Source organism: Lonchura striata, chromosome 7, assembly GCF_050655825.1.
Source record: "Lonchura striata isolate lonStrDom1 chromosome 7, ASM5065582v1, whole genome shotgun sequence".
NCBI classification, from domain to species: Eukaryota; Metazoa; Chordata; class Aves; order Passeriformes; family Estrildidae; genus Lonchura; species Lonchura striata.
This window is the reverse complement of record NC_140709.1, coordinates 24,186,087-24,247,034: the sequence shown is the minus strand read 5'-3', so window position 1 is coordinate 24,247,034 and position 60,948 is coordinate 24,186,087. Positions and strand designations below refer to the sequence as shown.

The 60,948-nt window shown below is 41.6% G+C and overlaps 1 protein-coding gene across 4 annotated transcripts; it reads right to left on the bottom strand.

Moving 5' to 3' along the window:
- Nucleotides 1-783: 783 nt before the first annotated feature.
- Nucleotides 784-40,638, bottom strand: ITPRID2 (ITPR interacting domain containing 2). 4 transcript variants are annotated; one of them, XM_021531307.3, is made up of 19 exons: nucleotides 40,495-40,638; nucleotides 40,008-40,288; nucleotides 39,859-39,910; nucleotides 34,869-34,918; nucleotides 33,985-34,041; nucleotides 31,396-31,432; nucleotides 30,100-30,198; nucleotides 29,451-29,659; nucleotides 27,988-28,658; nucleotides 24,353-24,425; nucleotides 18,187-18,278; nucleotides 13,929-15,155; nucleotides 11,206-11,280; nucleotides 10,722-10,849; nucleotides 9,589-9,739; nucleotides 8,437-8,502; nucleotides 7,389-7,769; nucleotides 2,421-2,545; nucleotides 784-2,012 (listed from the first exon to the last, which is right to left on the bottom strand). In XM_021531307.3, exons 2-18 carry the CDS (start codon nucleotides 40,228-40,230, stop codon nucleotides 2,435-2,437), a joined length of 3,702 nt encoding a protein of 1,233 aa, XP_021386982.2. In that variant the 5' UTR covers nucleotides 40,231-40,288; nucleotides 40,495-40,638; the 3' UTR covers nucleotides 784-2,012; nucleotides 2,421-2,434. The 4 variants fall into 4 exon arrangements, with proteins under 4 accessions (XP_021386982.2, XP_085441300.1, XP_021386983.2 ...); XM_085585174.1 differs by having other exon boundaries at nucleotides 18,187-18,275; XM_021531308.3 differs by lacking the exon at nucleotides 40,495-40,638 and having other exon boundaries at nucleotides 18,187-18,275; nucleotides 40,008-40,359.
- Between the last annotated feature and the right edge of the window lie 20,310 nt (nucleotides 40,639-60,948).

Here is a 60,948-nt window from a genome sequence, read left to right as displayed (position 1 = left end):
AAGACGAAATACCTCAGATACTCGGGGATGTTACCAGCAAGTGACTTCTCTTGGTGGAGTATCAGGAAGTCAGGCTGCTGTCTCCATGGAAGATGCTGCTGGCAGCTCCTGCCCAACTGCCACCAGCTCCTGAAGTGCCTTCCTCCATCACTCCCTGAGAGCTGCAGCTGTCACCTTTCTTGGAAAGCTGCTCTGAGCAGCTCAAAGGCACAGGAGCTACATAAGTGGTCAAGTGTCTTAATTGATCTGGCTGGGGGAGAGGGGAGCAGGTTGAGTGGGTTTTGGGTTTCTGCATTTGCAAAGGAAGGTTGCAGACACATGGGTCTGGCTGGCTGATCTCCTGTGGTGTTCTGGAATGGAGCTGCATGCTCATGCAAGCTGCAAAGCAAGGCAGAAATCTACTGCAGCTTACCACCTTGTATAGATTGCCACGTATCAGTGCTGCCAGAGTTTGTGTTTCAGCTTTTCAGTGTGCAGAATAAAGTTTTCAAGAAAACTCTGCCTCTACTTACAGGGATGAACTACCAACTCATCAACTTCTTGGACCAGCAACAGAAGCCAATAACTTTAAGACAGCGCTTTAAAGTGCCAACACTGCTCTCATATTTCAGGGCCCCTAAATATCTGAAAGCTTTTTCAAAAGCCAAGCCCCGAGCTTTCCTGCTGTTCCCAATTCTGTGTACTGCTCTGAGCTTTCCTGCTGTTCCCAATTCTGGGATTTGATCAAATCTATCTTATTTTGCTCAAGAGAAAACCATGCACAATACAAAACACTGACACAAATTATAGGCAAAATAAATATTTTATTGGTTTAATATACACTTTTTTAAAGAAATCAGCCCTTGTGTGTCTTCCTAACACAATTTAAAATTTTATAAACTTTTTCATATAATATTGTAATATTTGAAACTATTTTTGATTAAAGACCTTGACATAGTGTGAAGAGTTTTAGTAGATGGAAAAGGCAAAGGAGAGTTCAAGCGCAGCCAAAAGGGATATTACATATCCACTAAATGTCTATTTGGCCACATAAAAACTCCAATGACTTCCAATTTTCTCCATTGGAACAATCGTATATTCACCAGGCTGACTGAAAATACACTCTGTGAGGGATGAAGAAGGAAAAGAGTTTTTTTCCATTTTCCCCATAATATAAGCAAGGTCATTCATGCATTCCAAGTTGAAAATCCTAATTGCTTTCAGAAGATAGCATTTTTATTGCATTTTGGTTAATATGAAGCAGAACTTCTCTTGGTATGACTGCGAGTAGTCAACACCAAAAAAAATATCCCAGTGCTTAAATAAGGCACTTTCCTATACAGGGATGAGCAAACAGCAAGGAAGCAAATAAAATTAGTTAAAAGTTGTCTTCTACACAAAGATAAGGCTTTCAGTGTCAGAACTTTAAGTAGTTTTAAGAGTAACCTCATGTCATTCTACCACTCTGCTAATAGTAACCGCCTCAAGAATTAACAGCAATTTGTGTAACAGGATTGTTTCTTTTGAAGTGGCACTAAGTAACAGCAGTGGAAACCATTACTGGTTATTTCAAGCTCTTAAAGTGGATCAGTTATTGCACAATAAATACCTCATAGAGGTCAGTGTTTTGGGAGGGGTTGTTGTGGGTTTTTTTCTATTGTTTTTTTAAAAAAAAGCTAGGCTGAATGTGTATGTGTTATTTATAAATTGGTTACATCTGGAAATCTTCAAGTTTCATGATGCGTCATTAGACAAAGAAATTAGCTACATAAAAATTTACAACAGGGACATACAAATAAATACAAAACCTTTCAGAGTGACATAATTTTGCTGATGTTTTAAGGAAAGTAATGTTAAAGTGTCTAAGTCCTTACTGATGAACTCAAGGAAAGGTCCACATCAGAGAACCAAGCGCCAAACACAGTAGCCCATCTCAGCAGCTTTAACACTTCCTGAAGCAAAACCAACTTGGCACTTTCACCAGTGGGTGCTGCCCAAAGCAGAATCCCACAGCACTTCCGACTACATCCAGCCTTAAGAGGAAAAAAAAGGAAAATGAAGACCTAAATTAGATATTTGCAAGTCTGTTTGTTATGTTTAATTTAAGTATGTATTTTGATACTATTCATATCTAAGGTAGGCAAACTGCAGAAATCCTCTTGCATGATGCATTCACATAAAAAGTCATCACAGACCACACTGAAACTAAACATCAAGGACCACTCTATGAAAGCTGATAGTAGAATGGGCCAAACTACAAACCAGCTGACTTTCCAAGTCTATCCAGGATTATCAGTATTCTCTGTATTTAATGAACTTCAAATTTGGTCACTTATGTTTCAAGGAGAAAATGAAAACAAAGCAAGGTATAAGTTAGCAACAATATTTAACGCAATTAAAATAAAAATAAAATCTGGTTCTTGCAGACCCCCGAAGATTACCTGTAGTACCAGTTTCATGGCTGTGTATCTTGTTTTGCAGTTGCAGATCTGCTTTGGGGTGATACAGCTGCTAACAACCCACTTACTATTTCTCTTCTTATTTCACCAACAATAGATTCCTTGATCTGAAAGGGATTAGCCAAAGTTTAAAGGTCAGTAATTTATATAAACAATGGGTAAAATGAAATGATATTGCAGATATGTTTGACACTACCAATATGCACCACTAAAATTCAACTTTCAGAACTGTGACTGGAAAAACATTAGAATGAAAAAATAACTAAATAATTCTGAAGTTCTTGCAAATTTTATAAACGTAAACCAAACTAGTTCTGTATTTCCAGATGGTAAATATATTTATGTTTTACACTTAGGATATCTGGTTTTATGCTACAAAAAGAATACATTTCAACTATGCAAAGTTCTGAAGAAAAACATTTTAGGATTTGTACATCAAAAGCCTCCCAAATGCACTATTTTTTGACATGCTGTTATTCTCCTGAAAAGGAAGGCAGGATTGATCTCCTTCACTAATGGATTACACAGTAGAACAGATCCAAGTCCATGAACATAAGCTGTTGTTTTCAAGTAATTCAAAAGGAGACAAATCCTAATTGCATACTTTCAGCAGGAAAGACAAAGAATTTCATCAGTTGCTCACATCATCAGTGGGCCACTGGGCTTTAATCTATGCCAGTGAAGGCTATTTGTTACAGGATTGTGACAAAGCATTTATCCATTAAGTTTTATATAAAACACACCTAGGAGTTTCTAGTAGCAGGCATGTGAGTGTGGCTGAGGTTACAACAAAAAACAGAACGGAGCACTGATTGCTACAGTAAAGAAAACAAAGGAGAAAAGGAGGCAAAACACAGTTCTAAAAGAGCAGGGCATGACAAAGAAAAACAATATGGGCTTCTTGCAAGTACAAGAAATCTTTGGCACCAACTTATCTTTTTGAATGGTCTTCAGGAGGGACAAAAGTCAGATACAGACAAAGACAGAGGAGGACAGCTGTGAGAAGGTGCAAGGGGGTAAGAGCCAGGGCCTGGCTCAAGGTCACACAGAAGCACTCAGCATCCCAGTTAAGCAATACATTTTTCTTTTTCATGTTAGTCTTCCCTTTTCCTGGTGCGTCAAAAGGATTAAGCAACAACGTCAGAAGGGTGGCAGCAGCATTAGCAGCAGGTTATTTATCCCTTGTTCTCTTTGGCAGGCAATTCAATCCCTAAACCATTACTGTGGCAAAGTTTCTCATTTCATTACTACTTTGAATCAAGCAGAAATTCAGAGACTATAATATTATTGGGAAATAGGTTTCCAGTTGGGTTGTTTGCTGATTAACAGACAAAAGAAAAGCCATTGTGTAATAGAGGCTGTTTCACTGACAGCTGAAAGCCCAGAGGATGTCTATGCTGATGCACACACTGATGTACAAAGCTTTAGAACCACTGTCAGCATAGTAAGGGCTTTGGGATTAGAAATGTAGGCGCAGGGAAACCTGCACACAGCACTCCAACTGTCCAGCAGGCACAGGAGAGCCCCCAGTGCTCCCTCCACCTTTCTTCTTCAGTATCTCATGGGGTGGATCTGTGAATATGCTATAGAACAGTCATTTTGTACCCTTCTCTCAACAGACAGACAAAAATAAAGTTCACTTTCCAAAAAAAAAAACTCATAAAAGCTTTCCAAATTAGCAAGTAAATGATCTAGTATGACAGACAGTCTTGTAACAACATAGAAACTGGAAGCAAAGCAGCTCCTGTTCTATTCTCAGCTGTCCCAATAGCTTTTGGCTTGACCTTGATTATTTGAGACCTCTGCTTTTAACCTTCCTGTCTGGACGACAGCAAGGCCACCCTCCACTGCCTCTTTCCAGAGCCTCTGCTTCCTCCAGACTCAGCGAGGTCACTCCTGCGTGGGGAGCAGCACCGACTCCTGCAGGGACTCAGCACACGCGTGTGTCATGACCAATGGCCAATATTTCCCTTTTCATTATAAATAATTTAGAGTAAGGTGCACCTTCTATTTGCTCTGCAGAGGACACAGCCCGCTGCTAAGACAGAAAAGCAGTCAATGAATGCTCCATCAATTACTTTTAGCAAGTGAATGAAAAATTGATCACTTGAAAAATGAGAGAGCCACTTATTTATGCTACATTTACTACGTTGCTACAACACCAATATTCAATATTGCATTGAAAACACAGTATCACACTCATTTTTATAACAGTAAACCAATGACCTCTCTTCCTAGAAAAGAATTACTATTACTACAATATTATGTTGCTGCTAAATAAAGAACTGATTGAGAGTGAAGTGCACCACTTGTGGCAAATCTGGAGATTGGTGTTCTTTACTGACCAATGAAAAATGGGGATAAGGTTTTTCACAGTGCTTATATTTCTGATATTGAAGTAAATTTTCTATAATTAAAAGAATTCCTTCCTGCCCTGTTTTTTTTTCCCCATGCCACTTCTTCATGGCAGCAGCTGGTGAGATTTTATGCTCAAGATAATAAGATGAGGAACCCAACACCTGCACACATGAGCAACCTACAAACATTTTGAGGGATGTTGAGCTAACATGGATTTGAAGGAAAAATGGAAAAGGGATGATTCTCTGCCAGACTCATTGCAGCCTCTTAAAGCAGATGATGACAGGAAAATCATACATTTCCTTTAAATGTAACTTCATTAAGTGTCATTTATAATGAAGAACTATTAACAAAATCAAAACTTGCATTGCTCTTAAGCAGAAAGATCTTTAAACTAGCACACATCTTTTAAACTGGAGAAGAGCAGAGTGAGAGGGCCTGGTGGCCCTCCTAGTGACCCTGTGGCATACACAAGTCAAGCAGTAAGTACTTCATGTGATAATCCTGTGGAGGCAAGGCTGTATTTCATCAAGACAGCTACTGTTTGCTATTTTAACACTTCATGTTGCTGAATGTTTTTCCAAGGGAGTTAGTCCATTAATGCCAAAAGTTAACACCATGGGTTTTTTTCATGGAACAAATAGTTACAGGTCAAAGTTCACATGCATTACAGCCCACCCAGGCATATCACACCCACTGCCTGGCTTCTCTCTCCCAGCACAAGGTCACACAGCTACAGAGAATGAGAGGAATAAACAGGGATTTAATACTTGTGAGTGCATACATCAAGAATGCACCCTACTAGATTTCTTTCTTTTGACAATGATACTGGAATTCCTTTGCTAACAACAGGGCTATTTAAGCAAGGCATTATTTCAATTTATGCTCTGTTTTAACTCTTATGAAATAATAAAGATTTTCCTGATATGTGTTGAATAGTATGTTCTGGCTCTGCAAAATCTACCAAGTGCTTTGAGCCAACGCATCTCCACTCTGACCTGCAAAACTCCTCATGCTGAGAATCTTGAGTTGATCCAGAACCCACTGCCAATGAAGTTAAACAGAGGGACAAACTCTGTGTGCTCAAATATTCACAAAGTGACTCAAGCTCAGTTGTTTGCTGACTACTCATCTTTGAATAGTAGCCTCTCAGTTCAGCGTGGATACTTTCAGCATTACAATGTCCTCAGGGCCACACAACCCAAATAACAATCTCTGTGCAAAGAGTACACATCTTTATTTGCTATCAACTAATGAAGCTAAAGAGGAACTTTCACAGAGGCTAACCTCTGAAAAAATATTGACTGAAATAATTCTGTCTTTTGACTTCAGCTGACTTTTTTTTTGTCTCTGCTGCTTTTGCAGTACTTTTGAATTACAGTTCTCCTTCCTAAGTTTCTCCACCCTCCACCATGACACCACTGCCCTGACACATGGATTTTTACAGACAGCCTGGACACAAAGGCCACATCCTGGCTTCAGGAGAAGCCAGGATCATCCTGCAGAATCAGAAGCACAGTGCAAGGTGTGCTAAATATCCATGTGCCACTCTTCTGATGCGTGGCATGCATCTCATCCACGTCAGAGACAAAGCTAAAGTAAAGCTGGTTCCAATTATCCACAGCCTCAACACATGCAGACCTGGAAGGTACCATGGCATTACAGCCTGGCCTGTTGTACGTTTCTAATATGACATCTTACCTAGTCTTCAGTGGTCTGTGGCAGAGCCACACAAAAGCTTCAGGGGACAAGCTAAAGGCTAAGTGTCCAGTGACCCTTGGCTAAAGACTAAGTGGTCCTTCTCTTGTGAAGAAGAGGGAATAAAATCTCCAAGTTCTCAATGCCCATTTCTGTATTCAGAGCAAAGTTTGCTCCACTTTTTCACAGGCATTTCTTTTCAGAACAAGTAGTTTCTTTGGCTTCCTTTCCACATTTATATTACTTGCCAGAGAGCTTTTCTGTCATGCCACTAACAAAACACAGTTTTAGTCATGTTTCTTAACTTGGCCCACAGGAAAAATAACCAAGCACTCCTCACTTTCATTGACTGCCAATAAAACTAGTCCAATATGATTGGTCCAAAATCACTCAAACTCTGAAATAACTTCCCACTTGCCTTCAGCTTGTTTCACTTACATTCCTATAGTACTTAGGGGTTGGGGTAGAGGGACTGGAAAGTACACTTAACATTTATTACAGCATTGTTTCAGAAACATTATTTCACCACTCAATGAACTCCAGTTTGGCATTTTAACAAACAAACATGACAGAAATTTTCACTTGGGAATCTGAAATACTGCTGCTTAACCAGGTAGTAGAGACAGCAAGTTCTTTCCCAGCCATCCTTAGCTATTAATTTACATGCTAACTACTACCACTGAAAAAAACATCCACTGCTTTGCACATCAACAGAGCTGTGGTTCCAACACCTAGTGACACGATTTGAGCTTTCAGACACAGCACTGAACAGTATGGAGCCTTGGCTGGAGAGGGAAGAGAAAACCTCAGTGGACACGAGTTACAGCCAGCCTTGTCTTTAGGTTTCAGAAAACTCAGCTCAAACATCCCAGATCTCAGCCCCTCCTTACTCACCTCCCGTATGACTTGTTGCAGCTCCTCCTGCTCCACTGCTTTGTGGATTTCATCAACTGAAGGCATGAGAGGGATTTTTTCAAGTTTGTGCTCCACCTCTGGCTTGGAGTCTGCAAACTCCTCGGAGCTTTCCACTGGCTGTCCAGTGCCTGCTCTCAGAGGGGGAGTTGGGGTTAAGGCAACAGAGGCTTTGTACAACTTCTTGTTTTGACTCTTAGCTTTTCTACCTGTGTGACCAGAGCACACTGAAGAGGAATCTGAGTTTCCATGGGAGAATACAGACTCTGTACCCTCTGCTGGGAGAGTTTCCAGTCCAAGTTCTCCCAGTCCTAAGCCCAGTTCAGATTTCAGAAATGACTGCTCTCGAATAAGCTCAGAGACCTAAGGATTCAGAAAAGAAACAGTCCCAAATAAGCATACAAAAAAGTCACACACAGACATAACTATGTTTTCTCTCTATTTATTTAATCACTTACTCATTGCCTCCATGCAACAAATACAGCTATAAAATAAATATATCCTTTGCCTTTATGACTACAACAAAGAGGATCATGAAAAAGAATGTGCCTTTTTAAAGCCAACATAAATAAAAATTGTGGCTCTTCCCCAAGCCACCAACTTTTGCAATGTACACATCTTGCCAGAGCCATTGACAGACACACACGTAAGGGCTTGATTTCTGTTTATTTGTTCTTTCCTTTCTGCAGTTTTTGAACTACCTATTTCCAGTAGCAGAAAATGCATAGAAATACAAAAAATATTTTTCCTTAGAAAATACATGAGGTAGTACCACCATTTGTAGCAACTAAATGAAAAAAATATCTCACTTCTACATATTCCTCTTAAAAGCTAACAAGACTGCAGCTACTTACACCTATAGTTAAATCTAAATCTACTTAAGGAAAATTGCATCTGTTTTCAACAAAGCTATTTGAGAGAGTAAAGTATTTCTAAAATTATGTGTAAAATTAATCTCCTACAACCTATTTTAAAGAAAAACCTTCCTAGTTCTTTTCATCAGCAAAACACAGAGTAAACAATTACTTACTGGTTCAATGACGTTCAATGGAGAAGGACATGACAGATTATCAGCACTTCTGCTTCCATACATACCCTGAAAAATTAAGTTAATGCACTTAGGACTTTCTTAGCGCTCTCAGAAGCTAGTATATGAACATACTGGAAACAGGAAGCAGAGCTGGTTGGAGAAAGTTAATTTCAGTCATTTTTAAAGCTGGCACTCTTCTATAAAAGGATTTACAAATAAAAAATTATTTATACAGTTCAAAGAATGCAAGTTTGGCTTGAGATCACAGTAATACCGTATTTTCCTGTTCTTGGGTTTCAATTTTTTCCCCATGACAAAATACTGAAGAGGAAGATGTGGCCTGTGCTGCTTCTACAGAAGAGGATAGGCTAAGAAATAGAAATGAAACCCAGGAAGAACACATGACACTTTTTATCTGTGCTTCTTTTGTTTGGCTGATGACAGAATTGCAGCATAAAAAGAGAGGAACAGTCTTTCACTGAGTGAAAAATAAGAGTAAGTATATTGCCATGCCACCCCTCTTTTTTGTTTCTGTTTGGATTTTTCTTGTGTGTGGGGTTTTTTGTTGGTTTTTTTTGGGTGTTTGTTTTTTGTTGGGTATTTCTGTTTTTGTTCCCATGGATTGGCAGAGCTAGAGAGAAAGCACACTCTGTTTCTTGGGAGAGAAATACTGTGAATGTTACATGTCTCCACCCTTATCTCTCAAGAAAATCAGTGTAGGAGAACTCCAGAAAGCCCATCACCATACTCCAAGGATTTTAGACATTAACCCCAGCTACCAAAACTGCAAAAATTCAGGGTCATGAAGAGGAAAAAGAAGAAAGCACTGACAGAAGAGGTCTGCCTTTCTCAGCCCTAAAATACCATGAGGCATGTATTAATATGTATGAACACCAAGAAAGTCACACACCTTTTCCCCAAGGTGAAATACTGACTGAAAATGAGAAAATATGACCCCTGATAATACACATGGCATCATTAGATTCCATCCCACTCCAAGAGTTATAACAGTTATCATTTGTCCCAGCTCATTGCAGGAAGGTTGGACTAGATGATCTTTAAAAGGTCCCTTCCAACTCAAACTATTCTACAATTCTGTGATGAGCATTACATTGAGAAAAAACATAATGCTCTTGCAAAACTAATACTTACTATGTGTGCCTGAGGTCTATAAGGTGAAGACATGTGCAGACTTCTGAGCTGGTCTTCCAAGGCCAGCAGACGTTCTTCCAGCTGCATCTCCAGCTCCTGCAGCTCCATGCGGACCGACTTCCTCAGGCTCTGCAGCTGATCAGCTTCGAATCTACGGCAAGGCCATCACAAGAAGAACAAAAGCATTCACTACACAGCTCAAAGAGGTGACTGAGCAGGACAGTGCCACAAGTAAAGGACTTCATACAAGGGAATTCAAAGCAGAACACAGGAATGTTAGCTGAATGCCTACATGGCACAGAAGTCTTTTTCCATTTATAGAAAAGACGGATCAGTCCATAGAAAAAACAAAACAACATAGTGTACCGCAGAAACTCCTCCAAAAATTTTAGCTTTAAATGCAGAAGAAATCAGTATTTCTACATCAGTATATCTAATCAAATGCAATTTAAAACTGATAATAACAAGCACCACAGAGTAGCGCAGTAATCACGTTACTTCTCCTGCGTGGTTATAGATTCCCCAGCACTCACAGCTACATTTTGGCCAGGAAGCCACAGTCTAAGGCAGCCAACTGATTTCAAACATGTTTACTTTTAAAGTGATAGGCCAAGAGCTGATTCAACTGAACTAAATATATAATCAGTTTCAAAAATTGTTCCAGATCTGCTGCTACTGCAACTCCTGGCGAGCACAACCACATGGAGCAAGAATATGAATGCCATCTGTAGCCTGCTGAGTAGCCACTGAAAGTGTTTATTCTTTATTTACATCTAAGAAGATGGGAGAGATCTAAAATAAAATCTAAGATTTTTTCCCCTGCAATATCCTATGTTCAAGTATCCTATGATAACAATCCTAAATATCTGCAGCTGTAGAATCACTTTGGAGAAATGATGCAGAAAAAAAAATTAATTAGTGAGAAATAGGGATTGGAAGAAACCAAGAATAAAAAAATCTAGAATTAAGATGTATAAAGAAAAGAGTAAATAAGATTTTGGCAAAAAACTCATCTCCAACCCTGCTCAAACTGAAACGAATAGATTTCTTGCTGATTTCAAGGGCAGCAACACATTTTCTGATATGCCAGAGTATTTTCCCTTTTTTTTGTTTCTTAAAAAAGGCAATTTTACCTTTCCTCCTCTGTCATGTGCTGATAAACCGTGGTCTGTTGACGCAGCATAGTCAATTCCAAATCCATCATTTGGGTTCTGAATAAATTTAGATTTCTCCTCACCACTTGTAGCTCCTGGAAAGTATTCTGTGGAAATAAAAATATAATCATGAATTACATGGGAAAACAAATTAAATTAAGTTTGGATTCTGTAACCACATTTGCCCAGATGAGCCTTTTGAGTTAACAGCACCTCAGCAACTTCAGTATATGATGGAAGCTGCATGTTGCGCCATCACAATGACTTAAAAAAACAGCATTTTCAGCTGTATCATACAAGCAAACACATGAAAGAGTATTTAGATTAATTCCTTCATAACATTATTTGCAGGAAGCTCTCTCTTGAGAATAAAGACAAGGAACTGCCCAATCTGTGACACATTTAGGATGCTTTCTTATATTTTATTTTTACTGAGTGCCACTCCATAAACAGGGTCACTTACTTCATAGAGAGGTAGAATGGATGATCTCTGAGTAGTGTAACCAGCTGAAAGATCCTGACCCCTCATCACTGGGTACTAGGGGGAAGAAACAAACAATTTAAAATGGGAAATGGAATACACAGAAACTCCAAAAGCATCCACTGTTTAAACACAACCTTTCTGGCATTGAGATTTCTGCAATCTATGGAAATACTGTGCTGCATATAAGCAACCTTACAAAATGGCAGCACCACTTCTTAACTGGCAGATGTGCAACACAGCTCAGCAATGCAAGTGTGCTGCTGGTGAAAAGGCAAATGAATCCTGTCTGACACAGTGAGTAGAAATAAAAACTAACTTTAGCTGCATAAAGCATTTTATGCTTGAAAACTTAGTAGCCTCAGTTGACTCAGCTAATGATAAAAAGAACAATTCCAAAACCAAAACTGGACAAATTAAATTGTGTCCCATTTTGAAATCATGATTATAGTAAAATTTGTCATGGGATTTTCTTCAGTTCTTAGTTTGGGGAATTTTTGTTCATTTTGGTTTTCAATCTCACTCTGCTGCCTACATCCAAAGACCCCAGCTTGCTAATGATCTTTCATGAAAACAAGATTGCTGAAGAATTTCTATTTGCATGTTTCAACAACACATGGAGCAAACAGATAAAACCCAGGTTTGTTACACGTAGAAACACAGCACAACAAAGAACAGTGGAAACAGCAAAAATGTTTACCTTCTCAAACATGAAAGACAGCTTGTCCAATATAATTTTGAAAGAATTCAAAGGACTATTGATATGCCATGGAAAATCTGAAGCATGTTCATTCATATAGAGAAGTTTTGCTCCAACATGATCACATCAAGGGGATGGGTTTATCTTTCCTCTGCCAGCTTTCTCTGTTCCCTGTTCAATCAGCAACTTATCTACTCCTCCTTATTCTCTCTTAAAATCAGTATCATATATATTTAAACATCTCAACTTTTTCTTTAGCCATTGAGTATGCTATGTGCCAAACTCTATCTCTACTGTAGGAAACCGATCTCTGCTGTGAGAAGGACCAAGTCCCCAAAATGAAACTAATTTAGACAAAATATGCTTGAAGAAGAACAAGTGGGCTAAATGTTACTGTCCCCTCCAATGCCCTTTTTTTATTTTTTTTGGCTGAACCAGCTTGAGTACTGGATGTAATACAGAGATTTCTTTTTCAGCAGGTTTAGTTAGCATGGCATGTGTGGTAGAAGTACTGAGCACACTAAAACCTTACACAGATCAAAGCTGCAATTGGTACACTTGGGAGAATTCTCTAGAGAAGGTTAAGTACACTTTCTCCCAGGCAAACCATGAACACCATCTTGAGCAATGGGTGACTTAAAACACAGGTGACCACAGCTTCCTGCTGCAGAGCTGGCCACAGTACCAAATCTCGTTCTGAGAAGCAGGGCCAGCTAATAGAACCACAGGAAGACTGGATGCACCTCTAACTTCTGACAAGTGGCAAAGTCAATAAAATAACAGGGGGCCATAAAAGGCCACTACAGCCTCCCACCTGCAATATGGTGCAGGCAGGCACACGTTTGCTCTTGGGTTAAATGCATAGAAATTTTAGGTCTACAACTGACTAGTATTCACATTTTCACACATAAATGAAAAGAGTCTGTAACTGCTTTGCCCACATAGCCTCCTGCAGGAGCTTGCAGGATTCTAAGTTGGATCGCTACCTAAGAAAACAGCAGAACCAGGATGGCAGAGGAGGAACAGCTGGCAATTAGGAGAGGAGGAGCAGAAGGTGTGGCAGAAATTGGTAAAATTTATGAGCTTGCATTCTCAAGCTTTTCTTCTCTGAGTGATAAGATGGACAGAACTTCACAAGCTCTGACAAAATCAATTCTTAATAAAAGATTGATAGTATCAAGAACATGTTGGCTAGCTCCAGAGTTTCAAGTGAAAAAGACTAGCATGAAACAGCACAGAAATACAGAGATCAATCATTGACATCATTATCGAAGCTTTGTGACTTGTAAGGAAAAAAAATACACTTTTAATAGCTGGATGAGAAGTATGTCAAAGAGAAGAGAAATCAAAGGATTGACTAGACCATTCTGTGATTCTATAAATATGCATTTTTAAATCTAAAGCTAATGATTCCCATCTTAAAATAAAATAATAGCTGATAAAGAATGCACTGTTCCTCTCTTCCATCCAAAAATATTTGTAAAAGCTAAAAAATAAAAAATACTGGAAAAAAAAAATCAGTCTGGGTCAACTGCAACTAGAAAACATTAAATACAAAAAAAGTGGAGCACTGAAAAGATGATCCTAGAATCATAAATATATTGACTTGGAAAGGACCCACAAGGGTCAAAGTCCAACTCCTGGCCCTGCACAGGACAGCCCCAAAAGTAGCACCTTGTGCCTGAGAGCATTGCCCAAATCCTTCTTGAACTCCATGAGGCTTGGTGCTGTGACTTCCATGGGGAGCCTGTTCCAGTGCCCTACCACCCTCTGGGTGAAAAACTTTTTTTCTAATATCTAACCTAAAACTCCCACACTTGAACACTTTAAACTTGTGTGTTTAAACAGAAGCTCCTAAAACAGTAGCAAATCAGACTTGAGCAAAATATCTTTTTTTTTCCTGAGAAGTTGAACTATACAAAGGAATATTCAAGTTACCACCTGGTTTGGTAAGGATAAAATAAGGAGCCCCTTTGTCCAGAGGTAAAACGAGACTTCCTCTTACCTGCGAGAGGTTCTGCAGGGAGTTCCTGATGTCATGTAGGACCCTGCGCAGCTGCATCTCCACAGTGGAGGGTGGGTTCATGGCAGGAGAACGATGAGGAACTCCATGCCTTGGAAAGAAGGGACAGCTGAAGGGGGAAAGCATGGCACTGAAGGAAGAGCCAGAGATGCTTGGGACACTGTGGGTGCTGAGCGTCCTCATGTGCTCGCACAGCGGCCTGTCCTGCCACTCGGTGGGGAGGGAATGGAGGGAGCACGTGGACCGGGACATGGCTGCTGGCATGTGCAGGGGGCAGCTCTGTACCCTGGTGGGACTGAGCTCCTCAGGCAGCCTGCTGGCCTCAGCCTGGGGCACCTCTTTCTTGGAGGACGAAGGCGCAATAAACAGTGTGGATTTGCACACAGGATGGCTGGAGGCTGCCTCATCCTCACTTCTGTCATTCTCAGATGCTGCTTCCTTGTCCTCCTCCACTTGTGTGTACTTGTAGGTGAAAGAAGGAGGACTGCAGAGAGTCTCTTTTCCTGGAGTTAACTGAACATTCACAGAGGACACCACTTTCACTGGATTCAGCAGTGCAGTTGGGAGAGACTGAGAGCGCCTTAGAGGATAGCCCGATTCAGCAAACCAGAGTCGCTGCTTCCTCAGAAGATCTTTTGACTTAAGCAGAGTGCACCTGGCCTTGGAGTCAGGTGAGCTGATGATCCTCATCTCGGCTCTTTGCAAGGCAACCTGAACTCTGTCCACAGATGATGTGGAGAAGCCATCACCTTCCAGAGACTGCATCGACTTGAGGATATGGTGTGTGTGATACTGAGGAAACTCAAACACACTGCCTTCCTCCAGCAGGTCTGACTCTTTTTGCTCACTGGAAATGTCTTCCTCTTTAGAGCTGACCTCTCCTTGGACTGTCTCTGATATATGAGATGACTTGCTTTCTTGTCCTTGATTTTGTTCAGTTTTACAGTCACTAATTTTTCTGTCTTCACTCCTTCTCCTATCAGAAGATACCCCTACATTTCGTCTCTCTACTTGAGAGATAATATCCTCTTCATCATCATCATAATCTGCCTCCTCGTCATCATCTTCCTCCTCCTCCTCCTCAAACTTATCAAAACAGGGCAGTTCCTTGGCTATCGGTGTCTTCTGTTCCTCACTGTGCGATGTCACAGTTGTTTCACTGTCACAGCTGTCAGCACTGCTTCCCATGCCCTGCAAAGACTCCTGAACCTAGGAGAGATATGAGACAGCAAAGGAGTGAACGGACTGGAAACTCAACTGCTGCCTTCTCAGGGGTCAGGCCCAGAGCCCAAGAATACCTTCATTAGGCATTGGGGTGGGGAGCATAAAGAATAATGCACTTAATGTGCAAGAAAAGAAGTGAAGGAGAATGAAGAAACCATAGTATCAGATACATTAGGAGTACAATGAAGTATGGCACCAAAAGGAGGTTATGTTCCTAAAGAGAAAATTCTTCACACATTCATTTGATTTAACAATAAATTCAATATTGTAAGAAGAATAGAAGGGGCAAAAGAGTAAGAGCAAGAAGAATACAATGCTAGTATTTTAGGTAGTGATGACAAACAGATAGCTCGGTCACGGTACAAAGCATTTCCCATTTTTAAATGTTCACAACAGTGAAATGAAGGGTAACATTAGGAAATGTCTACAGAGAAGTAAGGGGAACTGCAGACTGTATGAAACTGTGTTACAGGACAACACCAAGAATAAACTAAGCCTGTTTAAATAAAGAATTGTTGAAGACTGAGAATATCACATTAGGATGTTAATCTCAGTTGAAGACCACATCCGGTACTATTAGCCCTTCCTTCCTTTCTCCTGATACTTCTTCCCCTTTTCATTCTAAATCACAGTTTAAACCAGAGCACATGAATGAGGGAGTTGCTAATTTAATAGATAAAAAATGGCAGGAAAAACATCTAAGATAAAGGAAAAAAGAAGAGATCCATTCATTGTAAAGCATATTCTTGAAGCTGGCCTGACTGACTGCTGTATTTACAAGTGCACAAGATATTTCCCTAAGAGTATGTGGAAATTTACCATAGTTGGTGCATGAACTAGAAATTTTCCCATCTCTACTTTCTGCAGTTCTTGCTACCATTAGAATATTAATTATTAGTTCCTCCTAAAGAGATTACTTATGATGTTTGTCAGGCCATAGTTCCTTCTCCATCCATCTAGAAGATTTCAGCCATGAATGTCACCTTCACAAGTACATACCTAACATGGCACTCACTGACACAGTCACAGATTATTGTGAAAGGATGTGGAGATACAGATGGTTTTCAAGTTGAAGGTACTAAATGAGCAAAAGATTATAATGTTTAGGCGAAACCACGTGGACTACATGTGTGTCTATCTGTGCCCTAATCCTCCATCACACTGTTCAATTATGATTAAGGTATAAGAACGTGGATGGAGAATTCTGGCTTCTTTGGTAACATGAACGCCCCCTCGCAAAATACCCTATCTCAATGTCAGAATCTCCCTCAGAAATCCTAATTTTGGAAGTCAGAGATGAAAGGCAATATGGTTCAAATTTTGAGTTCTCTCCTGAGCTTCAGAGGAAGCCTATGGGTGCTAGAGTCAATAATTTGACAGTAGATGGCACTAACTTACCATACTTTTAAGAAACAACATATGCTCCTCTGTAACCCCCTCGTCTTTTCACAGGTTCTCTTCTCCAGCTGCCAAGTTCTCATTTCTCCTAGCTGCATCACTCACCCATATTTTCTGAGTTCAGCTCAGCACTTGGTCTGAATTAAGGAGTGCAGGTGGCAGAGGAGAGCCTAGCAACACCATGGCATAAACCTCACGCAGCCTCAATATACCTTTTTAAAATAGCTAACAGAAAACAGAAAAATCTCTTCCCTTTACAGCCAACACAGACAAACTCCAGCAATATTCCAGTGAAAGGGTACTTAGCTGCAACATACTTTTGAGCATGCTCTTAAGTGGGCTCTTAATCAGGTTGCAACCAGCATAAAGCTTAGGAGTGACCAATTCTCCTCTAAGTTACCTTCTAATATGCCTGTCAACTTGGATGCATTCACAGCTCTGTAGAGAGCTGAACAAGTATGTCAGATGCTTATGCTCTTTGCAGGGACTCAGGATCATTTTTCCTTTTATTCATTATTACTCCCTTTCTTGCTCTTGGAAAGCATTAAGCTGATGTTTAAGGGAGACAAAGATTAACACTGCCTTGGCTTTTATTTTGATACTCAGTTGAAGAACTACTAAATCAGAAAACCCAGAATTCCAGTACCAAAATGAAAAAGCAACACTGACGGATGGAGAAGGTGAAAAAACTCTTCCTAGTAACTGCCCAACAGCTTTTAAAATGCTTGGTGTGCCACAAGGGAGAAGAAATATATGGTAGCATACAGTTCAGTAGATACAAGCTATAGAAATGAAATTGCTGGAGGTAGCCAAAATCCCATTTCTTCCTTTGGGCTGTGGTCTAGGTCCCAGGAATAGCTGGCCTTGAGAACAGGATCCAACTCAAGGCTTTTCTCTGACTGACTGACAGGTCAATCAAATCATGGCTATTACTGTGTGAATGTTTTAGGATAACCAGGAGAACAGCTCTTCAAAATATCAGATACAATGCTGTGCAAGCATGTGTATTAAGCAGACACCTAAACACCAGGCTGGAACAAAGACTTTCCCTAAGACATGAGGTCTCTGGTCAGCATCATAGCAATTTCTGGGACTGAGATCAAAGAAACTGGAACAAGAAAGAGCATGGACGGTCAAGATCAACTAAAATTAGTCTATCTTCACAGTAAAGCTAGTGTGAAATTGTTTTCATTTTCTGTCAGCTGTTAATTAAAATAAAAAAAGAAAAAATATGCAGGGGGCGGGGAGAGAAGAACAAGAAAAGTGGGAAGACAAAAATTATTAAAAAATGAAATGATCAGCAGAATAGCCATAATCTTTCAAGACGTTAATCTCTACCCACTACTGAGAGGAACTGACAGTGAGAAAAGATACACCAGTAACAGCAAACAGAACATACTGAATTTAGAGCTTATTCGCATCCCAAGTTTACCATTAACCTACCAGAAAGGCTTTCAAATTTGAACACGGGGACTCAGAAGGTCCAGCTCTGAAAATTATGATTTTATAGGATCTAGACTGACAGTCACAGTAGCAGTCAAACATCAACATCCCTCCTACCCTCCCCTCCTGTTTCACACTAATCAGGAGTATTTCAACCACAGGATATGAACTTTACCTGAAGCTGACTGAATGGAGAACAATCTGTAGAGTCCTCTGCGAAGCCACTGCTGTCAGAGTGCTGACTCGCTGTCCTTAACAGCTGATCTGCTTAAAAAAACCAAACCCCAACTGTAATTGCTTTACAAATGACAGCCTTTCAAGATCAATCACATCACATTCAACACAAGCTTCCCTTTTACAGCGAAGTAACATTAAGTGGGTAATACTATTGCTTTTCAGATTCCACTTTGAACAAAACAGAGAAACAACTTGTTTGTTTCAAGCAAAATCTCTCTCACCCAAAGCTCTACTTGTGAAACTTCAAGCAGCAGTGGAAAAGAAACCATTTTTTACATTTTTCCTTCCTGTGCTGTAGTAAAAAACTTCTGCAGATATTGCCACTGTTGGAGTTTTCCTTTCACAAAACCGCATCCCTGATTAATTCCCACACAGGCAGTGGAAGAGTTGCTTTTGTGTTAAAAAGTACAGATTTTACACCTCTCCTGATCATGGAGATACTGAAGATCTCTGGTCTCCTACCAGCCTCCACCATCCCACCCACACAAAGGGACAGCACCACATGGGCAGAGAGGGCCATGCAGAGGACTCTGCCAGCTGCTGGGCTAGCAGACAAATGCAGAACATCCCTTACACATCAGTGGGCAATCTGCCAAAGCCCATTCCCAGTGCTCATTTTATACACAAGAGATAAGATCCTCCTTCTTGTTCCTTTCTATTCTCATTAGGTAAGCATTAAAATAGTCTAAAGAGTCTCTAAACCCCTAAGTGCTTCCCAGGAGTGATTTCCTCTGGTGCAAGCACTGCACTGACTAAGCAGCTTTGCAGGGAGATCTCAGCAAGCTCTGCAGCACACTATTGCATGTGTATTGTTCCTGACTGGGCACAGGAAGCATCCAAGTGCACCGTTTACCTCGTGGCACCAGAAACATTTTACTCAGCCTGAGGTGGGCAACAAACAACCTTATCTCACCTTTAGATCTTAGCAGAAGTATAAAATCCTGGAGATGGGAGGTAACTACAGTGGCTTGCAGCCCCAGACCCCTGCCACCTTCTCCTCTCGAGGCTTAGGCAAGAGTTTGCTGCTATCCTCCCGAAGGCTCAATGCAGAATTTTGCCCCAGTTAAATGTCATCGTATATTTAATCCCAGTTCATAGCTCAATGCATTGGCATGCATTATTAAAACTGTTGGATATTCACAACTAATTTTTTTTAGTATTAATTTTGATACACATTTTACTAACACAGAAATAAAGTAAGACCCTGCAAGGCCTGTGAACAGCAGTAGAGGCAAACTGCCCACTAAGCTTCTATATCAGTGATGTCACACAGCTTTTAGGGAGTGCCTTTCAAATTGTGCTGCTGCTCTGTTATCATGGTAGCCACAATATCCTGCGATGACAAACAACTTTTCTACCTCAAGACAGACATCCCCACCCAACTCCCAGTAAAGACAATGGAAATTACTTCCCTGAGAACTGGATCCTATTAACTACCCAATTCAATTAGTACAGCTGAAAGACCATGCCATGAACAGCTTGTCACTACAACTGAAGCTAGGGGGAAAGCTTCAAGGTGAATAGTTACCTAAATTTGTTGCCAAACACTTTGGCCTCCTCTGTCTCTTTCCTTATCTGGTGAATTTTAATTTAATAGAAAAAAAAACCTTAGCCTCTCTTAGGGAAGAGGTCCCCATTAGTTCAGGTAAAGCAATTCACCAGTGCATGTGTATCTGTTTTCATGTGCATGAACTTCATTACTGCTCAACAGAATACTGACATGCCCTTCTGCTTCCTTCTCAGTCAGTATTTCCTTTTCAGCTATAGAAAGGAAAATTACATCTATATGTTTTCTCAAATCAGTTCTTGGGCTTCTCAGAGACACAATACTAAAGTTAAAATCAGTCTTTTATATAATTTCTATAGCATTGGTTATTTATGAAGAAGCTTTGACAGCCTTACAAGTCAGATACCACCAGGCAAGGGATCAGCCCAGAGCAGTCATTCACACTGGCCTCATTCATCCATGGCAAGTGATTGGCACAGTATGAATAGATTCAAATTGCCTTGGTTCAACCTAAGGAGACATCCCCCTTATATAGCTATCCCTTGCCTTCTGTGCTACAGAGCTGCTAGGATTTTTTTAACATTTTAAAGCAAATCAGAAAAGACGTTTTCTGAGTAGACATCTGCTATCATACCTTACCCTTGTCTTTCACAAGTTCTTAGAGCTTTCCACAACACCACTATGATGTAAATGCAGAAAAAATTATAAAAAGCTGGAATCTCTACTGAATTAGTAGTGAAATGACAAGGTTTGGTTCTGTAAAGACTGCAAATACCAACTAGTGCACTGGGATATTACAGATACATAATGATATCCACCCTCTTGACAATACTGATCCAGCTACATAGCCTGCTCTACAGCACCTGGATATCTCTCAGATTCAAGCAAACAAGAGGAAAACAGGAAAACACTTCAAAAAAAGCTACAGAGTTACATTTGGCTCTTGACTTAATGGCCTCCTGGCAAAGAATCTCAAGCCAAGGAGTTTGCAATGAGATGTGGCTCCCCTCTCTTCCCTCAAATGTTTTCTGCTGAATCTTCTTTCAGCACCAAAGGTTGGTTTATAGGGGCCAGCCTGGGATCATCCCATGCCCTGTGTAACCTTCTGCAAAAAGATAGCAATGCACAACACTGACTCTGCCACTCAAAGCTACATAGAGGAAATCCTCTGAACTACTGGGAGGAGGCCAGGGGCAGGATAATAGCGAAAGTGTGGAAGAAGGAACCAGCTACAACAAACAAAACCAGCAGGAACAATCAAACTCCCATCCCAGTTTAACAGAGCACAAATTAAAATGCTTCTTGAATTGTTGTTTTAAGCTATATTAAAAAAAAATCCAATGTCTATTTAGGTACTGAATATGTGTCAAAAAAGAAGTGTGCATTCATAAATAAACTAAATAAACTGAAAATGTTCTAAACAAAGAACACATAATGAAGAAACAAGTCTGTGATTTACAAAATGTGAGAACAGATTCATCAGAGCATCCCTGTCAGGGAAATTATTAGTTCATCTATTGTAATGTAATAATGAGCTACCAGTGTCAGTCTCACCTCTTCTTAGTTACTCAACTGCTCACAAAGAAGAGAAGAAATATGTGGAAACTGTCCATAAAGTTTTAATTTTTTTTTTTCTTGTACCTGTACTATTGGAAAAATTCTAATGCACTTTGTATTTTGTAAGATAATCATTAAATCAACATTCCCAACTTAACTATGAGGTATTTCATTATGGGATTTAATATCAGCTGTCCCTTCTTTGCATACTGATCACACCATGCACCACAGCACTGACAAAACCAGCCCAATAGGGAGCCCTGCTACAAAAACTCGAGTCCCTGGGGATCTCCTTGCATCTGGACAGATAAACAGAGACTCCCACAAATATTAAATCTGTTCCAGATGTTTTCTTCTCACTCCCCCATCTCCAGTCTCCTGTGGAGCTGCACCCACAGAAAGCTATAAATACAATAATATATTAAGGACAGGAAGTGCTGATGATGTACTTTTTTCCCTTTCAAGGATTAAATTTGCAAAGCCAATAACTGCTTTTGACGATCAGCGTAGGATGCCTTGAAAGAGACAGGTCTGTGCCTACCCAAAATTTCACAGAGCCACGTTGATGCCAACAACCAGACATTCACAAATTGCAGTGTCTTGAGAATACTCTTTCCTCTAGGCATTGTGCCTGTATTTGTCTTGCTTTTGGGGCATTTTTTGGAATTGAAGTTGCTGCTGTATGTATGTATGTATGCTCTATGTATTCTTATGTCAGTAAGAATTTTGGTTGTGCACTAACAAACCTTTCCACCAGATAACTTTGCAGTACACTTTTTTATAGTGGACATTTAGCAGTGCTGTATGTTTGTAAACTAGCTGCAGCTTTTCATTCTTATGTTCCTAAAACAACTGAGATAAGAAATATGCTTTAATTGTGAGTCTAAGCAACAGTAGACTGTGTTGTTAACCATAAGTCAACAGTCAACCAGACTATTTCAGTAGGAAAGGGATTTTTTTTTTAATTTGAATACTTCACTTCTTATTAAAGGCCCTCTTAACATGCCTTGCAAGCTGTTGTAAATTTCAGAGAAAGCATACACAGCCCTCAGTATAGACGTAAAATTACACTGCAAGGTTTATAATAATCTGTACCAAAGAACACCAACCCTACTAACTGACAAAGAATACCACCACAATTCATCTGGAACAAATCTTTAGTTTATGTGTGCTTATGTACTATAGAGACAAAGCCACTGAAAAAGGTGGGTTTGTATAAGGAGTGTCAACTGAAATCACATTGCAACAGAGAACCTGGGGTTGAATTTCATGCCAATCCTACCTCATGAAATTGCTAGTGAGAGTGGCATGTCACATTCAGACACAATGGCCAGCATTTTTAAAAGTGACCACTAACTTTGGATGCCTTCTAACTTGGTGAACATCCACTCTCTGAGAAAGCAGGCCTCTATGTTTTCTCGTGTTGGACCACTTGCAAAAACAAAAGTTGGCTACAGTTCTTTTTACATTTTGCAAAGTTCTCCATCAAATGTTCTCCCTTTTGGCAACTTGACTGAAATCCACACAGAACAAAGTCCTTGCATCTTCCAGGTGAAATAAAATGCTGGTCTCAGACTAACTTTTAGCAAATGTGCAGGCATTGATACCCTTGTCAGATAAGTCACAGAAAACTCTAGGCAATGCCTGCCTGATAATAAAGTATCACCACTAATCTGTGCAAAGTGTATTCAGAAATAGGTGGACACAGTGCATGGGAAACACGACCCAGCTTGGCCTGCTTCTGTCAGACTGAAGTCCCATTGCAACTGTTGGTACCTTTCAGCAAGTACACACAGAACCATCTCACTTTTCTTTGCTGTGTGGTGGAAGAAGAGGACAAAATCACTACTGAGAGCAGAAAACATGAAAAAAAAATTTTTTTCCTCCTCCCTGACTGCAGCTCCTGGCTCCTTAACTTAGTTTTCTCTGAAAAACTCTCCCTGAAGCTGGAGAGGTCAGGCAAACAGGAGGCTTACCCTCTTTTCTGCAGTCATGTAAAGCAGGTGGAGGAAGGAGGAAGCGTGTAAGGAGGAAGTAGTGGGAACAGTTAGAGAATCCCTTTCTGGCAATCCTTAGTGGCCTAAGTTTGTAGCAGAGGAAGCTTAGTGAGCACCAGGCTGTGTAGTGCAGAACACTGATGAACAAGTAGCACAAGTTATCACCAATAACCAGGCATGGCCCTCCAACACTTAGCCCAGGGCATGCTCAACCATGTTAATGCAATTCAGCTGACAGTTCACATGAGTGCCAATTCATTTGTGCAAATTCAAATAAGATGATTTCTGTTTATTTAGACAGGTTTTTCTGCCTCTCTTAAGTATCTACAGATGCTATTCATGTTTCACCAAGAAATTGCATACATCTAAGCACCTCCCTAAGTACAACAAGCCCTAGTTCCTCTTTAATTAAATGTATCAGCTAGAGAATGGACTTCACTTGTTCACACTGGGCAAAGTAAAAATCACAAAATAAACTTAAAAATCAGCTTTATCCCCCTCCCAAGCCATAAAACACACAAGTAAAAATTTGAGATGAAAGCACAAACAAAATGAACCACAACAGCCAGTGAACAGTGTTCTCCATGTGAGGGACTACAGTTTCCACGTGGGTGTAGAGACACTAGTTTTCTGTGCAGGCAGCCTGCAGACAGAGCAGTAGTGCATAGGAAAAAGCTGCATGTATCATGCAATTTAGGTTTAAAACAATGTAATTTCAGATTAAATTGGCATCTTAAATTACAGGATCTACTAAGGAAAAAAAATCCCACACAATCCGAATCAACATTTCGGGCCATCTGAACTATCATCAATTATACAAAAGTGAAAACAGACAGTGAGGTTATAGGGCCTTTGTCTTGCCTGTAATTTGGTTGCCACTTTGTAGTAATGCTTTGTGATTTAGCTAAAAAAGAAACCCAGATCTTTTTTATTTCTAGAGAGAAAAAAAAACCTTTAGAAGCTTAAAATATATGAATCAGCCTTTCAGAGATGAAAGGACACCCAACAGTCTGCTATCCTCACAGAAGTTGCAGTCTACTCACCTTTCCTTGACTTGGTCACTGCTAGCTGATGTGCAGCTGAAACGTGAGGTAGATCCCCCTCTGTACTCTGGATCTATCAGGAAGAGGAGACAAATATTTTGTCAGGCCAACTGAATATATTCCTGTGCTTAAGAATGCCTAAGCTATAAACACTGCACATGCAGGAGGAGGTTCTGGTGGCTTTTTCCTCCAATTGAACAGCCTGTACTGGCTGAAGGAACAAATTGTGATCTCCTTGAACAGACTTTCCCCAGGCATTCAGCAATGCTCTGGGAGAAGAGCAGATCCCTGGGCAGCAGCTCCCACGCAGAGCACAGACCTCCCTCTGGTTACCCACTGCACGCAAAAGACCTGGAAATCACATCCAGCACAGAGCTCTCAGTTCCTCTCTGACAAAACACTAAAATTACTGTGTGACAACACCTCTGACCACCTTTACACTACTGTCTTTTTCCAGTCAGAACTCTTGGCCCTTCATTTGAATACAAAGAACAATACATTTAGAGAAGTGTATCGAGAGGTCAGCACACATGGATTGTCATCTGCTGCCCTACCAACTATCTCCTACAAGTCACCAGTCCTCCAGCAGAAGGACCCAGACCCAACTCCAGACTTCACCAAGCCACTACTCGTAGAAATAATTCTTATGTCTTCCAGTACACAAAAGCAAGATAATGTATTCAGATCCATGCACATTTCAACTGGGTATTTTAAAACTACATAAAAATGAATCCTTTCACTCAATTGCTTTGTGAGACAGTCTTATCAAGAAAACAGTTCTCAGGCAAATATTCAAACAATAAAAAGAATATGTCTAAAATCTCAACAGGGAGGCCTTTGTTTGGTTCAAAACTTAGAAAATATTCTTTTTGTATGTGATCCCAAAAAATTCCTAATGGATCACACGCAAGTCTATATGCACAACCTCCCCATCCAACTATCCCCCTCTAATGGGCTGCCAGCCCAGCCCACTTTCCAAATTACCATGCAATGAATTTATCTCAATTTTTTATCAACTTAAAAATGTAAAAATCAAGATACTGATAAGCCAAAATTAGTATTTGGCTAAAGAAGAGGTTATATTTGCATTGATCCCATGTGTATAGCAGCCACAAGGGTTCATTTTCTTAGTTACAAAGGTTTTGAGGAGTACTTTGCCTAAACTTTTTACCTAACTTTTTACCTTTGCCTAAACTTTTTTTATTAGTAAGTGAGCAGCATTACTTCTGCATGATAAACCAAGTGGCTTCTGTTCTTTTAGGAGTTGAAGGCTGTACCAAAGGGGTAAATCCTTATTTCATCCAAGTGCAGGGGAGCATAGAAGGTGCTCACCATTTAAGATTAGGAAAAATTTAGTTTGTGTTTCTCTTAACAAGGAACAGCAAGTAATCTTACAGACGCTTTAATAAAACTGGCCTTCCAGGAAATGTGTCTTGATTCTCTCAAACCTCCCAGCTTCTGATGGCTAAATTTGCAACCTTCCAAAAGCTAAGCTTCTTCTCATTTAAATACCATCCACCTCTTGTCCTTGCATGGGAGACAGCATTCCAACCGTATCCACAGCACAGTGCAGCTCCTCGAGCACACAGAAGCTCCTTCCCCATCCCTCCAGCCAATATTCATGCTGGTAAGTGACCTTCAGGACTGTCATTGGCCACCTCAGGAGTGGGTGTTTGGGGGAAATCCTGTCCTGACTCACTCCCACACTAGCTATCTTCACAGCCACAGACTTCCGAAGGGCACACAAACCTCCAAGGCATTCGTAAGCCTTGGAAAGAACTTCCTTGATATATCTGTCATCTTTCTTATGCATAAGAATGCACTCCAAGCCAAGCTAGGAAAACGGGGGAGGAGTTATTGTCACTGTTTCTAATACAGTTCATTGTTCATTGCACCCTGCTTAGAGACTCACAAAAATAAAATCACACTGCCAGGAATTGTTCTAAAATGTCTTCAGCAAAACTGAATCCCTCCCTCCCAGGGATCTGTAGGCAGTTGATAAGTACATACTATATTGTATAAACAAAAAATTCACCACAATTCCATCACGCATCATATGCTGTCTTGCCAAAACAGCTGTGTTTATGCCTGGCATCACTGCACAAAGTGTGCAACCAAAACTTCGCAAACACATCGCACTTGCACAGAATTCAGCGAGTCTTTACAGCCAACTTACTCTGAATGCACACATGTATATAAATTATATAAAATACATTCATTGTTTCAGTTTTGCCCAAGGGTACAAAAAATAGATTTCTCCTCTGAAATATACAGCAAAATGCATTGCTGCTCAGTCCCATCCAGTTGTGCCAATGCAAACATTTTTGTAGCTACACAACAAGCTGTACCAAGAAAATTATCTGGCTGAAAACTAAGCCAGGAAAAAGAAATAAATCAAAACACACTGAGTTTCTTTTTCCCCTCTTAAGTGGACTAGTCCTTTGTTCTGGTTCAGTAGATGGCCACACAACATGTGAGTAGGACACACTGGAATAAACCAGTGCTAGGAACCCACAAGAGGCTTGATTACCTTTTTTTGCTTAATGACTGCCTTCAGCTACAACATTAGTTGATCCAGAAGAGCTTGTCATGAATTGTCATGACACCAGACACAGTATCTTCTAAACCATCACTTCATCATCCACTGTAAAATTCTGGCTTTTCTATTCACTTGCTTTCTTCATTTCACCAATGAAATCATAATATCCCTCATTTTATGTATCTATTTCACATAGATAAAAAACTTAACTGCTGAACTTTTAACTTTTAATAGTCACATTGAAATGTGCCCACAAAAGCATCTACTCATTTAAGAATATTGAGACAGTTCTTACACTTTGACCTGCAACTCTACACAAAAATTGCATTCTTGAATCTGTGGGCTAGATGTTTACTACCCTAGTAAACGAATCGCTTATGGGAATCTGGGAATTAAAATTCCTTTGGGATAATTATCATTATGAAAATGGATATCTGCATATATGAAGATGTTAAAAGACATCTAGCACAGACTTTGTAATTAAGTCATTGCCAAAAGTCATGTCACAGTGGCCTTCGGTGTGTTAATTTCCAGAGAACAAATAAATCAACTCGAGTAGATCCTTATCAAAACCGAAAGTTGCACAAGATGAGCACCTCACCCTACATGAAAGCCCCTCCCCTGATTCACTGCAACAAAACTCTGGCTTTATTCACAAATTTATCTTTAATCAACATCAATTATTACACTGAATTTTCTTCTAGGCAACAAAAGTTATGATTTCTAGTTAACAATTTAAGTAAAGTGAAAACTTAACACCCAAGGTTTTGTTGCATACAAACCCTAACCTAGATTTACTTACACAGGGAAAACTTCCCAGGAGTTATGCCAGTGATAGCAATTCTTTCTGAATTTGATTTAAAAAAAAATGAGAACTTTCCCACTGACTTAGGAACAACAGCAGCAGCAGCACCAAGTTACTTCATTAAGAGGATCAATTAGAGCAGCCTGCAACTGCTGAGAAAGCACAACACAGAGAATTTCAAGTATTCCTGGAGAAAACACTGTCAACTGCACAGGAGGGAACATTCCTGTGCTGGCAGACAGGGAGCTATGTAAACTGTATGCACAAAGTAAGGCAAGTGTCTTTACCCACCTCTTCCATCTCAAAGGAGTCCTTCTGCTGCAGCATGAGGTTCGTTATGGACGGGTTTGCGAGGGGGGCGCAGGGGTCTCTACCTGGCGATGCTGTGGACAGTCTCTGTGTCAGGACACTGCTGTCGGAGGTACTGGAACTGCTGCTGAGCCCTGGCGAGTCCAAAAGACCGGGTTCTTCGCACGGTCTATCCTGGGCACCAGCCAGCCTGCCATCCTGTCCATCTGCTGGGGGCACAGAACCCTCCTGTGCAGCAGGGAGGTGCGCAGGTCCCTCTGCGTTTGCAGCCTTTGTCTGACTGCCGGCTATCTCCTCCTTTACAGTGGCCAAAAAAGAGGGACAGTCTTTCTTTTTAGGATGTTTTGGCAATTTAGATTCATTTTTAACATCATTTTCCTCACTCCCTACTTCAGCTGGACTTTTCCCTTTCTCAACAGGCGAAGGACTTGCAGAGCTGCTGCCATCAGCTTGCTGATTGAGTTTTGACAAGGTCTTCATTAACCGACTGGCTGTGTTGCTGCGATTCAGAGGGGGAGGGCTGGACGCCTCTTTGCTGGAAGACACTGAATTCATACTACCAATTTTCTGCAAAGGAGTCCCAGAGACTTGAGAATACAAAGAAGAAAAAGCATTGGCCACAGTAGTAAGCACTTCAATCTGACGAAAACGACCTGCACAGGAACGAAACACAAGGCATATCTGAAGAGGGAATTTTGATCATAATCTCTGCCCAACCCCACAAACCTCCTCCTACTTTTATCCGGGGCCTCTAAGGCTGAATGAACACTTCCTAGGCCTGTAACATGAAAGTGATAACTTACTATGGAAAAAAAGAATCTTTACTAAATATGCAAGAACTGCATGTAAAGTTCTCCTGACTTAAACCACTGGCATATGTGTGTGAATGCAAGTTTATTTACAAAATGCTAGAAAGGAAATGTTACTCATATTGCTCTCTCCAGCTACAACTAGAAAAGGATAGCTATGCCCTCATTTAAACAGCGCTCATTACTGATCCAACAAAGCTCTTGTCCAAGTCCATAGAAATACTGCCCCAGATTTCAACAATGACAAAAATAGGTCGCTGCCACCCAGGAAAAAAATCCCACCCAGGGACTGAAGAACACCAGAAACAGAGGGATATTGCTATTTTTTTCAGTGCTCTAAATCTGCAACAGAAGAAAAGATGAGCATGATACAAACCAGAAGGCAGCATACCTTACAGGATGCCTTTTATTTTCCTCCCCCACTACAAACCCTTACACTCATCCCAATGAGTACCACCCTGGTGGTTACCTCTTGCCTATTTAAGACCAAGCAACAGTTTTATTATGAATTCTGAATGGAATGTTGCCTTTAGGCTGTAACAGAGTTTTACCAGAATATTAGATACACACCTCTTTTGGGGTGGTTTACATAGTTAATAAACTCATAAACAAACTGTACTTCAAAAACATACTTACTTGTTAAAGCAAAACTTGGATTTTCCACTTCCATGCGCTGTATTTGGGCATTCAAAAACACTTTGATATCTATCCCTCTGGCAAATGATGATGAATTAAAAAATCTCGCTGGAATTTTTGAAGCAATATCTGGTTCATCTCTTCCAAACCCAAGGTTGTAGAGCACTTCTTCAGGATCTTCCTCATAAAGTTCCAGTAATTCAGAAACACTACAGAAATGAAAGATGTTAACCATCTACATGTAAGATCCAGTCCCTTCTATCAAACTGCTAATTCACTTTGGTTTATTGAACTTTTGACTCCTAGAGCTTAGACTAGTTTTGGAAATAACTGTGGAAATCTCTGCATCTAATGTTTTCATTCCCATCATGAGAGCCATTAGCCCAGACACATCACACATCCAATCCCAACATTTCTAAAATCAGTCCTATTCTGCAGAGCTCAGATTTTAAAATGCCATTAAAAGTTCAGGTATTTTTAATGTTTAGGTCCATTTGTTAGCATTTACTGAAAACCACAACAAAAGACAAACAGAAGTTTTCCAAGCAACCAAATTAAAATTCCCTTCTCAGCTACTAAATGCAGCAATGCATATAAAAGAAGCCAAATTCATTTAACTGAGAAACAGACCTTTTAAGCATAGTTTTACCTTGAAACAGTCGTGCTGCTTTTTCCCGAGCCGGTAGAGTTCATACTTCTCCCCTTCTGATGGAACTGCAGCCTCCTGTCCTTTGCCAGTACACCATCGCTGTCAGCACAAACAGAGAGGACCCCTGCGATAAACCTCTTTTGTTCAGGGACTTGATTCTCTGTCTCACTGGAGAGCTAACCCGCCAGCACTGTCCAATTTCTCTTTTCCCCTTCACTGTTATCTGGTTTATATTATCCATGTCATTTATTGAAATACAGAAATGAAAGCAAAGCCTGGGCCACCTCAGTAAAAATGTACATAGACGGTATGACTTGGAACGCAAATGCGAGCTGAGAAAACAACCTCTGATCTGCCCTTGCTGCCCCACCCTCCCTGTTCCCACCCTCCTCCAGTAAGGAAGCCCAGCCTCGGGTGAGCTGTCCTTGCCCTGCCTTTTCCTGCCTCCCCTGGGCCGCTGCCTCCTGCAGCAGGACCTCCCCATGCACGGCCACCCTCTCCATGCCTCGGGTACCCTGCTCACCCCAGTGCCACCTGCCCGGACCTGGCCGGGGGAGCTGAAGAGGCTCTGGGCACGGGGAAGTGAAGCTCCAGTCCACACTGCTGGCCAGTCTCCTTCCCAATCCCAAACTATATAAACTGCCTGAGCATTAGGTGGTATCCTGGGTTCAAACATAATTTTCCTGTTAATGTCTCTGAGGAACAAATTGTTCCCTCCCTAAACAGCCGCCAAGAAACCAAAGGTGGCAGAGGAGTCACCTAAGAGTGTATATTTATTTATGGAGCCCAACTCAGGAGGAATAGAGAGGATGCTTTCCACAGCGGCTGTGCAGCATTCACTGAAGTCTCAGTGGGGTTTTAGTTTCAGCACATTTTATTTAGAAGCTTTAACGATCTCTCCTATCTCAAAGTCTTTTTTCCATGTTCCCAAAAGACATCTGCTGTGACAGACAAAACTAATTTTCCCTTGAAATTTCTGAAACAGTGAGCAATCAGTGAGGCAAAGAAGGTTAATCATGCTACATAGCTAAGATTTGTCATTTCTCTGTTTTCCTCCTGCTACTCCAAAATCTATGTCAGGTCTGCTGAAAGAATACAAAATCTTAAATTTTATTTTTGCTCTTCCTAATGACTGTGTTATCTGGATCACTTCGTTCATTCTCATGTTAAACAGATATGAGCAGAAGAGCTTTAGCTCTGTGGAAGCCCCCATGACTTCCACTACCCATTTTTCTCCCCTGCCCTTCAGTATAAATATTCCTCTGAAGTAAATAAACACAAAAAAACGATGCTTACCATGTTTCTGCTTGGGTATCACTCCGTAGATGATTAGCTGCAGAGAAAGAATAAGAAGTTATAACCAGACCTCTTCAGAACTACACTTCTCACAATCAGTATGAAGAAGCAGACAGTGAGCACATTTACCAACAGTCCTGCATAAAACAGATTTTACTTCTTCCATATAAATGTGATTGTCAAGGGTTTCTAGTATACAGCTGATATAAAAGTTATCTGGCTTATTAAAGCTCTCTTTAAAATTAAGTCTCACATAGACAAACGTTTACATACTGTCATGAATCTTATTACTTGAAATTTAAATTGTGATAAGCTGGTAATTGTTATATAAACCATTTATTGCTTTGCAACTGAAGACAAGATTACCAGCTGCAGGGCTGTTCTTGGGTGGGAAGGGGAGGAGGACAAGCAGGCATACAAAGATTGCTCCAGTTGGGAAAGTAAAGAATGTAAGAAAGGCAGCTGGCCCTATGGCCAGGTGCTAAGACTATTTGTTCATCTTTTCATCAGCAAAGTGGCTGCCTGAGCTGTGCAATACATAGACCAGAGCTCAGTGACCCCTTGGTGCTGATGGGGCCAGCAGACATTGATAGGGCAGGAGGCACAGTTGATAGGGCTCAGAGGTGATAGCCTCAGGAGGGAGGCTGTCTCCCAGGTACCAAGCACCTGGCCACCAGGCTGACAGGGAAGTCAGCACTTTCCATAGCTGGATCACATGGGAATGTTCCAGGCAGCATTATTCTTTCAGAACTGAAATTCAGACTTAAATTATGGACTCCCCAAAGAAGCAACTCACCATTAACAACTTGCCCCAGGAGACAGGCAAGGAGCACATGTCTGTTATAGCAGCCCTCAGAATCAGCTATGACAAGAGTGATGTCACACACTGCTAGGAGAAGCCTGCATCTTGACCCGCTGTGCCAGGAGGGTACTTCTCAACCTCCCTCTTAGTTTCAGAGGCATCACAAAGAAATGTATGCAAAACACAGATCCCACATTTCTTCAACATTCCTGCCTGTAATAATATGAAGGTAAGCCTATCTGTAAGGATTACTCAGTGACTAAGCTGAACAGCTGAACCATGGGTTTTACCAGCTCAGCAGTGGGCTGGGGTTACAGGTCCCTGCCCAATGCCCTCTGTACCATTCACATAGGGCTCTGGCTCGCATCTGGCCTCGGGCAGTCCTGGCTGCACAAGGGCAGGCCATTCATCCCAGCCTCAAAGGGGCTGTCTGTCTGGCAGGGCACGCAGCCCTGCTCCAAGCAGCTCTGTTGTCCCCTTGTTCCAGGATGGGAAGCAAAGCCCAGCAGAAACATCTGCATCGTTAGCCAGAAAAATCGACCAGCAATTCTTTTCATCTGGACAAGCTAAATCATGCAAAAGACCCATACAAACCAGAAGTCCTTGGAAACTGTAAGGAGAAAAACTGAAAAAAGTGACATGATGTACTGAAATCCACTAATTCTTGTGTTCTTGGTCATACGCTCAGACCCTTGGATTATCATTACACAGACATTTTTCCTATGAAATCTTTGTACTGCAGGCAATCTAACAAGTGGAAAAGACTGTCAATAGGAAAATTTAATCCTATTTCATCTACTACAATAGAAGAGTCATTTATTGCTTTTTAATTAGCAGATCAAGTTCATTACCAGATAAACTCTTCTCCCTAGAAGTCTTAATCTTTAAAAATTAAAGATATTTCCTTCCTCCAGGCCTTATCCCACTACTCTGACACTCTGGCAAGACCAGGAGAAGGGCTTTCTACTACACTTAGCAAAAGCTGTGATTCAAAAACAATAAAAGCTAAACAGGGAGTTTTACCTTTTTTTTTAACACTGAAAGCAAATAATGTCTTATGACCCCTGTCCTACAGATAACTCCAGGACCTGGTTTATGAGACTTTTTCTGCTATTTTACAAGATACTGCTGTTAGAACAGAATTCACAGTGCTTTTACTGGCTGCTTTACAGACACCTCTGATCCATGATCAAAATCAAGGCTAGAATTCTTTTTTACAAAGTCCATGGGGAACAGCCACCTCTCCTTCCCCTTAAAAAGGGGAAGAGAAAGAAAAGGCAAGCAGATAGCAACAGAAGAGTCTATATTGTGGTTGATCAAAATACTTACTCAGCTTTGGTGCTTTTCACTTTTAAAAGCACTTAACAGATTTGCCTCTTGGCTGACAGAATTTCATTCCTCCTTTCAAAAGCTCACACATGCCACTCCCAAGGGATTCAGTAAAAGTGGGGCATGCCTGGCTGCCAAGAGTAACCCATGGACAAGAAGAACAAGTAGGAGAAATCATTTTCTCACAGCCTTGGTAAGTGCTCCAGGCTGTCCCTGTCATCATGGGCATTAAAATGAGAGGGCAGAAGCAAATTCAGGGCTGCCTCTGACCTTTGGGTTCAGAGACCCAGAGTGTCTAACTCTAGCCATAATCTAAATAACTTCAAAAAGCAAATCTTCCTGCATTTTTTGTGTGCTTCATCCTGATTTTCTAGCCAATGCTGTCCTTCAAAATAAAAATCGGATGACTGGGTATAATTTTTTTGGCTAGAAAAAGAGTCATAATCTGCCACACCCACCTTCAGCTCCCAGGGATAAGTCATCTTCAAAACTTCCTCCATTTCTCACCACCATGCCTGAAAACATACAGTTAGCAGTTCAACAACTACAATGCTCCAATGTTTTCCTTCCAGCTGCTTATCTAAAGATATTCGTAAGACATTTCATTTGATACAAGAAATAACTAGACTTTATTTACAATCCCTGGATTACTCATGCAGTTAAAATGCACTAAGAAGCAAAAAGTTACATTTCAGAACACAGCAAAATTATTTTGAAAGGGAACAACTACAACACTGCTTTGGTTTTGCACTCAGAAACACCTCCAAGTCAACGTGTGAGCAAATTAACTTCAAGTGGGAATCTGGAGGTACCACTCAGCACATCTGTGCCTTCGGCTGCTGCGTTATCTATCCTCCAGACATCTTACCAGGAGAATCCAGAGTCTGAGTCCAGCTGGGGCATTCTCCTCTCACCTTCCTGTACCAGATTAGGAGCTGAAGTGAAGACTCCAGGCACAGAAAGTAATTCTTCTTCACCCTGTCACTACCTGCACATTCCTACTGTACTTTGAACTTTACTATTCAGACCTGCTCGGATAGTAAAATTTTCAGGTGTGGCAACCACAGTTATTAGAGGCAGAGACTGCCTAACGCTCTCCAGTTTTGGAGACAAAATCATCTCCCTGTTTCACACATCTGGGAGTTTTTTAGAGCTTACTAAGACCTCCATTATTATTCCGGTTCTTTTCCCCCTTCTCCAGTTTCTCAGACACAATTGCTCTGCTTTGAGAATAACTTTGCAACACTGACGCAGTTTTGGTTTGCTACCAGGTCTCACATGAATGTCCTTGAAAACACAGTTTCCAGCAAAAGAGATTTCAGTAGGTAAAGTCTTTCCTTACCCTTCAATAGAGGATTGCTTTGCTCATCCAGGGAGGCTCCCAGAGGCGTTCTGAAACCATAGAAGAGATTAACACTACTTAAAAAACTTGCTGCTTCATGTCCTTCCTTACAGCATGTAACAAGCTTGTGATAGCAGAGTTGTCCCTCCCTCCCTCCTTCCCTCCCTCCGCCCCCAGAAAGCACAAACATCTGACGACTGGCAATAACTTCCTAAACAATCCCCAGCCCTCTAAATAAATACACCTTGCAGAGAAAAACAACAAAACGTAATAACTGCAAAGTTCGAACACCTTCAGGGGCAGCAGCCCCTGCTGAGGAAAATCAGGGACTTCTCAGCAAAACACCCAGAAATAGCAAGCATGATTTTTTGAATGGATTAATTCAAGCTCATTTAGGCAGTAAAAACTGCCATTTTTCTACACATTTAAAACTTCTTGGAGAGAGGGGTGAACAGTTATATTTGTTGATCAGGAAGAACCAAGATAAAAAAGTCTTGACAGCTATGTTAGCTGTCACTTGCCGGTTCTGATTCTTTACAGGCTGTTCACACTAGTTCTTTTTTGGATGATCCCTCCAAAAGCTGTTGCCTGAAGGGCAGGGGATTTGCTGAACCTCACGGTGCTTGAAAGGAGCAGCAGAAGCCTCACAAATGACAGGTCCAATCCCATTCTGGGTTCACACCGTATTTGTTGACACTAACTAGATGTTTCCACATCTTGTCTCTCAGACATGTTTAACCAGTGTCTTGTCACTTCTAAGTAGCACAGCATTAACTTTCAAAGCTCAAAACAAATGCAGAAATATAATACTCATAAAGAAGGGAAAAGCAGATTATTTATGCACTTATATTATGTATGTTTCATTTGGATTTTTAATTAGACAAACACATAAACCTGCCTGAAGACCTGAAAGAAACAGTGCTCTGATACAGTATTTATTTTGGTGCCATGGCCAAATTAAGCAAGGAAAATTTGCATCTGCTTTCTAACAGACCTTGCACTTCACAACCTTATTTTTCTTTCCCCTCTAAACAGAGCTCACTCTCTCCAGATGCAGCCAGCTGATACGGAGCAGGCTCACTTCAACACGCCTTCTGCAAAGCAAGGCAAAGCCAAGCCCCACCGTGGTGGGACTCCAAGGCAAACAGCCAGAGCATTCAGATGCAGAAGCACATTCCAGGTGACAGGACACACTGCCAAGGCTCACATCTCCTGCATTTCTGCATGTTTGTCCAGTCAGAGTCTAAAAAACTTAGGCTATATTGTCTAAACCTGTCAGTCTACAAGAAGCCTGTGCTCTCAGATAATAACTATGCTGAACGTTTACTCCCTGGATCTGACGGGTGCACTCCCAACCTTCTCCCTCTCCTTCCCTGGTGGCTGCTCCCATGGCTCTATGTTTTTGATGTAGAAACTTGCTGGCATTGACTTTGACAGCCAAGGTCAGTGCTGCATGCAGCGGCTGGCAGAAAGCAGTAAAAGCATCCATCAAAGCTGGCATTTTCCTTTCGAAATTAAGTCTGTCACCATAACAGCACATTAGCAGCTACCAGAACAGCATCCTTGTCAACCACCCCTTGCTGCCCTACCTGCACGGGTGCACACAGCTGCCATACACCCCCTGCCTTTGAAAAACTTGCTCTAAAGGACTAGACAAAACATGAGTTTAAACAACAGAGAAGTACCGCACAAAAATCCTTGTGGACAACAGCACAGATAGCTCTGCCTTTCTGCACCAGGCTGTTTTCCACCAGCAAGGCTCTGTCTCAAAGCAGCCCTGTGCACTGGGGAATGTTAGGGCTGGGGGACCCTTCCCCTTGCTGTGCCCTCAGGATGGGGTGTCCCTGCCTCACACAGCCTCAAGGCTTCCTCTCATCCCAGAGCTCTGTTTGTTCAGCCACCAGTTGTGGTCGGGTGGTCTCTCAGAACAAGAAAAGGGGTTTGCACTGTGCTGTGGAAGTGTTTAAACCTCAGCTTTTAAAACCTTTATCTGGGCAGAAGCCATGTTTATTTTAAACTTGAAGTAAAAAATCTCTTCTTTCTGAGGCATTTCAAGAACTCACTTCCTGCATATCTACAGGAGATGGCTCCTAGATACCTCCCACATCCCCTGTATTACTGGCAGAGTTTAAATTATATTCAATCAAAACAGTACACGTCATTGTAATAGTTGACAAAAAACCCTATTTTTATCTATCACTATAATGCAAGCACTTGTACTTCAACTTTTATGAGCTTTCTCATTACTTCAGAATGAAGTACTGGGGAGAGAGAAAAAGGTCTTTTTCAAAGTCATTCAATTCCCAAAACGTGAATGAACCAGATACTTTGAGTAACATCTGACATGTTTTATGCCTCCATAATTCTTATCACAGTATGATAAATACTTGCTTTTTTGCTTTTATGGTTTGCTGCTATTTATTTCTTTACAAGAAGCCCAAAACAACAAAATGTGTATCTATCAAGGTAAATAACATGGGAAATTAGGAATCTTCCTCTCCTCTAAAGCAGATGTGAAACAGAGATGCCAAGTAATAAAAGCCCCAAACCACTAACGTAAATATCAAAGGACAGCTAGTAATTCTTTTTGTCCATATTAGAACACTATTAATGCCTTTAGAAACAAACAAAGGAATTCAACTTATAAGTAGATCTATTTATGCAGTGGGTTGATATTAAGGTTTTTTTGTGCTGCTGCCAACTTGAACCAGAAAATAAGATTTTAAAAGTGCCAATTTTCTTCTGATTTCAGAAACACACACAGAAACTCAGAAAATGTGAAGGACTACTTTTAGAAAACATGTAACAGAGAAAATATTGTATTCAATAACTGAATCTTCATTTGTAGCAATAGCTACATGGTAACATGTTAGAATACAAGTTAAGAATACCCTTAACTTTTAAGAATAAGGTTGCGCCATGAACCAGAAATAGAAGCTGTTTGTGTATGCCTACACTTTTTAGCAATCAAAGCTTGACAGCAAAATCAGTGTTATTAAACAAGTAAGAAATTTCAGCGGGAACGACTCACAAATTGTAAATTTCACAATTGTTATTTTTAAACAAAACATTGTAGTATTTGCAGGGCTATTCCATCCTCTGTTAATGCTGTCCTCTTTTCCTATGTACATCGTAACCAAGGATTCTGTATGTACAATCACTTATAACACTGTAAATTGAATCATCACTTTACTGTACATGCTAGCAACTGTTTGCATGTACATTAGGCATAAAAAATTAAACTATTCTGCAGTTTAAAACACAAGGAACTGTGCAGCCTTTTACAGGCAGCTGGGATTGCATCTTCCGGGCATGAACCGCACACACTGGTACCCTGCACGCCACAGAGCAGAGGCTAACTCCTGTCTCAACAGCATTGTTTAGGAAATCTGTTTTTAAAAGTCCTTCTGAGGAGAGCACAAGATGCCTCTGAAAAGACTTACAACAGTAAATAGCTCTACTTTAATAGGCTACTGTGGAAGGAGAGCAACAGGTTTCACAGACATGAATTACCTAAATTTTTGTTTCTGTATTAGCAAAAGAGTTAACTTGTGCTTCATTTGTTATTTGTAAAACAAGACTCCCATATTTTGGGAATCAACTGCCAGAGATGCAAACACATTCCACAGAAATGTGTGGTGCCAGTTTTAACAACAGATAGTTATCAAAGCAGGGGTATGAAACTGCAAGCTTTGTGTTATTACTCAAGATTTTTGGCCACCTATTAGATGCTCATATTGTCAGTTTGCAGCTTTGTGCTGTTCTTTAAATTCTATATGGAAGTGTTAAGGACTACAGGGCCAGGGAAGGATCTAGACAGAAATCCTGCAGCCTAGTGGCAGTGCAGCATTCGGAAGAATATCACCCCCAATGGCCTCTTTCCCCTCCAGTTCTTACATTTTTTTCCCTCCCCACTTAAAAAATACTTCTAAGAAAGCACCGAATTTGTAATACTGATTTTAAGAAAACTTTAGTAGACCAACAGGATACCAGATATGAGGTAATGTCAGAAAAATCTTCTCCCTTTCTAGCATTTTAGAAGAATGGTCTGTCAGGTCGAAACATTGTATTTCAGTACAAATTCAAGCCTGTAGCTGCCAACACCCTATCCAAGGCACAGTCTGTAAAGAGATGAAGAAAACTATATGGAGGATCCTGTAGCTATAAGACAACCCACACTTCAGTTACAGAGTAAGATCAGTCACCTGCTTGCCGGACCAAGAGATCACAAAGGCACAACTAATCTCAGTGGTAAATTCTTGCCTTAACGTATCTGTTCTTAAAAGGAGAAAGAAACCAGAAATATCAAATAGTGGTCTTGAAATGTCATTATCAGCTACTGGAAAGCTAATTGTTAGCTCCCCCCCATCAAGTCTGCCTTCAAAGGGCTGTTAGGACTGAATGGAGAAAAAAGAGAAAAAAGCAGCTGCTACTGATGTAGCGTTTGTACATTTACATGAGTGAGGATAAAGAAAAAGTAATTCCATCTATACCTGTTATAAACACCAAAGATTATTTTGCAACAGTGATAGAAACGCAGAATACATATACCATGCTTCAAGTTAAGGATAGAAGACATTAAGAGACTCAGATAAATCAAGTTAGTCTAAACTGTGGCATCACTCCTGAAGGCCTGTAAGCACAGAGGCCATGCCGCGGAAGCACAGTTCCTTGAAATCTGCACCAAAAACCAGTCAAAGGAACAGTGGAAGCTTTAAACTGGAGCCCCTCGGTGAGAACCACTGCAGCTTCCAAAGCAGCGCTGCCTTCCTGACGCTCCGCCGGGTTCCTCCCCCGGCGGCTGGGAGCCGTCAGGCTCATTAATGAGCCGCCGAGGAGCGGAGCGGTGCCGGACGCGGCTCCCCGGGGGCCGCGGGGCTCGCGGCGCTGCTGCCGGCGCAGCCCGGCCGGGGAAGCGCCGCGCCAGCGCCGGTGCCCGCTCCGCTCCGGGCCGCCCTCCGCGCCGCCGCCCGCCCGCGGGAGCACCCACCTGCAGTCCTTCAGCCATATCGCGATCTTCTCGTTGGGAACGCCGTGGCAGCCTTAGGGGCAGAGCAGGAGAGAAGCCGACAGTCAGTAACAGCGAGGCCGCCCCGCGGGGGTCCCGGTGGCCCGCGGGCTGCTGCCCCCGGCACTGACCTGCTCCTGCGGCCAGCGGCAGCGCGCCGCCGCCGACATCCTCCTCCTCCTCTTCCTCCTCCTCTTCTTCCTCCTCCTCCTCCTCCTCCTCCTCGCCGCGGGCCAGCGCCGCTGCCGAGAAATCCTCCGCTTCCGACGCCTGCCAGGAGTCGCGGCTCTTGGCCCAGGCCTTCCTCTTCTGGGTCGCCCCTTGCCACTCCTCCGCCGCCGGGGGCTGCTCCATCGGGGCGGCGGCGCCGCGGGCGCTTCAAGCCGGGAGGGGGGTGCCGGAGAGAGCCAGCCTGCCGGGCGAGCGGAGAGTGCCGTCCGTGCGGCTGCCCGCCGTCCGGGCGCCGCGGGGCTGCGGCGGGGCCGCCCCTCCCCGCGCTCACCCCCGGCCCGCCCCCAGACCCGGTCGCCGCCGCCCCGGCCCCGCAGGTGTCCGCCCCGGCCCGCCGCGGTGCGGGGCCGGCGGGCGGGCAGCGCTGGGGCTGCCCGCGGTACTCACATGTCGCGGCGCGGCGAGGCGGCGGCGGAGGCTGCGCCCGGCCCGGCTGCGGGCGGCGGCGGCGGCTCTGACTTCCTCATACCGCTGCGGGATGAGAAAACTCGGCGCCCACGTGACGGCGGCGGGGCCGGCGGCAGAGCGGGGCCTCCGCCGGGGCCGGGCCGCCCCGCGACGGGGGTGCCGGGCAGGGATGCGGGGCCGCGCCCGCCGGCGCCGGCCCCTCGCGGCCCCTGACCGGCCTGGGCACGCTCGGAAGGGCCGCCCGTGGCCTGGGCCCGTAAAGGATGTTTCCAACCCAAAAAATACACAGAGCAGCCAGGAGGGACTTTGCAGGGGTTTATCCTCGAGGAACGGGAGTGAGGAGGGGAGAGAAGGCACAAGGGAAAGATACGGGATGTGTACTGGGTGCACACAGCCTTCTGCCTCGCTTCCAGGGATGTGAAGTTAAATCAGCCTCTGCTCGGGCACAGGCTGGGGGCTGCAGGGATACCAGAAGTTAAAAATCTTAGGTGCGTTTGAAGCCTTTATCATCTCCTCCAGGATGTACTTAAGCCACCAGAACCAACTGCAAACGCAGCAAAAGACGAACGAGTCCCCATACGTGGGAAGGAGGTGGCGACAAAAGGCCGTTTTCATTGCGGGAGCCGAGTGCCATTTCTTAAGCACTGTCTCCTGCTTGTGGAGGAGACGGCAGCCTGACAGCAGCCCTGGCTGGGTCACCCACTGGGGCATAATGCTGGTGGGCAGCCTGCGTGGGGAGCGGGGCACTGCCGTCCTGCGTGGGGTCAGGCTTCACATCCCAGACGCTGCTGCAGGAGCCCTGCACGCCCAGCGAGCTCACCTGCAGCCATGGAGCCTGGGAGAAATAAGCTTTTGAAAAAGGTCTTTTACAACATTTTCATGAAAAGGTGCTGAATTAGTAAGCGTAAGCAGCAAAATTGACCTGTGTTCTCTGGAATTCTAAAACTGGTGTTCGCAGCCAGGCACATGACGTACTTCATGCTTAAAGGCAAATTTGCCTTTGGAAGAAAAAGGTTAATGGTACTCAATCAATATTCTTTCATTATCTAGCTTTATAGTTAAAACCTTTCAAATAGTTTCTTTGAAAATTTCCCCTATAAAATAAAAAACTGACTTGATAAGGAAAAAACTGGTTTTTCCTAAACCACTCTAGCCCACCCACTACTTTACCCATATACAGCCTTACTAAGATAAATTTCCTCTTATCACAAATCATTTTCGTAAACAAACTCTAATTTTCTGAATGGTTTGTATTGAACTAAAACCAGAAGAACAGTAGCAAAAAGGACAAACAAAGTGTATTTGTATTTAATTTGACCCTGAAAGTACACATTTCTGTGCATGTTTTTAGACAGTCTTTTTGAATTTCTTTTAAAAAAAGAGCAAACCACATTTCAATCTTTCTTGTTGACCCTCAGAATAATCAAATAATTTTCTCAGCAGGGCATGTTAAACACAGTACAGAATTTGCATGAGCTAACATGGGGCGTGTCCTGAGCCATGGGTGTTCCAAGTGGTGAGCCAGAGGGTCAGCAAAGGTCCTGTGCCCTCCACAACAGCGCTGGGGCTTGGACTTTGGCTAAGCCTCCTCACAGGTGTATTTATAGTACTGGAATCTTAAAATCTGATTTTTTTTTGGCAAGGGCCTAGGACAGCATTTCTTCAACATAATGGCTTATATTTCCATTTTATGTGTATTCATAAATAGATGTACCTATTAAAAAGTGGCCCTTTGAGGTTGAGCTGCCTTCATGAGAGCTGTAAGAGCCACGGAGAGGGCCTAGAGAAGTTTAACCCCTGCCATTGTTTGCTGCCTAAGAGGGAGCACAATTTCTTCATGAAAGTTACAGTTTCACTGCCACAGCTAAGGGTGAACAGTTGCAAGCTAAAAGCAGCTATTGTTTGGCCGTGCCAATACATCCTTAAGGAGTTCTTAATCCACAAATTACTGACATTATTGTCTATAATTGCTTGTCTGTTGTGACAACACTTACTCAGAGAATGTCAGAAATGTAAACAGCAGCCAATAGCTTTCTGCAGTGAAGTCCTGCCAGTACAGCACTGGGCTCTCTCTTGCACCTTCATACCATCCCAGCAAGTTCCCTTTTGTCTCCATATGAGTAAGGATTGCACAATCAAATCCTATATTAAGCAGAACATTTTTCAAGGAAAATATGTGTCTTGTTATTTCTTTTAATACTTGTAATCAAAAAGTCAGTTTGTTCTGTAATGAAAGTTTCTCTTGCTTCAGAATGTAATTTGTTAGTTGTACCAAAGCACTAATTGATTGGGAAAAAAGTCCTGTCACTCCAGTCACTTAAATTAGACAAACTTTTTTTCCCCCCAATTTATTTTGCAGCCATTCAAATTAAACATTGTGAAGGCATTAATTGATCAGGGATAAATTGTGCTTTACATTATGTTATAAAATTCTAAAGGAAGATTTATAACCACAGCGCCATTAGCAGTTCTGCTAAGTACTATCAAATTAAAAACACACAGACACACATATTTTAAGAGTAAGAGTAATTCTCACATTTGTCATCTGGGTGCTGGCCCTGAGCGTATGAATGTGTGTGTAAATACACAGACAGAGAAATACAATTTAGCCCAGAAATACCACTAAGTCACTGTCTTTTTTTCCTAAAAGAACAAAAACCTTTGAAGTGGACTTAATTCAGTTTTTGCCTGCAGAGAATTCTTTCAGATGCAGTATTGTGTGAAAAAATACATTCCTACATAACTCAGAGATATAAATGAGGTAGTTCCCCCAGTTCCCATGTCTGAGTGCACTGTAAGGAGCATTTTCCCGCTGCAGCTGGGCTAGGCTTCCCCATGCTTTTGAGCACATCGTGTCCCTGCTAGTTCTGTACATCAGGAGAGCCTCCAGTGTTCAGGAAGGATTGCACAGTTTGTCTAAATCCCTCCACACAGTATGAGGAGATAGGGATGAGCCTCTGGAAACCAAAGAAATATTTCCAGGCTGCAAAACTAGGCCCTTGGTAGCATGGTCAAAGCCTATGCTTTGTCCTCTGCTGCCTTCCCAGGAACTGCAGGCATCCAGTGTTGGAGGGGGATTGGAGAAAATGGGATCAAAACATGCTGGTGAGATCTGGACTAGTCAGATTTGGAATCTGTTTCCTCTGTTGTCCAGCTCAGCTGAGGGCTAAGCCCACATTCTTGGGACGAACATCTACAGGAGGACCAGCCATCAAAGCCCATTGGCAGATCTCGTCACAGAGAAGACACTGACAAATGAGTAACACACACAGAAGCTACAAGGCAGAGTAATTAGAAATAGGCTTAAAGAGGAAAAACAGAAGGAAAATAAAATATATTTTTAAAAACCTAACAAACCAAAACAAACAAGCAAAAAAATACAACCCCCCCCCACCAAAAGAAAAAGAAAAGATAAAAAAAACCCCACAAAAATCACCCAAAACTCTCTCTCTGCCTTGTGTCTTCCTTTGACAGGAGTAATGGGAGTTATTGCATAGGTGTGCATTCAGAGATGTAGTGCAATATGACAAAAACCTTCTGTTGGTCTTTCACATGGCAGTAGAACCGGTTCTTGACAGGGAGAGAAACTCCATGCTGCTGCCTAATGTGGTTTGATCCTGGGACTTGCAGCTCCAAGTCAGCAATGTTTCATGACCACAATTGGATTTCCATATTATTGGCAGACAGAAGAGAGGGGGAACTAACAAATAGTTCACCTTTGCAAGCATTGTAACAAAAAATATTCCTACATAGTAACAAAACTATGATAAATACTGTGCAGTTATTTGCCTTGGCAGAGTCTGTGTTTGAGAGCTGGAGAATGCATGAAGAAACACACAACCCACTGTCATGCACATCTTTAAAGTTTCCACAGCTCCATTTTAGTAAACGTGCTTTGTTAAATTAAGCAATTTCTTTTTAAGCCAAGATTGTTTTTAAAAAAAAAAATTAAAAAGCCTATTGAGGCCTCTGCTATGCTGTAAATGAGAAAGACAATCTGTCCAGACATGGCTAGTGCCTATTCCATGTCAAGAGAAAGGGCCCACCAGTGCCTTTTGCAATCTTCTGTTCAGACGGCCCACCACAGGGGTGGGCAGTTGTGTCTCCTGGCTTTTCCATCCTGCATCTGCAAAGGACAGCAAAAGGCTGGAAGTCAGTCCTTGCAGAGCTCCTCTGGGGTGTTGGTAGCTGGGAAGGTGCTGCTGCCTTTCTTCAAGTCGATTTGGCAACTTCCCAGCTTCTCCATGTACATCTTGCTTCCCTGGCCCTTCTAGGTAGGAGACCAACCTGTCTCTGTCTTCTAAAGAGCATCTCTACCAGTTGAAATTCCTCTTTTTTTCCTCTCTCTCTTTCTCTCTCTCTCTCTCTCTCTCTCTTTTTTTTTTTTTTTTTTTTTCACCTTTAAAGTCATTGTCTATTATTTTAGGGCTTTTGAAGGCCTTGTCTCTCTCACCGGGCTGACACCAAGCACACCCATAATATCTACCATTTCAGACCGTTGGGGATTTTCTTAATATACATAAAAGTGGGAACCTCACTTGTTTTCATATCATCCTATCTTGCCAGAAACAAATTGAGTAACCAGAGTACTATGTTGCTAAGCAGAATGGACTGTCTCCTTTTATCCTATAAAATATCTATAACATAAGATGATAAATAATCAAAATTGTACCATGAAAAAATAATAATATGCATGCTATATTTTTTCTAAATTTTAATTTTTAAAATTACATATTTAAAGGGAATTGCTGCAAGTGAAAGATAATTACATCTAGACTATCATTCAGCCATCTTTCTCTGTGAAGAAAAGTAATCATATACTTGACATGGAACCATTATTGTTGCCAGACAGATGTTCTCTCTCAAATATGTAGAGTAGAAAGGATGGAAAGTAACCTGGCAGTTTTGCTGTAATAAATTAAAGTGTTAGGACAGTGTCTGCAGCTTCCACAGCTTTGACAGTCATTTTGTTTAAACATGAGTGATATGCATGATGTTTCTATATGGTAAGGAAAAACTGTATTCAAGTTAATGCAAACTACATCTCTTCAGGCTCTTTTCAAACCAAATGTTGTCTGGTTTATTAAGCCACTTGTACTTGTGGGACCTCTTGCAGGAGTAGGAAGGAGGAAAAAGCCACTTCCGCCAGGGCGTTTACAAGAGCTATAGCATAGCAAGAGGAAGTTTCTAAAGGAAGAGCCGGATATCTGTACTGAAGTGGATTACAGCTGCACCACCAAGTCAGATGGAGAGAGCTGAGGCCAAGCACAGATAAATGTGTGAAAACAAGCAGCATGGGGAAGAGTGAAAATCAACTTTAAATCTCTCAAGAAGTAAATGCACTTCATGTCACTGAATTATGTCAGTGGGTAGCTGTAATTTTTGATGTTCATATCTTTACCAAGAGATCAGGCAAAGGAAATAAACCCACATGTTCATGAAAGGCTTTTGTTCATTTTAAAGCCAATTCTGTGCATTTTCTTATTCAGTGCTGTCTTTCTTTAAATTTAGCGACTGTGTTCATTCCCTTTCTGAGCACTGCCCATCCAAGACTATGGCACTGGGGCCATTTCCATTTATGCATCTGTCTCCTGTACTGCAGGATTTTGTTCTCTGCTTTTACAGTTGAAGTACCTTAAGATGGTAATTTCAAATACTGTTACTGTTCATATGTTTTAAATCTTATGTGTTCCAAAAGGCTGATAAAGGAACTACACATAAAAAATAAAGGGGTGAGAGATTTATCTGCACTTAAAAGATCTTTCTTTATCTTATCTTTCAAAAGCACTCAGCTGATATTTTGTCCTGTTTCTGCTCTCATTGTGATCCCTGATAAAGCTGTGTGTGTTTAGGGTAATTAAGCTTTCTAACATGCATTCAGGTAGGGAGTAGGCATCACACTGTCCACACTCATAGCAAACTGCAGGAATACAAAACAGCATATCCAGATCTGACCAACTTACTGTACATTTCCTTCCAAATCCAGTTAGAAAACTCACTGAATTAATTTGGGTTTTTGCAATGAATCAGTGAAATAAAATTTCATCATCTCCAGAAAGAATACTGTCATATTTTCTATGGATTTGGATTGGATACTTTTGCTTCCATTCAGTCTTTCATCATTGGACCACTCATATATATTTCCTATTGTCAGGTAATGAGCAACTTCATGGTGCAACCTTTGCATCTCAGTTCTCCAGCTATCTATATTCTGAAGTATATTGAATACTTAGCATCATTGAGTCCTCTTCCCTCTCTAGATCTGGGCTGACATTGGCCAGTGAGATAATAATTCCATCAGGAATTATGACAGGAGAAGAAAAGAATCCATTTAATGCCTGTTTTCATAGCAAATGAGATTAACAAACAAGTGCAGAAAGCTGGCACAAAGGCTGTCTATAAGCAAGCCCAGAGGACATGTCCCTTTCTTGTCATCTGCTCGTGAACAGCTCAGGGTGCGTGACTAGTTACTTTTAAAAATGTGCTGTCAGATATTTACCCAATGTGCTAATTCATTTCTGGGCTTGACTCAGCTCTAAAATTAATGCATTTCCTTTCACAGGGCAGTACAAGGAGTTCCAGAGTGATAATAGTATTGACTTTAAGGCGTTGACCCAGTTATCCTATAGCTGTGACAAGCAGTAGAACAAAAAGCATCAGGAGAAAATTCTAAACAGAAACTACTGAGGGCTCCCAAGGAAAACCAGAGCTGAGTTAGTCAGTCTTAAGAAATTCACATTATTTTCTATAAATCTCATCCACTCAGTGCTGAGACATCAATTTAAATTACTCAGCTCAGAAGGGCATGATCTATGGAAGCAGAAGCATGGGAAGGAGAGAGGGGAGATATCCAGGTGTTACAGCTCCTTTGAGATAACCTTTGGCCAGCAACAGACTGTCAATTAAAAATTATTGTAGAAGGCAACAGAAGGAATTTGTTTCTGCATATAAAAGGCCAGTTTATAATCCCATTAAAATGAAGCTGGAATAAAAGGAAGAAAATAGTGGTTTTCTTTTGCAGTATGCATTAACATAACTACTCAGAATTTGGGGGTAGTCAGAGAATTATGTAAAGGCCAAACTTCCTGCATGAAGCTGCCTAAAGACAAAGACTTCACAAGTTCTTCCACACCAATCAATAAATTCTAAAGAAAGATTTATTTACACAATTCAATAACTCCTTGATGAGACATTCCAACTCTTCAGACATTTAATGGTGAGATGGCATCATGCTAAAGAGGATTTTCCAGTCTAACAACTTTATTTCACTGTATGTATTTTTAAATATTTTAAAATGGATAGTCCAGTGTTTGAAGTACAGGCTATTTCTTTAGCTGCCTGGTCAGAAGCTGGTCTGATCCAGTAACAGCCAACAGCCATTCCTGGCCTGCAATTCTTTGGTGACTTACATGAATTCATTTGATGTGCTCAGCAGAAGGAGCTGCTGCTGGGCAGGAGGCCAAGGAGTGAAAGTGTCACATTTTGCACTAATCAGGTACCTCATTGCTGTCTGCAGTTATGGCTGGCCAACTCTTGGTGCAAGAAGTCCCATTAACTTTAAACTTAGCTCCTTAAAGGGAATAGCAGGGGCTGGTAGTGGTAAACCTGATACCAAAAATAAATGGGAGCAAAATTTGTCCTGCCTAAAGAAATTATTCTGTTACAAGGAAGTTCAAGCCTTCTGGTGTTACATTATCAGAGGCCTTTATCTGTTCAGCTCCCTTTAGAGCATTAATTAATTCAAACTCACATAGTTCCAGTCCCTGCATTCTGCCATCAATATTGTCCATATCCATTTGATAGATTAAAATATTAATTGAAATGCCAAGTGCAGTGTCTAAAAATATAAATGTATAAATGCAGTGTATAAAAATATAAATATAAATTTAAAATTAGCTGTCAGCCAGAGAAAACCTTCCTTCCTTGCTGTGCTGTGGGAAAAGCCAATGCCTGCATGTTCCCCAGGAAGCTGCTTAAACCCACAGAGTTCTTGCTGCAGTTTCCCACTTCCCTGCAGTCAGGCAGCACTCCCACACTTTGGTACCTGGGCCTCACTCCAAGAACACAGACATTTACTATGGGAATGGTTCAATTATCACAGGTAGAAAATTCAGACTGGTAGATATGGAAGGGTGAGAAGAAAACCTGTCCAGCTAAAGATGAGGACTCCATCCACCTTTTGTGTAAATAAGTTAGGAGTTAGTTTGGGTAAGGGAGATGCTCCCGAACACATTAGCTGAAGGATAAGAACATGACATACTTTTCCCAAGGCTCCTATCTGTGCTGCTATAGCAGGACACACCACTGTGGTGGTGTGTTTGGTGCACATCCCTCTTTTCAACAAATTCATAATCTCACTATGGGAAGGAATGGATCAGTGCATCTTGTATCAGGGCTTCCTGACAGGAACAAGAATTTGGTTTTCAAACACTGTTCATATATCAGTTAGGCTTCCCTATCCCTGGAAAACAGAAAATTAATTTTAAAAAATGAATCAAAAAGTCATTATTAATGTTGAAGATTATTTTGACCCCTCCATGAATGGAGGCAGCTGTTTTTTACTTCAAAACATACCATTTGTGGTCCTCCCTTCCTCTGTACCATACTCTGTAGAGATGAGAGGTGTTGTACATTCATGTCTAGCATGTGTCGAGTGTCACTGCTGTCATGCTGGTGCCTATCGATCCTGTCCTGGCAATGCAGAATTTCAGAGCTTTTGACTCATGCAAAGCTGGAAGAGGGCTGTGTATCTTCCTGTCTTCCTACAGAATACGTGCTCTGTGCTCCTCAAAACACCCTGGGACACAGCAAATGTGTGGCTGGGTGTGCCCTGGAGGGAGCACAGCAGACGCTACAGTAAAGCCTTCCTCCCAGAAGAGGGAGGAGGTGGCTCTGACGCCTGCCATGGCACCCTGCAGCTTCAAGGAAAGGCTGAAGTTTTCAATGGACAGAACTGCTCCCAGAGGGGTCAGGTGAAGGTAAGAAAGGCTGACGTGGATAAGAGAGAACCCCTTCCTCTACCTTGCATCCTCTGAAGGAAGTTCCCCGAGACCATCCAGGTGGTTTGGTGATGCCATGGTGCTAAGTAACATTGCAATAACTTTGTGGCAAGAAATGTTTGAATGGAATCACCAAAATATGTCTAGAGTAACCAAAGTGCAGAAAAATGACAGAGGGGCCTGACATTTGAAGCCTTATCAGTACCCTTTTACAAACTAATACGCAAAACTCTGGACATTGTTCCCCTTGGTTGTTAGAATAAGCATGTTAGCAGTGCACTGCCACAGCTGAACCCACATGTTAAAGCTGAGGTTGCCAAAACTATATTTCAGAATCTCATGGATGCAGAATTTCACAAGGTGGATTTGATCACAGTGGCAAGGCTTACCATGCAGGAAAACTCAGAATTTTAATCACCATTACTGAATATATTGAAACCTACACTTTACACAAAACAATGGCATCTCTAATGAGAATGCTCCAGCACCTCAATTTCACTGCTAGCTCCATCATCCATTCTTTCTCATGCAATTTTTTTGTGGCTGTGTGCCCTTATGCATACAGGAGAAGATCACATTCACACAGAAAGACTTATCTGTGAAGTACTGAGGTCATTAATCGCATGAAGCCAGCAGAACACAACAGAAAACATCTCCTTGCTGTAAGATGCTCTTCTTTCTGTGCAGACAGAAAAAGAAAAAAAAAAAAATAGACCGTCCCAGCATTTTCTGATATGTAGTTCTTTGTTTTAAAGATTACATGTGAAGGAATAAATACCCTGGCACAGGTAAGCACACCATAGGCTAGGAGGTTTTTATTTGCTAGTTATTGTTTGTCTTATAAATGCTACAGTGAAATGACGCAAGTGCCCTTTTTGTTGTCATATTGTTTGTTTTAGCTTTCATTGGATGCAATCCAATGGTACCTTTACGTAGGCTCCTGTATAATTAAGATAGTGTGCACATTCTCTGAAAGGAAATCATTAAGAGCCTCTCACGGAGAATGCACTGATTTCCCTGTCTGTGCCTTTTAAGTGGGTATTGCTCACACTCCATCAATTAACTTCTTGATAGTCCAGGCATACTTCAAAAATTAATCCCATGTTAAGCTTTCAAAGCAGCTTTCAGCTGAAAAAGTTCAAGCTGCTTTGCACTCGCTACAAACATGAATTTCTTGGTTTTCCTAATTGTAAGATATTCTTAGGGGAAAAAAAAAAAAAAAACCAAAAACAAAACCCCAACTTTTTTTCCTCAGAAAACACTTTAGAATCGAGGGAGGGGGGTTATTTGTTTGTTTGTTTTTAAAGTAAAACAAAACCAAAAAAGCATCTCTATAAATCCTCAGATTATTTGATAGGTGCCTTGGTTATAGATTTTCAATCACATAATCGAGATAAACAGTTATGATTCTTGGGAAAGAAACCTGGGGACTTAACAACTGAACAGAGAGGATAAAGTACAATTTCACTGTATATTTGCTCAACTGAAACTGCAAACACAAGGCATAAACTTTCCCATTGCCTATAAATAACAACCTTCCATTGCTACAAACTCTCTGTAGCCTGTGTAGCCTTTCTTAATAAGTGAGGTGTGCCCTGATACCAGGCTGTCACTGCTGAGAAGCTGCCAGGCTGCTGTGCAGCTTGGAACCTGCTCACCTGTGAGCTCCCCTTCTGCTTCTGCTCTCAAACTGCCCTGTCCCCACTACACCTCACAATGGAGGATATTCCTCCTCTAGATCTAAGGGGAAAGTCAAGAAAACCCTGTAAAACTAAAGCATGTTGTGATACTAGAGGGAGAAAAGCTCTGCTACTGCTGTGTTCACCTGTCTTTACTGGGAGCTCAAGCTAAGGATTGAATTTTCTCATCTTTAAACCTAATCAACATTTTAATAGACTTCAGGGGAGATTTGACATCTAATACTGGTTTCCTAACTAAAAACAAATAGAAACACAATGTACAGTTACTACAGGCATCTTTGTAGATGATCAGTGTGTGACAGTAAATAATGATTATTGAATTGGTTTTTTGATAAATTCTGAAACTGAGGTTGAAACAGTGTGTGCATTAAACCAGGAGCTGCTTGACTGAACATGCTTCAGCTAAAATTGTATCAAAGTAGTTACAAAACCTGATTAAACAGGGCTTCATTCCCACATGCAACTCCACCTTGCTGCCTTGGCAGTCATAAACTGGCAACACCCTTTTACTGGGTTTCACAAAGCTCATTAGCTGTTAATAATAGCAGAGCAAAGGAGTTCAGTTTGTTTCCATCACACTGATGGTGCTTAGGGAATAGATGCCCCCTCACAAAGGGTGATGGTTCAAAAAACACACTTTGCATCAGCTCCCGTTTTCTGTCTTAACTCCAAAGGCAGCAGACCCAGTCAGCACTGAGGATCTGTGCTGCCTGCAGTGACAGAATTCACAGCACCCTTCTCATCCACTTCCACCAGGTGAAAGCTGATTTGCTTCAAAAAAAGGTCCCAGGGCACTCAGCAGTAAAGATTGATAAAGCATTCCCCCTTCAGAAGTCTGTCAGAAGAGGAAATAAATAGCTCTAAATACAGATCACTATTTTTTGCAACATCCAAACTGCAGACACTTACAAGTCTTTTGTGCATTAATGTGTATCCTAATATATCAGTTCTTAAAAGCTAATGCTGTGACAGCACTTGCATTGTGAATATATACATCAGCTGAGCTTACTGCTTGCTGGAATATTAGATAGTCAGCTTTCAACAGTGAGGCCTTTCAGCTATGCTCCTATTCACCTCTAAATACAGTGTATAAGGTCTCAAAAACTGTGATCAAAACAATTAAAATAAAGTTGCAAAAAACTTCATCCAAACAAGCTTCATCTCTACATCAATGACATGCAAAAAATGTAATTGCAATTGTGTTTCAACCTCTCGCCCACTTTTGGAGAACAGAAAACATCTCTTCCACCCCCATTATTTGCAAAATTTCCATTCTGCTTCTATTTAAATGAAGAAAGAAGAATGTGCACTATTTTTCAGACCAGTCACAGTATTCTAGCCTTAGGAATTTGTCTTCATAAAAAATCACCACAGTTGCAGTACAGTACCCAAGTAGTTTTTACCCTTTGCTAACACACAGGAAATGGATTAAAGGAGGTGAAAGACAGAAATTCTCCCTCCTAAACATCACAAAAATAAGAGACCATCGAATAATCCTTGCAAAAGTATATTAAACACTGCTAGATTCTTGACTCTCCTGCTCTTCCTTGTCTGGACCATTTTGCTGTATAAATGGGATTTTCAGTAGCTTAGCCTTTCCAAACTATTTGCCCTGGAGAGAGCATTCTGTACTATTCCAAGCACTGCAGGGACTGTCCCCACCAGTTTCCAAGGCACATTATGCATGCTGACACTCCAGAAGGACTCTGGGAAGGAGTTCTTGTCCTTGGGCACAGCCAAACTTTACTCTTAGAAGGAGTGGGAACAAAAAGACACCTCAGAGCTCTGGGCACTCTCCTCACAGGATGATAAAGCAGCTTCAGAGGAGAAACACTGAACTTGTTCAGATTGGCCCATTATCCAGAGCTTACAAAAATCACCATGGAGTTGTGGTATGTTTAATAAATGAATATATAGGTACTATCTCCCAAAAACCAATAGCAAAAATTTATTACAAGTTCAAACATCTTAAAACCAGTGAACTGCTGTGGGAGAGGCAGTGCTACTCCTGACCAGAAGTGACAAGCTGCTGTTTGCAGTTCCCCCCTGCTGGGGGTGGTTTTAGCAGATGTAAAATGTACCTGGTAACTTGACTTCTGTTATTGCTCTCCTCTAAGATATATGAGAATTAAAGTAATGAAAAAAAAAAGTATTTTCTTCCAGATCTGCTAAATAAATAATGTAATAATCAATAAATAAATGGAATCCACTAAATTCCTGCAGGTAGGTTTTCTCTGCAGAGAGAATGGTATGTGTGCCTGCTTCTTCTGAATTTTAAGCTATCTGATAAGCGCTAACAGACCTGTTAGTTATATAGATTCACAATCTATTTTACCATAAAGCATAAATCCAAAAGGAAGGAGGAAATAAAGCAAAGTGCCTTTAAGAGTGGTGCAGCATTCACCCCCTCAGGCACTGCATATGGGCAGAAATCTGGCAAATCTGCCCAGGCTGGTCAGAAGACCAGAGCTGCTGGCACTTGGGACCAGAGCTGCTGTCAGTGCCCCCATCCAGATTTGCACACAGTGTCTCAGGCAGGCGTGCGGGCACTGGCAGCAGCTCTGGTGACAGGTGTCAGCAAATCTGGTCTTCAGACCACAAACACTCAAGGCTTTGAGAGGAGAAAGCAGCTGGTTTTATATACCTGAAAAGTTGTGCCAGAAGAAAAAGAGAATGATGCTAAAAATTCACCAATTTTTTCCCTTTTATCATAAGTCAAAACATTGCCATGAACATGCATTATTTGAGAAAAAAACATTAACTTTGTCTGATTAGCTACTTCTATTGATAAAAATTTTCATTGGTAAATCTTCAGTAATAAATTGCAGAAATCTGAAGTCAGTTACACACCCAGCAAAGGTGTTTAACTTAGCTTATTATCTCATGTTATTAAAAATACAGAAAAGAACCTCTTAATTAAAAAATATTGCCCATGTAAGCAATGGGCTATCTCTAGTCATGCAGTTTACAATATTAAGTAGAAATCAACTGATTATCATTTTCCTAGTAACTTTGGAGAATCAATTTACATAATCTACTGACACAACCATTTTCTTCCCAGGTGGAAGATGCTTTGTGACTCATGGACTGACAGCACAGCTGCTTTTTGTCTTTTCTGTGACCTGCCTGGGATATGAAGTGGTTGTTGGAGCAACAGGCACAGCTGCACTACGTCTGAATGCTCCCACTGTGAACTCCAAAGCTGTCTGACAGTTATGCAGTAGAAAAAACACAGAACATGAAAATCTTTGGCACAGGGCAAGCCCATCAGCCCACATGCCAGAGAGCAGGTTGGACACCACTCCTGACAGTGTGCAAAAGCATCTGCAAACAGATATTCCTGAGTCTCCAACTTCTCCTGCTCTTTGGACATTTTTAAAGTAAAACATTTTTAGTTTGGCATTTTTAGGCCAAAGGCAAGCAGTTGATATTGTGGGATCTTTGTGAAGATTAGCTGGTGGTCACATCAAAGAGTCACTAAATTGCAGCTCTGCCATGAGTAAACCTGTACAGCTCTGCCTGCACCTGTGAGGAGAAGCTGCCCGGCCAAGTGGGAATTGCACTTATTTTCTTTCACATTTTTGGCAACAGAGTAGAAACCTTTTTTTTTAGTTTGGTGATAGGACACCAAAGACCTATCTCCATATCTCCTATCTCCATACCTTCTCCACTGAAGAAGAACACTGGAATAGTCTCCATTTTATCCTTGCCTTCTTTTCCTAGCAGAACTTTTTATGGGCAGAAAATCCCAACAAACAAGCCTGAAGTACAATAATTTTGAAAGTACAGATTTCTGAGTGTTTACAGCTAGTTCCTGTGTTTATACTGGTGATAGCTCCTTCATGGGCTCAATAAAGGGGATGCACCATCCAGTGCTCATGAGATCACAGCATCCTGCCAGGTAGGCAGACAAAAACCTTGTGTTTTATAACTGAGGAGGTGAAATGTCCCAAGAGCATGAAACCAGGCTTCTGAGCTTAATCTTGCTTTCATGGCTACTCTTACACCTTCAACCTCTGAAAGTCCCTCCAACATGGACAAATCCAAAAATACTTCATGCTGAGCACAGCAGTTGCTGGGCACAAGGACAGCATCTCTATGGCTGCCCAAACCAAGATAAAAACATCATCAAAATGTGCAGCTAGGAGAAAAAGAGCAGAGAATATTTTCCACTACTATGCTGGAAACAGGGTCTTAGGGCCACCAGTGCTATTAGTGCTCCATCAATCACTGGTATCACTGTGGGCTCATTTTAGTTAAAAAAATGTCTTAGAGAACCAATGAATCCTCCTTCATTTTGCTAGTTTACCAGATGAAATATTACATAATAAAGTATTAAGAATGCTGTGGTAGTAAGGACAGGACCACATACTCAGGAAAATATGATATGGTGTTAAAAGGAAATCTCTAACTCTTTCTTGCATCCTGAAGGGAAGAGTGATAAAAGTGGATTTTAATTATTAACCTGGATTAGCTATCACAATACCTGAGAAATTGCCATATGGAACATATTCCAGTATAGCTTTTACTCTTAATGGCCTCGAGCCTTCCAAGAAACAAAATCTGTGTTACATAAACTGATATCAAAGTGGCCTTGCTTTTCCTTCCCCTAGAGCTACAAATGCATCAGCTATGCAAGAGCCATTAATGTGCAGTTAATGTGTCCAGTAAAAAATTCAGTGAAACATACTGTGGTTGCTTGAAATAAGTGTTTGGATGGAATAAGACTATAGTAGTATGAGACTTGAAGCAGAAATCTCAGCTATGTTACCCTTTCACTTTTATTTGTTCTCAACAAAGTTCCTGCTGTGATTATGGCTGTGCTTTAGACCAGAGTGTGAAGGATGTGAGGCATGAAGAACTGTGCTATTCAGCCCTTTAATTATTCAACTCAGCCATTGCTAAAATATCAACTAGTAATATCCGTGAAAAGATGACACATCCTTTGTATTTTGCACAGATAGAAGAAATAAGAATCAGAACCAATGAAAGGGACATGAACAACAGTGGCATTGCCTTACAGTCTCTATGAGGCAGTATCAAGTTTCCATCACTACTTTTCAGATTAATGTTTTGTACTGGAGACACAATTTTTGGTGCTTGTAAACATATTTTTCCTTCCGCAAAGTTGTTAAAAATAATAGCGTATATTTATATGAAAGCACCAGGATTAAAATAGCACAAGCTGATTTCCTGTTTCTCCAAAAAGCAGTGTGTATGGGCAAACCAAGGCAGGGCTTCCAGAAGTGCTTGTGAAAGGTTAAAGGTCAGTCCTCTGATTTTGAGAGAGAGATAGGTTTGGGGAGAAGAGAGAGAGGAGAGCTCAAGTGAAATTATTCTTCAGGCTGTGGCCCAGCTGCAGAAGATCTACGTTCAACTTGCTTCCACAGTCTTTCAGTAAAACAAGCAAGTACCCACCACAGGCACAGAGAGGACAGGTATACAGTCACACATGCAATTTTGGTTAGTTGAAGTGGATAGTGGATGAAGTGGATCCAAACTCTAGCTGCTGAGCTCTGGGCTAGTGAATGTGCAGAGCCACAGGGAACAGTGTGGCTCTGTGCTTTTTCAGTCAGTTATAGCACTAACAAATGCAAGAGCTCACTGTTTCTTCAGCCTTTTTTGCTTACAAAAGGACAACATTCCTCGCTCTTTTTCTCTTCAAAGCAACTAAAGGCATTTCAGAAAAAACCCTGAACTTAAATAGATGTTGCAGAATATGTAAATGTCATGATGAGATTGACTCTAAGAGAGGCATATTGTATACCAAATGCATGCTGGGTGAGGCCAATGTTTGCCTTTGAATGATGGCATACAGTGAATTCATTGGCAGGCTCAGCAGCCCACACTTCTTTCTGAATAATCACAACCTGAGAAAAAGCTAGGATAGAACACAGCAGTAATCCTCAAAGGTTCATACACTTGCACATGTGCACAAGAAGACAAAATGGCAAAAAAATGTCAAACAGAATAGCCTGGCTTTTATTTTTTTCACAGATCTCTTACCTCTTCATGACCCAGACACTTCTCAGTGTTCTCTACCTCCTCTTCCTAAAAAAGCATCTGAATCAGTTCAACTTAGAGTGGAAGAGGGGTGGAATAAGGGAAAAAAACTCATGTAGTTTTGGCATTTGAATAAATATGAGCATATGTTTCTGCTGTTTCATTTCTATCAGATTTGGCTTCTCTGTTGGGTGGTTTTAACGGCTGTTTATTTGCACACAGTTGTGCAAGTTTTTTACAGCTTGTTAAGTTAGACTTGAGACGACAGCATGTGGTTCCCTTCAGACATAACTAACTTAAAATAACAAAGCCCATGAATTCCTTCTTAAGAAGCTCAAGGCCATTTGTTTAAAGTTTGAAAAGAATTAGGAACCTGTAATTTCAGGCTTTGTTATGAAACGGGTGAAAAGTTTCCTTCATGTTACCTGGCTGGATGCACTCTGCAGCTGTGTCCCACTGCAGAGACACCAAGAAAGTCATCTTTCTCTGTGTGTGCTGGTTGCAGAGAAAATTCTGGTTACAAACATATTACAGTTGCATATAACACACCTTAGAGTAGGGGTGACTGCATGGAAAACAGTAGCTGAAGCATGGTGGCTTTAGGAAAAAGACAAACCAACAGCAAACAAGTGAACAACAGAATATTTGTCATAGCCCCCAATTCTCACAGTTTAAGGAAGTGTCAAAACTGGAAGAAAATGCAATTTTACTTATCGTAAGCGCAGTAAAGAGAGAAATGCCACAGAGATGACAGCAATAAAAACAAACATTTTCTCAGAAGATCAAAATGCAGCCCCTGAAGGGCTTTGCTGTAGCTGAAGGTTGAGAACAACTGTATACACCATGCACAGGGGTCAGCAATGAACTGCTAGAGCCAAGTGCCAGCCAGAAAAACAACTGAAACAAGAGAGATACTTGCAGGAGTGGTAAGAAGTTTTTGCTGTAACAAAGGGCAGCTTTGTTCTATGTAGCTGATAGAACAATATTGGTCTTGGAGATGCTTTGATTTAAAAACAGTTCTTTGCTAAGCAAAGATACGTTTTTGGCTACTCAAGTGTGGGCAGGCACTAAGAGAAAGAGGCACAGGGATGCATTAAGTACTGCTCCCTGCCCTGAGAGAGTAAGTCAGCTTGAAGATAGCAGAGTAAGAACAAGCACTTCTGAGAAGTCTGAAAAGCAAAAGATCAAAAGGCTTCTGCTTCAACTTACTGTTTCCCTTTAATGGCTGTAGGCTGAATGTATGATTCCAAATCAGTCCCTCATGCTTTTTTACCCCCATGTATGGGCATTACATCTCTTCTCTTCAACCCAGACCTTTGGAGTTTTTCCCAGCACCTTGAAGGAACAGAGTATATTACGCTTTTTACATTTAGCTACTGTAGGTACAAATCAAAACATCTAATTCTGAATAATGGATACCTTGAACCCCCAAGCAAGCTGCTGAAAAATTACTTTGGTTACAAAGGGCATATTTGTGTCCACCTGTTCTCACTAACAGATTGTTGGAGGAACACAAAACATGAGAATTTAATCCTGTAGCTTGGACAGAATATTAAAAATATTTGCTTTTTGAAGAGTGAACTTGTGGTTTGATAATGCAAGGACGGGAATTTCAGCTGAGTCGTCAAACAGCTTCTAATTGAGAGAAGAGATACAGCTTATAGACAGCTCCAATTACAATGAAGTATTGATAAAAAGGAGCTGTCATATTATTTTCAGGCACAAATTCATCTCTCAGGAGTGCCAAGTTGCAATGTTTATAAAATGCCAGGAATGCTTTTCCATTTTATAGCAAGTAGCTACATTATCTTGCAAATCGCATCTCCCAGGGCCTCCTGTATTACAGCCTTAACCATGCCACAGTTTATTTGAGCATTATGATGACAGCCCCAGTTATATTGTGCTGAGGCTTGTGGGATGGTTGCTCCATTTGATGGTACAGGGGGTGTTCAGCTGCAGGAATGGAATTTGCAAACCTGAGTTGAGTCCTCACATCCTCTGTGCAGTGAATGGCATTGATGCCTGTGGATGCCATGTACAACATCCACATGGAAGAACACCTGAAAAGCTTCTCCAGGTGTTAGCACCATCCAAATGCCAGATTACAGACCTGCTTATAAATCTAAATTTAGAAATCTATAAATTTGTGATCAAAGCAGATTATAAATCTGCTTTGAAGTGAAATGTCTATATCATTCTCCAGGGGACAAGCTTTCCCCACAACAGCAACACAGGACTCAAGACAGAGACTGTGAGTCTGCTCTCCTACAAATACTGTGGATGTTTTCCCAGCATCCACACAAAATATAGCAGCAGTTTCTGTCTGAGCAACCAGAAACAAAACTTTTATGTGCCCTAAAGTAAATCTTTCTTACGGTGAGAGCACAGTGCCAGGCCCACCTGGCCTCATGCATATCTTACTGGAACACCATGGCTTCGTGGTCTTCACAGAGAAAGGTGAAAGAGTCCCTTTAGCAAAAGAGATGCAGAGTTTAATGGTTTTCTGTCTAGCAAAAATGTGAACTGCAGTTCCTTTTGTCTGCAAATGGTGCTGAGCTCATTTCTCACAATCTAGCAAGGGTCTCCAGGCTGTTCAGCAATACTCCCTGCTGCAACCTGCTGTAATTTTCAGTGACAGTAGGGATGCAAGTTCTGTGCTTTTTTCTGGCCTCCTTTTAATCACTGAATCTTACTAATCCTCACATGACATTTCACAAACCAGTCCCACAGGCAGGCTCTGCATGAGAGAGCCCAGGTGGCAGAGAGGCTTATCTACAAATGCAGTGGCTCCGACCAGGCTGAGTGCAACTCCCAGAGCCTACACAGCTTGTCTGGCAAAAATCTGGATGGATACCCATGGATGTCTGGGTGTGTGTAACTACTGGAGCTCTTGGAGGCACATCTTAGATGCAGGTGAACATATTTGGCCTTAATTTGCATTTTAGCTTTCTACACCCCTTTTTTTTTAAAAAAATCTGGCCTGACCTTCTCTAACATAAACTCTGTTGAACTAATTCTCCAGATTATCCAGGATAATGTTTGCTGAAAGTTAAGTCATCATGTTCTAAGGGTAATTGCTACAGAGCACTGTACATTACAAAAGGACAGATACTGTTCAGCCAGGAAGCCTAAACCCTCCAAAAGGCATTAAGACACAGAAAGGTGAAGGCTGGCACGTTTCCCACTACGCCAAACAAAAGACATTGCTAAAGCAGATTGTAAAACTTTTCAAACTAAATGCTTCCAATGGCAACGTGTGTTGCTGTCACTGCTGAAAACGCCAGTAGCAGCAGAGCCCAGAGACGTGCCACAAGGCAGCAGGCAAGCTGAGCCTCTCCTGCTCTCCCAGGGGCTCCCTCTGGAGCAGTGACAGGGCTGCAGGGCCCCTGCCACTGCACTGGGACAGGGAGCAGGGCAGCCTGGTGACAGCCACCAGCCCAGGCCATCAGGCAGCCCCGCCAGGATGAGGCAGGCAGGGCTGAGTACAGGGATGGAAGACACCTCACCCTCCTCAGCACTGCTGGGTGAGCTCTGGGTGAGCAGAGCTCCACCCTGAGCTGAGAGCTGAGCACCTCCAGAAGCTACAGCCCTGTTCAGCCCCTGAGGTGAGGTAGAGAACGAAGTGCCTTAAGTACCTTAAGCAGCGAGCTGGTGAACTGGAAGCAGGAAGGTGAGACAATTGAGATGGAAACAAACAGCTGGAAATACAAGAAGGCATGGATGACTGACAA

Bases quoted from the DNA above. Each gene is read 5' to 3' on its own strand.
- ITPRID2 (XM_021531307.3), bottom strand. From the start codon at position 40,230: ATGGAGCAGCCCCCGGCGGCGGAGGAGTGGCAAGGGGCGACCCAGAAG. The intron at 28,659-29,450 runs GTAAGTATGTTT...GTTCCTGTGCAG, and splicing joins TCCAAGTTTTGCTTTAACAA to GTCGTTTTCGTCAGATTGAA. The intron at 11,281-13,928 runs GTAAGAGGAAGT...TCTTCCCCCTAG, and splicing joins CCCTGCAGAACCTCTCGCAG to TACCCAGTGATGAGGGGTCA.